General features: G+C 36.9%; 1 protein-coding gene and 1 non-coding gene across 6 annotated transcripts; both read left to right on the plus strand.

Annotated features, from left to right (window-relative positions):
* Positions 1–8,196: 8,196 nt before the first annotated feature.
* TRNAF-GAA (transfer RNA phenylalanine (anticodon GAA)) lies at positions 8,197–8,269 on the plus strand. Its single transcript has one exon. It is a non-coding gene; the product is annotated as a tRNA-Phe (tRNA).
* Positions 8,270–19,062: 10,793 nt separating this feature from the next.
* LOC149090048 (uncharacterized protein KIAA1143 homolog) lies at positions 19,063–54,304 on the plus strand. 5 transcript variants are annotated; one of them, XM_089232020.1, is made up of 5 exons: positions 19,063–19,109; positions 19,172–19,219; positions 27,903–28,046; positions 37,630–37,756; positions 50,493–54,304. In XM_089232020.1, exons 3-5 carry the CDS (start codon positions 27,939–27,941, stop codon positions 50,693–50,695), a joined length of 438 nt encoding a protein of 145 aa, XP_089088146.1. In that variant the 5' UTR covers positions 19,063–19,109; positions 19,172–19,219; positions 27,903–27,938; the 3' UTR covers positions 50,696–54,304. The 5 variants fall into 5 exon arrangements, with proteins under 5 accessions (XP_089088146.1, XP_089088149.1, XP_089088147.1 ...); XM_089232023.1 differs by having other exon boundaries at positions 37,633–37,756; positions 50,493–51,316; XM_089232021.1 differs by having other exon boundaries at positions 19,104–19,219.
* Positions 54,305–72,089: the final 17,785 nt, after the last annotated feature.

The raw sequence follows: 72,089 nt of genomic DNA on the forward strand, positions 1-72,089 counted from the left end.
CCCCCTTTCCCGACAATAAAATTATCTTCACTCCGAGTTACAGCCCGTCTGTGGCATCTAGTGGCGTGTTTCCCGGGGGGGAGGGCACTCAGCGAGCTATAAGCACGGCCATGGACTCCCACATACTGGAGAAGGGCTTCTAGCCTGGGATCTTTGGCGGACTTTTTATTCCATGTATTTTTTTTTTCTTCATGATAAAGGGGCCGCCCCTTCTGCAGCTGACAAAGAGCATTTCAATAGGGTTCAGTTTCGGCTGCTTCAATGCAGGTTTACTGAATACAATCACCATTTCCTAATTAGAAGGACGGGGAGTGTATAGCGTGTCGCTTATGTGGGGAATATGTCACCTGGAGGCATCCGTCCATATGGGGACCCCCCTTCTGATCCTGAAAACTACATTCTTCTTGACGCCGCCGGTCAAGGCTTTAAAAGCTTTTGTGCTTAATGGATGGCCATCCGTGAAGGACGCCGACATAGATGATCCTAATTGGAATATAAAGAAATTACGGTGGTGAAGAAAAATCTAGACGAGGTTTGTGATTCTGCAAAATAAGAATAGCTGTGTTTGGAGCCACTTGAAGTAAACTCCTTGTTTTTCCCCCGAAAAAAACCCCCCACAAATGTTGAGATAGGCAGTTCCACAGTATTTTATGGTTTGTGTGGACCACATTCGGTTGTGCACGTACAGTATAACCTTCTGTTAGTAAAACATGTTGTATTACAAGAAAACGGAAAAGTTCCTCGTGATTCCGCACAGTTTCCTGACAGAAAAAGTAAGCAATATTAAATATAGCTACACATTTTTGATAAATTCATGCATTTTAAACATTTTCTTTAATGATAATTTATTCAAAATCTTCAAAAACAATCTAGATTTTGCAGCCCTCTAATACTTATAATCAATAAAGCGTAGTATAAAATAATTTTTTTTCTGTTAGACATATCAATAAATTAATAAAACTTACCATGTTTTATTTTTTTCAATCATATTTAAAATTTATTTAAGAAAAATTTAAACTCCATTTGGCTTGCGTACTTGTAAAAGTGACAATATTTGAATCGAGTTTTTAATAAGAAATTTATGCAACTAAAAAAATTATTATTTTTCTAATTTAAAACCTGATATATGAGAGTAAAATAAATCTTAAATAAGTGACATGTAATTTGATTTTGGGGGAAATATACACTGTATCATAAAATATAAATAAATACAGGGCTCGACAAAAATCATTAAAAAATTTAGGCACCAGCCAAATTTTGTAAGAGCCAAGCATGGTTTTTTCACGAGAGAAGTATCTTAAATAATCTTTTTTCAACCTTTCTGGGAATTGATGACCCCTTCCCAGGGCCGCAACTAGATACTTTGTCATCTGGGGCAATTCGGAATTTTGGCGCCCCTTGCATGTAGAAGAAGCAGTTAAAGGGTGAATTCGACTCACATTCTGGTCCAGCGTCCGGAGCACCAGACCTACCTGCTTTCTCTAGTTGTGGCTCTGCTCCTTTCCATGTTGGAAGACAATTATGAAATCGGAAAATTTTGAGCCATCACTAGATTCTGATTTAGCAATCACATATAAAAAATTTTAGGCGCGAATACAGATTTTCCAGTCACCATGGTGACCTGGCACTTGGGGTTTGTCCAACCCTGGAATAAATAAAGATGCATATACTGTTCTGAATATATTTTTTGTATATAGTCATTTTCATGACCCCGCCCAGGGGATTTCGGGATTCATGAGATCTGGGGGATCCTGGCAGGATATACTCAGATTTACGGCATGACTAGATCTGAATAAATTGCCTATGGCGATAGACCGGAGTTGTGCTCGTTTCAATGAGAGAGAGAGAGAATGAAAGTATATTTTTACTTGGACCGTGATCAAACTAGAATGGGGCTCAAGGGCAAAGGCTACGCCCCCAACAATCAAATAAATTTTTGTCAATTAAATGCTTTTGGAAAATTGGCACCAACTCAAAAATTCTCTGGAAGAAATTCCGTGTCCCCCCCCCCCCAATAGATTGGTTTTCTTGGGTACGCTCATGCTCAGGGGTAGTCCCATTCCAAGGGCGTAGCGAAGAGGAAGACTTGGGGGTCTGGTCCCCTCGTCCGAAATGTGAGAAAATGACCGAAAAAAGGGAAAAAGATGACCAAATCTATTGTTCTATCACTTTGGTCCCCCCTGCCGAACGAAATTTCTGGCTACGCCCTTGTCCCATTCACTTTGGTAACAATACATTAAATGATTGTTATACAGTCGAATATCCTGTTATAACGAACTCCAAGAAACCGGAGAAAACACTTCGTTATAAAGAAATTTCAGATTGTTTGCATTGTTCCTATGTATACTTATTAGAGGGATTAGAAAACCATTCGTTAAAACGATATTTTCGCTGTAACGGTATTCTTTAAAACGGGATTCGCCTGTAATTAGAGCCCGAATTTTCCACTTAAAAAAAATGGCGAAATATGAACTAAAACTGAGAAAATATGTGCTAAAGAACAAATAACCAAGCAAAAAACGCAAATGCGTTTTTAAATGCATCTTTTCTATTTATCTCGATGCATATTCATTTGCAAAAACATTCTCATGCAAATGATTTCTACATGTATTTTATTTAGGAATTTCTAGTTATTAGTACTGTAGCTGCTCACTAATAGAAAGAAAAAGTTGCTCGAAAAAGAAGCAAACTACACGTGCACACAAGTAACAAAACATGAATAATGTCAAAAATGGGCGGATTTTTCTCCTGAGATTTTACTTCTTTTTACTTGAAAAAAAAGAAATGACAAGCAAATAAAGCACCCGGACTTCGGGTATGGTCCATGTAGCAAAGGGTCCTTGGAGTTGAGTAACCAAACTATTTGAAAATGTCGAATTTCCGATTCGATAGACGATGTTGCCTGATCCATAAATCCATGGAAGTGAGCATGAATGTAATAAGTTCAGACTTTTAATTGTTCAGTTGGTCATCTAAACCGCTTTGATGATACGAAATTCTATGGAAAACGTCTTATACTCTTAGAGAATCAACTGATTTGAGATCAAAAATCAATTTCACATGACTAGAGTTCCGTTCAATCGTTAATATTAGAACGAAATGATCTCAAAGACGTCCCAATGCAGATAAAGCAGCAATTTTCAATAATTTTATGTCCTTACAGAGCGAAACGTGAAAATTCGTTTATAATGAGAACTACGTTACAGCGAGAACTTTTCTTGTGGTTGTGAGCTGTTGTTATAACGAACTTTTATTGTATTATGAGCAATATTAATTTGAGAAATTACAAAAATTTAATTAATCTTCCGCACAACTTGAAAATTTGCACTTATTCTGAAAATTCTTGAATTACATACATTTATACACACATTAATGCTAAAAAGAGGTTAATTTATATAAATGCAACAAACAGGACTAATCATAACAAATTTATAAATAGTGCAAAAAAAAAATGAATAAATCAAAAATAAAAAGGTCAATTTCCCGTGACCTTTCATTAAATTAAGTTGTATAATAACCAAGAATGGCCACTGAAGCTGTGCTTTCCAAAGTGTGAAATATCGACCCCTGGGGGAAGGGGTCGATGCAGTTGTCCAAAGGGTCGATAGAAGCTATGGGTTTAGTATAGGATCCTATGGGTGGGCTTGAGTTGGGAGAAATGAGAAAGAAATTTTTTTTAAAGAAGAGCTATGGAACACAAAAAGTTTGGGAAACTTTTCACTGAAGCAGCGGTTCTCAACCGGTGCTCCGTGTACACTTCCCGGGGGCTCCGCACCCACTCGAAGAAAATAAATCAGTAAATTCGATAAATGAATATAAGGAGAGCGTACGGGGCTCCACCACAGAAATTTTACGCCGAATAGAGGCGACCACTGATGCATATTTGTGTTTGAGTACAGGTGATCATTTGTGGAGATTTTACTGTATTTAGGAAAATGTAATGGAACCCTTTGTATATATCTCCCTATTTCGTTTCTGACCTTACTTATTTGTACGAGGTTTTGCTTCAGTTGCTATACATTTCTATACATTATCCCTGTATACAGGGCCTAATTTCTTCATGGGCAAATGAAGCCCCCGAAATTCAAACAACATACATTCACTGACCAATTAACATCTTTGACTCTTGTCGCAAGAGCCTCCTAATTCCTGCTTTAGGAATTAGGAGGCTCTTGCGACCTATTATTACCCAGGGCCCTGCCTGTATACACTTCAATTAATCGACGTTTTCATTTCGATTCGAACTCCCAAGTCTTTGGAAAACACCTTTTCTATCAATCGAATCACATAATTTTTCAATTGGTGAAAACGTGTCACTGAAATACAGTGTTTTACGGTTTTCAAAAACCCATCATGAAGAAACGTTGTAAGCGGAAAAACTAAGCGGGATCGACTGTAGTTTCTCATGCATATTTTTTACTGAAAAAGTAATAAAATTTAAGATGATTGACTGGTTCAATCAGGGCTGCAACTAGATGCTTGGTTACCCGGGGCAAGCGCGCATTTTGACGCCCCCCTTGTAATGATGAAGGAGAGGTTTTAGAATGAAATTTGCACCCCATCCGGTCTAGCGCCCGGGGCACGAGACCCGCCTGCTCCTCCCTAGTTGTGGCCCTGTGTTCAATGGCTTTTGACAGGTACTGAAATAATTATTGAACGGGCTAAGGTATGCTGATAGCCAGGGCTGTAACTGGGATTTTTGTCGCCCCCACATTCGATAATTTTGTAACGGTGTTCTCTGTCAAGTAAAGGACGTTTTACATAACGTTTAAATAACACTTTTTTTTGTTAAATCTTGAAATGAATACCGTAAAATTGCGTGAGACTTTAGCAACAGTAATGTTATGATAGTATTATAAGTATATTTCTTCTCAAGCATAAGATTTTGAATCAAAACGACAGATTGTCCACAAAATTTTTTTTCGGAAACGTCTGTAAAAAAAGGTGGGGGGGGGGGTAATTTTCGGAAAAAGTTCGTTTTTCAGTACTGCTTTCGCATTTATACAACGCGTCGTATAAACGAGGTTCCATTAGAGCCGGAGCCCCCCCAACATTTTCAATAAGTTTACGCCTATGTGTGTGTACTCATACTTTTAAGCATGTTTTGCAGGGCTGAAAATTTTCAAAGCTTTATTTTAAAAGTTAGAATGTGCAGGGCCGCAACTAGATGCTTGGTCACCTGGGGCAAGTGCACATTTTGGCGCCCCCTTGCAGGGTTTAAGCTACGGTCGCATTTTTCGCAAAATGCAAAAGAAAATCGTAGAATGCGGAAAAAGTAGTAGCCACTTTCGCAAAAATGCGTACAGGAGGTACGCAACGAGTAGGCATCCAACCATCAATCATTACATTAGGAGTTATTCAAGTATTACGTCAGCATCGAGGGGTTTCGGATTTTCTGACTTTTGATGACAAGGGGGGGGGGGGGGGTTTGAAGGTTGCTTACGTCATCAACCACCCTTTTTGAAGATATGAAATATTCTAAGCTGCTGACAAAAATCTGCTGACGTAATACTTGAATGGCCCCTTAGCATTGTGGCATTTTGCTAAAGCTTTTCTCCCATTTTCACTTTTTTGCGAAAGGAATTTTTTATCCAGCTTAAACACTGCCCCCTTGTAATGTTGAAGGAGGGGTTTGAGAATAAAATTTGCGCCCCCTCTGGTCCATCGCCCGGGGCATGAGAGCTGCCTGCACCCCCCTTGTTGCGACCCTGAGAATGTGATATCGTAAAATAATCTAAAAGCTCTAAAGAATATTGTTAATTAAACAATTAACAACTAATCATGGTTAATTTAACAAAGTTTAAATAAAGTGCAAATATTTTAGTGAACAGTTTCCACATTTTTTGTTATATTTGTTCAAAATTATTGCCAATTTTTTCAGAACAAAAAGGAAGGCATACAGGGTGATTCAAAACTCAATGTGCAAACTTTTAGGGAAGGTAGAAAACACAAAAACAAAACAGAATCACATAGGAATGCAAGACCGGAAACACCAATCTGATCAGCCGGAGAATAAACAAAGATGCAGAAATGATAAGCCAATAATAGGTGGAAAAACTTTTTCTTTAGCGATACTTTACAAGAGGAGAGTACTAGTACAAGTGTTGTTTCACAAGTGCTCAAAGTTCTTATCATCCGCAGTTGTGCACACTTCACAATGGTGAGACATTGATTGTTGAACACTTTACAAAATACCCAGCATTTTGTAGACCTTTGCAGCTGTATCCGAGTCGAAGGGCATCTCGTACACCATGGCTTTTAGGGTCCCCCCACAAGAAGAAATCCAGGCTAGATAAATTGGGCTATCAAGGTGGCCATAAGATGGGTCCACCAAATCTTCATTTATATTCCAGCTGATCAGATTGAGGTTTCTGGCCATATATTCCTATGTAATTGGTTTTTTTTTTCTACCTCCCCTGAAAGTTTGCACATTGAGTTTTGAATCACCCTATATATAAATATAGTCCTAAGTTAATTATATTTCATTTGATAATTTTCATAATTCTAATTAATTATTCATGTTTATTTTAAACAGTAATATACACCGATATAATAAAATATTATATATTATTATAATATAATTCCGATATAATAAATTTTTTTGTGACAACTACACCGATTTCCTTTTTCTCATTTTGTGTCTCCTGTTTTCGTATGTGATAAAACTTTCTTTTCAAGCACATTGAAATGTATTGGATGCTTTATTGAATTTAGTTATATATATTTCAATATTGTACAAAACCCAGGCAATGTAATAAAATAAAAGTTTTTTCTTAATTGAATATCTTGTACACTTATTCTCCTGTTTTGCTCAATTCAGTGGTGTTGGAACTAAAGGTGGGTGCTAGCAACCATGGTTCACGGAATCTTTGCCCCGATATCACACTCTAGCATGTTTCGTCCCTGTTACATTTGCCCCCCCCCCCCCAGAAATTTTGCCCGCCATTTTGCTGTGGATACTTCACCCCGCAGACATTTTGTCTCCCTTGACCGTATGAATAACCAAGTGAGCTGGACATTTATCTGTAAAAAATTAACCTGCCCTGACTGTATGAGTGACCGTAGAAATGACTGCGTGAGTGACAAAGCAAGTGATCATGAATCATCAAGTGAGCGAATACATGAGTTGGACCGAATATCTCATTTTAAACCAGACATTTTGCCCCATGTGTAAATGTTAGGTGAGTATGTGGCAAAAATTTGCACAAAGCATAATACAATCACTTGGTCACTCACACAGTGAATCACTGACATGGTCAATCACTGTCACTCACACAGTGAATCACTGACATGGTCAATCACTGTCACTCACACAGTGAATCACTGACATGGTCAATCACTGTCACTCACACAGTGAATCACTGACATGGTCAATCACTGTCACTCACACAGTGAATCACTGACATGGTCAATCACTGTCACTCACACAGTGAATCACTGACATGGTCAATCACTGTCACTCATACGGTCAATTGCATGGTCACTCATACAGTAAATCACTTATATGGTCAACCAATCGCTTGCTTGGATACTCATACCGCGACTCCCCTCGTCACTCATGGCCAATCACTCGTATGGTCAACTACTCTGTAATTCATATGGGCAATCACTCAGTCAATTCCACACTCACAGATTCTGTCACTCAGTCATTTGTACGATCACTAACTCACTCCTAAAGCCGATTTCACACTCACTTGGTCAGTCATCAACTTATATGGTTTCTCACATATATATAAAGCCTCTATTCTGTCTCTACATTATATAATTAATTTTATAAGCATATTTTGCCACTTTTTAAGTGCATATAATCGGGGTTCTACTCATAATTGTCGGTCACATACTTTTTTCGACAATTAATAATCTTTGGACGAGTTTGTTTGTTTAGGCCTACTCTTCACTAACGCTTAGAAATTCTGTTGATAGCGTAAACAAATCGTCACGAATGTAAACAATGTTAATCTCGATCCAGCTTGCATCGCTTACAAGATGATTTTAATATGACGTCACAGTAGCACGATTCTGATTGGCTGATAATGTTAAGATCAATAGAATTTCTAAGCGTTAGTCATTACACGAGCCCCACGTATGCTAAAGCTTTATTAAGAAATACTGTACAGCTTTATTCACGGCATGCTATGCACGCTCTTCTAATGTTGTTGTCATTCAATTGAAACTAAATAACGCAATTTCGTAGCAGCCGAAATAGCTCAGTTGGGAGAGCGTTAGACTGAAGATCTAAAGGTCCCTGGTTCGATCCCGGGTTTCGGCAAGCCAAAGTTTTTTTTTTTCCCCATCGTCCTAGTATTTTTATTGCAGCTGTTTTGATGAGGAAAAAAATTTATTTGTCATTCATTTTTTTTTTTTTTCATTTTCATTCGGGGAAAAAAATGGTGTAGATCTGAAGTAGAGTGGTGTACATAGAATACCACACTCTGATGTTTTTCAGATATTAAATTCGAGTATTACATTTGTTATCATATATTCGAGTATTTACGTATGTGGAGAATACCAATATCATAAATAGTATATAATTTTTTAAGACACAGACCAATAAACACATACATAAAAACCATGGGGCAATATATAAATGTATATATATAATGTGTGTGTGTACGTGTAACCCATACGTGTACATATTAAACGATGTGTTTGCCATGAGAAAACATTTTGGTGTTATTTTCATGGATCTGCCCTGGACGGACATAAGTCCCTTGGGAGATCATACCCTTCTATACAGTTTGTGTGTAGTTCTTGTGTTGTGTTGTTTTTTGTTATGTTGTTTTATATGTAGTTTATTCATACAAATAAACCGTTACTCTCTCTCAAACAAAAAAAAAGGATTAAATGCATGGAATTACGGGAGTTTTTACTGGAAACCTGTTAACCAGTGTGGCAACAAGGAGTGGGGGGGAGGGATCTGGATATCCAGAAAAGCTCTGAGTTTACTGTTTTCCCCGTTCAAAATTACGGAAAGGCGGGAGGCTGTCAAAATGGGCACTGGCCCTGAACGACACACAATTTGCGTTTCTAGTTGCAGCCTTGCTGTGGACATTTTACATTTGTGCACAAAATTCATTGTTTTTAGGGTTTGGTCACTTTTACCATTTGTACAGTACAGTTTGCGAAAGTTTGAAGTGCCAAGTAATTCGAGGCACACAGGCCTTTTTATAAGAAAATCAAACTGCTGGGCCACTTTGAAAAACAAGGGCATCTGGCAGTGTGACGGGAGTCGTGATCATTGACAGAAAAACAATAGGTCATATTCGCCTACGAGCGAACATTTTTTTTTTTTTGTCTTTACTGGTGGGCCAAACAGAAAGGCTGATGGACCAAAAAACCCCACCAGTTAACGCGTTAAAGAAAAGGCTACATCCGAGGTACATTTTTTCGAAATTACTTCTTAAAACCTCTCTGCTTTTCGCCAAAAAGGAAAAGGCGTTTTGTTTCATTTTTTCTCACGAACGCGAGTAATTTGAAGGGGGTCTTGACAGATACTGAAAGTGGGGGGGGGGGGATCTCTTGTTCGCTAGGCTGAGGTTTTCGTCTTCGGCATGCCTGTATGTTGGGGCAATCGGGACTCGAACACTCGTACCGAATGCCCCCCCCCCCCACACGAAAATTTACACTTATTTTGCATAATGATAACCCTTTCAGGAGGAGGGGGCAAAAGTAAAAGGTTGCCCCAAGACCCCCCGAGAAGGCACACTACGACCCTGGTATTTGAACTTCGATCAACACCTAGGCCAGTGCTTCTCAAACTTTTACCACCTATGTCTCCCTTCCCCAATTCATGATTCATCTGAGGCTCCCCAGAATAGAGTTTAGTAGATATTATACATTCATAAAAGAATCACTTCAAACCATATAGAGCAGGGATGCGCAACCTTCTCAGTCCGCGGACCAGAACCTCGTATAGTAAGGACCATTTGACCCGTATTTTACGGGACATCTCCACAGTTTCGGCCATCCCAACTTTTTATAAAATGTTCCGTCCCGTCTCCCCTATTTCAAACTAGGCTTAGTTGAATTTTTGAAATCAATAATTACGATTATTTTCTTAACTTATAAATTATATTAAGGTATAATTATGACTATCATAATTTTAACTATATAGTCATATACACTGCTAGCCACCGTAAATGCAACACCCTGAAGGAAGCATGCAAATAATGTGAAATTTACAACATGCATTAGCGGAGGTGAGATATGCAAATGATTAGAATTTCAGCGCAGACGCACATCACGCGCGCCTGTGGCGCCACTTCAAAGCGCTATTTAAGGCTTGGAGATTTGGACGATTTGAAGTACGGCAATTGTGTTTTTCTTGTGGTTTTTTCAAAAAAACGATCAATTATGCCTCGTAGAAAACAGCGATCATCTTTTGATCAAGTATCCGAGTTCGACAGAGGAAGGATAGTGGCCTACCGAGATCATCGGTAGTCGTGTTGGACGAAACCAAACAACTGTAATGCGGATATGTGATCGGTGGATGCAGGAGGGTACGACGGACCGACGTGTTCGATCGCATCCACCTCAGTGCACCACTTCACGTGATGACAGGCGTATTGTGCGTATGGCAGTGACGGATCGCTCAGCCACATCACGAACCATAGCACAGCACATTCAGTCTGTACCGCATCATCCAGTGTCTGTGCGTACCATTCGACGCCGTTTACAGGAGAGTGGTCTGTCCGCAAGACGTCCATTGCTTCGTCTACCCTTGACGCAGAACCACAGACGTCTCCGCCGCCAATGGTGCGATGAAAGAAGGATGTGGACGGCACAATGGAATGAAATTGTCTTTACTCACGAGTCACGCTTCTGTCTGCAACACCACGATGGTCGGATTCGAGTCTGGAGACACCGTGGAGAGAAGATGCTGAACACCTGCGTTAAGCACCGCCACACTGGTCCTGCACCGGGTATTATGGTATGGGGCGGTATTGGATATCACTCTCGCACTCCTCTAGTACGCATTGCCGGTACTTTAAAAAGCCAGCGCTACATCTCCGAGGTGTTGGAGCCAGTTGTCCTTCCTAACCTTCAGGGCTTGCCCACAGCCATATTTCAACAGGATAATGCGCGACCACACGTGGCACGCATTGTCCAAAGGTTCTTCGTCAATCGCCAGATTGAATTGCTTCCCTGGCCAGCTCGCTCTCCGGATCTTTCGCCGATAGAAAACATGTGGTCCATGGTTGCTCAACGATTGACCCAGATTACATCCCCAGCTGCCACACCAGATCAACTTTGGCAACGCGTGGAAGCTGCTTGGTCTGCTGTACCCCAAGAACACATCCAAAGTCTCTTTGAATCAATGCCGAGGCGTGTGGCAGCGGTGATCTCCAACAATGGCGGCTACTCTGGCTACTGATTTTGGCAGAAACCACACTTCACAGAAGTCTATAAATTTAATCATTTGATGCTTGGTCAACATGTTATCTACAAAATAAATATTGTTGCGATATCTCTTGTCTTTCTTGGTGTTGCAATTTGGGTGGCCAGCAGTGTATAAATATATTCATCTCACATAAATATATTCATCTCACATAAATATCATACATATACTGTACGTTTCTTTTGTGAATTATAGTTTGACTGGCAGTACCACCCATTCTCTCCACGACTGGAAATTTTTCAACAATTTTAGCGGTAGTTGGCAACTTTACTTGCCTTTGATGAATAATTTTTTTTTGGCTGTAACTGGCAGCTTTACTTGCCTTTAGCTACTGCTTTTGGCGATATTCCGTATTTTTATGAAGACATCGGCCAAGCTATTTATCGTGTTCATTAATTATTTTTCTATCGGAACAACTTTCACCTGCCGGATGGGACGGGACACTTGACGGGCCGTATTTGGCCCGCTGGCCACGAGTTGCGCACCCCTGATATAGAGAGGCACACAGCTCAATATCTCTAGCTAACCGCAACGTCCCTGACGAAGATTGGCGACGCCCCTGTGAGCCACGGCGCACACTTTGAGAAACACTGCCCCATTATTATTCACAGGCACCTCCGGCTCGCGATAATGTTCTCACCCGTGAGAAACATCTTTTAGGCGCCCTTCCGGTGTAGAGGCTGTACCAGAGCCAGAAAACTCACAGATTTGGCGTATGCATCAGAAATTACAACTTTATCTGCAAATTCTTGCATCCAACACATCAATTGTTTGAATTTTACGGTCGAAGTATACATTTTCCAATTTTTTTTTCCTCATCAGTGATTCTGCGCCCCTTCTATAGCGGTGCCTCGTGCGGATACACGGGTTCCTACAGCCAACCCTGGCTGTCCTGATCCGTATTGTAAATTTATACATGTAAAAAACCAAATACGTGTAAAAAACCAAAAATATCATTCATGTCGGGCCCCTATAACTGGAGCTCCTGTTAGCTTGTAAAGAGACCATGAAGGTGTCCCCCTCCCCCCCACTATGCGTTTTCTATTGTTTTTCCCGGATAATCCAAGTTTTCAGTAATCCGGTGAGGGTCTTGGTCCCGTTCAAAGCTCTACTTTACTTTCAAAGAGTCCCCCTCGCGAGGTAAATTTCAAAAAATACGGACACAGACATCCTGCGTCAGAGCCCCTGGATTGGGATGTTTCGTGGAACCCCAAACCAAATTTTTCACAAGCCTTCTTTGCAGTGAATTTTTATCGTGAAAAAACGAAAATGATAATAATAGTACAGGGGCTCCCCCCGGGCTGGAATAGGGCTGGTTCTGGACATTTTTCAAGTATAAGCGGAGAATAGTTTGGTGTCCCCACCTCCATCTCAATCGCCCGCCCCTTCCCCCATCGGCCTCCGACAGTTGGCACCTTCTGTGGCCTCGTAGTTCGTAGGATTCAAGGTCTGCCCCCATCCTTGGGGAGGGGGGGGCACGGAAACAGATATTATGGAAGGGGATGATTTTCTTAACATGACCGTCAATTGAAGGATTTGTAAAATTTCCGTAATTACCGTAATTTATTAGTACAAATAGAATGTATAGACCATATTACTTTTCGTTTCAAATTACTGTATATTTCCTTATTTTTGTCCTTCCCAACATTATTATAGGAAGAGGGGCGCCGACATGAAGCAAACATTGAGAGCGGGAGGGCTGAAAGTTGCCGCTTGTCCCGTTTTTTCGAGACTTGAACTCTCATGCAGGAGGTGGGGGGAATGGTGCGTTGTATCATATGTTCAGTAATTACGGGGGAGCGGACCTCAAACAGCCTCAGCTCCCCCTCCCTCCAGGTTTCGCGGCTCCTATGGTTATAGGAATGTCCCGTTTTGTTCAATAAAGCTTACTTTCATCTATAGTATTCACTGAACTGCAAGAGACAGATAATTTACATAACATTACAAATTACAATTTATATCGTTGATTCCGGAGTTAAAGGGCATCTATTAAGTCATATTTAAAATTTTTAATTAAAAAATTAAAAATTACATTATCATAATTATGACTAATATTATGATAATGCAATCCATAACTTATAGGTGCTGGAACTAGTTGGAGGAAGATGAAAAGGGGGGGGGGGGCAAAAAATAGTTCCAGATGACAAATTTCATTGGAAAGCAATCTTTTCAAGGAGCCTTTCTATATTGAATTTTTAGCGTGAAAAAACAAAAAATTATGAGAACTGTCCCTGGCCCCAGGGCTAGAGCCCTGTCAGCCCCGCCCTTGTAAGGGCCATGCATCTATCGGTGAATTTTAGTGGTATGTAAAATTTTTCAATCCAATATATTTATTTTACTGCGATTAGCTTGAACATTCTACTTCGATCCTGTGGACAATTTTTAACCATTTATCCCAGCAAAATTGCAATTTGTTTCCTGATGATTGGCACTATTTTAAAGATAATTGGTCAGCCTGAATATTAAAAACGAATATGTATTGAAGGGGCGTCATCTGTTGGCAGAAGAAGAAAGTGGAATGCATTCGATTTTCTGATCTTCACATAATTAATATCCCAGTTGATGCTGCTATCTATGTTTTAAGATAACAACTAGAAGATTTTTTTCTCTACTGTTTCTAGGGCGTCATCTGTTGGTGAAAGAGAAAAGCAAAATGCTATTCGTTTTTCTGAGCGGAACATAATTAACGTACCACTTGGTGCTGTCATCTGTGTTTCAAGTTAATAACTAATACGATGCAGGATCGACATTTCGTCAAAAAAAAATGTTATATTCAAGTCTATTTTTACAGATTTTCTTGGTGATAAACCTGCGGGAACCATCGACTCTACTCTACTGTACACTTCTGGGAGGAAAAAATACTCGTCATGCCGTCTCTGGGTTTTTCTCCGCCATCTCCTCCCGATACAAGAGCCGTATGACGTCACCATTCGATTCGGAACGTAGCCGCCAAACCACCCCTCCCCGAGAGTGGTCTCGTCTCGCAACTACTGCTGCCACCTGGATTTCGCTGTCGAAGTGGGCGTTTCACCGCTTGTATTTAAGTGTCGCTACCCATGGACTTTCACGATGCAGGATCGACATTTCGTCAAAAAAAATGTTATATTCAAGTCTATTTTTACAGGTTAGTTCGCTTCACATTTTCATACCAACTTATTTAATCTTTATAAATTTAATATTCTTTGTGTCGATCCTGCATCCGACGTTTAAAATTATTATGTACTGTGTGTTTCTATTTTTTGCTCAACCATCAATTTTTTACTTAAAATATATGTGTGCTTTAAAGAAAAACCCTTTTCGCTCCGGTCCTTGTTACCACCATTCGAAATTGCTCCATTCAAAACCTCTTCCCTTTTTCCCTCTTGTCCTTTTTACCCACTTGGCTAGCTTGCTTCTACTGGCGGGAGATATCGAATCCAACCCTGGGCCTAGGGTCAGCCACTCCCCAACACGCTCTCAAAATAGATCAAATCCTTCGTCTGAATCTTCGACTCTTTCGGATAACTCATCCATTCTCCGTAATATTCAAGACACCCAAGTAGCCATTCTTGACAAACTTACCCTCCTCACCCAAAAACAGGACTCATTCAGTCATCAGCTATATATCTATCTATAGATAGATCTATCCCACCGTCTTAGTGCAGTTGAGGAAAAACTTTCCCCAGTAGAGGAACTCCAAAGCCAAGTCTACGACCTCTCCTCTAATCTCTCTGAACTCCAATCCTCCCTTACCAATAAAGTCATCGATCTTGAGGATCGTTCTCGACGGGATAACTTGATTTTCCGAAACATTCATGAAGAATCTGACTTCGAGTCCTCCTCCACCCTCGAATCCAAAATCATCCAATGCTGTTCTGATCACCTTGACGTAAATATTACACCTAGTGAGATAGACCGCTGTCACAGATTAGGTTCCAAAAAGACCCACGGATCCAGACTTACCATAATAAAATTCAACAAATTTAAAATAAAAAGTGAGATTCTAAAAAATGCCTCGAAACTTAAAAACAGCAACATATCTATCTCAGAAGATTTCTCTTTCGATACACGCAAGCTTCGTGGTCAAATTTGGAGAGCCAGTCAAAAATACCGTGACGAAGGCATTAAAGTAAAACTTATCCACAATTTTGCACTCATAAATAATACCAAATATGTCTGGGATCCCGATATTAATGATATCCGCCCCATCTTCCCCGCTCATACTGCTTCGAACCTTTCTATGCCCTCCCTCTCCTCCCATATTTCATCGGTACCCCCTTTAGGCTACTCCCCCCGAGCAACCCTTCCGTCTACACAACCTCCAAATTAAAAAATACCTACCAGTTGGGAACTATTAACACTCGCAGCCTGAAAAACAAAACTGATTTTCTAGAATCATTCTTACTCATCCATAATCCCCATTTTCTTGGTGTTACAGAGTCATGGCTAAATAATACAATCTCTAATTCCGAAATTTTGCCACCCAATTACAATGCTTTTCGAAAGGATAGAAACTCTCGGGGGGGCGGGGTCTTACTTATTTTCAAAAAATCTATCCCTTTAACTGAAATTCTATTAAATTCCGAACTCGAAATTGTTGGAGCCGAATGGCTTCAACCCAACTGTCCCCCACTTGCCATCTTTTCTGTCTATTTCCCTCCCTCTCCTGATTTCCACCTTTTTGAACAACTGGAAATTATTCTTGAAAAATTTTATAACACACATTCTATTCTTATCTCCGGAGACTGGAATCTTCCCGGCATTGACTGGAAAAATATGGAATCCCTGTCCGGCAATCACGGAATTAATAATAAAGTCCTAGATATCTTCCTTAAATTTAACTTGGTCCAATCCATTTTTGAACCCACAAGAACCACCCTCTACTCCAGCTCTACCTTAGATCTCATTGCTACCTCCAATCGAATTTCAGTCCTTTCCACCTCCATCTTTGAGGGTTGCTCCGACCATAATATCCCAGTCATTAACTTTTCCCTCCGCCACTCTATCCCATCCTACAAACTCGCCCCTAAACGTAATTTCAACAAGGCAAATTATCCACTTATGCAAAATATTTTTCGCTCTCACTTCAATGATTTCTTATCCATATCCTCTTCTAACAATATCCACACCCTCTGGACCTGTTTTAAATGTATTATAGACAAATGCTTAACTACAGTTCCAATTAAAAATGTTTCTCCTAAGTCTTTTTTTAATCCATGGATCACCAGAGATATTATTCATTTAAAGAGGAAAATCCGCCGAATCGCCTTCAAATATAAAACTAACAAATCCAATTCACTCAAATCCATAATTTCAGCCTCCACCCGAGACCTCAGAAACCTCATTTCCGTCCAAAAGTCCAGATACCTCTCTCATTCTCTACCCCATTACTTAAAAACCAATCCAACAAAATTCTGGAGTTACCTTAGACCTAAATCTGTTGGTCCCACTTCCCTGAGAAGTTCAAATAAATATACATTTTCTCCTTCAGAGATGGCTACCGAATTCAATTTAGCTTTCTGCTCGGTTTTCTCAATAGACCCCTCTCCTCCCCGATACTCTTTTTTTGATTCTATCTACAACTCACCCCCTATATCCTTCTCCAAACAAGGTATCCTAAAACTTTTGAAAAAACTGAAACCCCATTCTGTTGGCCCTGACGACATCCCAAATTCTATTCTTAAATTCTGTGCTGATGAAGTCGCCGACTATCTTTTAATCCTGTTCAATGTTTCACTAAATTCTGCTACCCTCCCGAACGACTGGAAAATCAATAAAATTATTCCTATCCACAAAACGGGTTCACTTTCCAATCCCCTTAACTTCAGGCCAATAGCAATCACTTCCTCCTGCTGTAAAATCTTCGAGCATATTGTAGCAAAAGAAATCCGTATCCACTTAGACTCCATCAGCTTCTTTTTCCCCAACCAACACGGCTTTAGACAATCTCTCTCTACTACCTCTCAACTGGCCCTCTTCATCCACGACCTCTCTGAAGCCATTGATAAAAACCTACAAACTGATGTCGTATTCCTAGATTTCTCTAAAGCCTTTGATAAAGTTCCCCACGATAAACTTCTTCTCAAACTCTCCCGCCTTGGCCTTAACGTTCAATTACTTAATTGGGTGGAGGCTTTCCTAAAACACCGTAAACAGTTTGTTCATTTTAATGATCATAACTCGTCATCCGCCTCCGTAAAGTCTGGGACCCCTCAAGGATCGGTCCTCTCCCCGTTACTTTTCCTAATTTATATCAATGACCTTCCTCAATCCCTCAACTGCACCACTAGACTTTTTGCTGATGACTGTGTAATTTACCGTATCATTCACCATCAATCTGATCAAGAACTTCTCCAACATAACCTGGCTTCCATCGCCGACTGGTGTTCCCTATGGCAAATGCCAATGAATATCTCAAAAACGGTTCACATGAAAGTTACCCGTAAACTTCTTCCTCTTGAATACTCCTACTCCATCAATCATTTACCGTTATCCCAAGTTTCACATATCAAATACCTTGGTGTCATTATTTCAGCCGACCTACGTTGGAACAAACACATCGACTACATTTACCAGAAGTGTCTTAACAAACTTTTCTTCCTCCGCCGCAATCTTAAACACTCTACTCGGGATATCAGACTTCTCTGTTACCAAACTTATATATCCCCCGTCCTCTCCTACGCCGCTGAAATCTGGGACCCTTACACCTCCAGTAATATAGACAAACTTGAATCTATTCAAAATAAATCCGCCCGATTTGTTCACGACTGCTGGTCATCTTTCATTTCTGTGTCCGAACTTAAAAATGAACTTCATCTCCTCCCTCTCTCTACTCTTCGTTTCATCTCTCGATTAACATTGCTTTATAAAATTTTCCATGGTCAGTTCAACATGGATACTTCTGGTATCTTAGCCAAACCATCCTACATCTCTAGAAGACTCGACCATTCCCTTAAAATAAAACCTATTTTTGCTTCCACTGACTGCTTTAAATACAGCTTCTTTCCTCATACCATTGGTGAATGAAACAAACTCCCAAGCTCTATTGTTGAATCTCCCTCTATCACTAGTTTTTTATCCAACATCAAACAATATCTTTGTCATTCTCAATCGCATCCTCTTGTATAGGCCCAAGGGCCAACAATATTGTATAAATAAATAAATAAATAAATAATAGTAATTTTTTTTTTAAATCTGGCAACTTGCTTGATGATTTATGACGTCATAAATTATAAGAGAGTTTTTTAGAGGACGAATAAAGAAATTTAGAGGAATTTATTAGGAAGAATATCTCTTTTAAGATGTTTTTATTCTTGTTTGAGTTTTCTATTTAAGGCAGTTTATTCTCAAATGAGATTTGCATTCTTTTTGTGACTGCTATATCATGGTCATTTTTCTCTATCAGCACCTACGAAGAGAAAAACCCTATGGTCAGTCATACTGATTATCGTTAAACAATGTATTTTGGGAATTTAGTTATATCATTCAAAAAATTCGCGATATTAGACAAGAAATTGTGTTATGCCCCGGTTTGTTTTGTTCGAAATCTGGTCATTTTATAAAAACTTCTTAACCTTTAAACCCATCTTTCATTTTCCTGCACACTGACCTTTTTTAGTTTTTCTAAGTTGGCATCAAATGTATACCACGCCCATACCAGAACGTCACATAAAGTTAGCCAATCGAATGTATCCCTGCTTTTTCTGGTATTTATGTTTGTAAACAACAGAAAGTGAAGATCAAAGCCGCTTGAAAGATCTTCAGACTCTAAAAGAGACTCTTAATGCAGCTTTGGTGAAGATAGCCAAGCAAAAGATTTGGCGAATCTCAAAGAATTACTCGGTGATAATTTGAGTTTAGGAATCTAAATAATTATCATTATTATATAATAAATTGTTATTATTAGGATATTATTTATATATTGTTGATTCCGGATTTAAAGCGCGTCTATTATCAATCAATTGTAAACTTGAAATCCGTGCTGTCTCAACAGCAATAGTCCTCATGCCATGTGATGTTTAAGGAAGATCCTACTTAGCAGGTTGTAAAAGACCTACTAATTTGTGCAATTTCAAAAATCGTGGTACTGGAGGAACTTATTTCACTTGAGGCCTACCTATTTCAATGACAATGGTTCCTGGGCGATGTGGTGTTTAGGGATCCCCTCTACTTAGTTGGTTGTCAAAGCCTATAAATTTGTGCACTTTCAAAAAACATAGTATCTCGGGAGGGGGAGGAGGAGCTGCTCCAAACTTATCCTGTGTAAAACACATTTATTTTCAGTTTAAATTTCCGTAGTTTAGTAGAAGAGATGGCTTGAGAAGTGTTGTCAACGCATAGAGCCCATCCGGGCCTCAAGTAATGAAGGATCTAATGAAAATTAGACCTGGTTAAAATTTTCGAAGCTAAGCATGTGAATTGCTAGCCAGGTATGGGGCCTTAGAAAAATTACTTTGCCCGGGGGTGGGTGAACAAAGATGCTCTTAAGATAGCCCTGTACCCTTAAAGCAGCATATGCCAAAATCTGTGACGCATGTCGCAGAACAATCTACCACTAAACCATGCATGCACCTCATCCACATTCCTCTGCAGAATTTCTAACGAATTGGTACATGTTGGAATGTAGGCCTACGTGTACATATTGTGAATCTAACGTGTGAAGTTTATTACAGTGTAATGCTTGTTATGTGTAGTGCTGCCATCAGTTTTTCTAAGTGTGTGAAATGCGAGGGTTGAATAATTAATGTTGTAGACGTGTTGCTCTCTGTGGCAAGACTTTTTATAAGGGAGATCAACTCTCATTCGCTCCTGGAAGTTTGAAAGCAATCAATCAGTGCTGCTGCAGAGCAATCCAAAAAATTTTTATTTTTAGAAAGGTGTGGGAAACATTATAAAACTTTCTACCACAGAACGTTCCCAGTCAAATGAAGGCGCGTTGCAGAACAATGAAAAACATTCTGCTTTGAGGCTCTTTACATGGAACGATGTTGGCATAACGAGTCCTTGGGCAAAGTATACGGAGCCTCCCACCTCAAAAAAAAGTAATCAAAAATTTTTTTGTTAGTCTTTGTACATACAGTGGAACTTTGATTAACGCGTGATTTGTTTAACAAGCAAAAATTTTGACTCGGTTAAGAAGAGATAATTCATTTAACCACTTCACGTACAAGCATTTGGCAAGAAATTTAGATTATCTGTATTTAACGAATCTGCAATAAATATGATAACTTTGTCCTATCCTAACCGCACGTTAGAAAAACAAACGGGGGAAAGAAAAACTATAAAAGGAAAAAGTATAATAGATAAGAGTGTTTTTTAAGAGTCCTCGTTTCACCCTCACCCTACGTGTTCTCTTTTGCTCTTACATGTATATCCTATAAAAATGCATTACATGTGTGGAAAAAAATCTTCCGTGGGCAATAGGGTTGCTATAATGCTTCCCGATGGTGAAGAGAGAGGAAAGCAAGTACAGAGAACTTGTTTGAATTTATTCCACTGGAGTTTAGATGTAATATTACGCTTGTGACCATAAAGAGGTTAACTTGAGTCATTTGTTGTGTGCTCAGTTAACTTGAGCATTATGAGGAAAACATTTTTGCTTCGTTTATTTATTTTCATGTTATCGCAGCTGAGCTGACAGTTTTTCGCTTTCGTCCACACACTATTTTCTCCAACAGTCTGCCTGGTCAGCATGCCTCACTCGAAAAATTAACACACGTGCGAAAGTGACTGTTTATGATACAAAAACATATGTAGCATTGTAACACCATGCGTATATGTGCTTTAAGTTTTTCTTTTTAATTCTACTTGGAGGAAACAGTGGACTGATTGCATTATTGAACGTAGTTTTGAGGAGCCAACATTTGTTGAAGAGATTGTGTTCCTTGGAGAAGACCATGGAACTGGAGGTGCATGAGGATAACATTCAAGAACTACTGGTAGAACATGGCTAGGAGTTGATGAACTGATGGATCTCTTTTTCACGAAGAGATATATGGGTCATTCCCAAAAAAAGTGTACAAACAGTTTCCGAGGATTTCTAATTTTTTTTATAAAATTTCAGAGCACTCTGGTGGTAATTTTAATTTTTTTCTAGTTCTTCATTTGATACTCTGTCATGCAGTGTTTCTTAATTTGTTTCAGATGGCATCTAATTTTTTTTTAAATCACTGTTTGTAGCAAAACATCAAAATCTGGCTGTCCCAGCTTCAAAAAAGTGTTAAACAAAGAGACGTGGTGCAAACCTGGAATTTTTTTCAGAAAACCTGGAATCACATTTTACATATGTGCCATAGATGAATAAAACTAACAATAAAATTTTGAAAAAAATTTTTTTTTCTTATGAAAAACTGTTTTTTTGTTCATGTCCCGAAGTTTTTCCCATTTTAAAATGTCCACTCTGTTACAGTCATTTGGGAAATTTATTTTTTGAACACTTTTGAGCTCATTGAAAGGTTTACTTTAAATGTGTGATCAACAATTTTGGATTTGACTTTTGCAAAATGACTTAATATTCATTTTATATCTTTAGTACCAGATTTTTCTTTGTCAGATGTCCACTCTGTCACGTCATTATCATAAATAATTAAAAAAAAATTTCATCTATAGTGATAGCACATGGAGATATGCTTCAAAATATAATAAAATTTTTCACAAATAATTTAAATTTATAATGGAAAAAAAATAATTTAGGCTAATTTGTCCACTCAAAAACCTTGAACTTTGAAACCTCCTTCCAAAAACTCAACCAACGCAACAGAATGGAAACTATGATTTAAAGTAAAGTTTTCTTAGTTAAGAGGTTTTGAAGTTTTAAGTTAAATTTAATAAGTTATCTATTCAATTTAAACCCTTTATTACATTCTCCCCATCATATTTTTTCAGTTAAATACGAAAATTAAATAGTACAGATCATCAAAATCACTGCCAGGCATAGATCCAGGGAGATGTGGCATAAGAGGCATTTTAGTATGAATAAAGGTCGTTATATGACAAAACATTCTGTATTTTAAGGGACAGAACAATTATTTCCCTATACTATTGTTTTCTGGCTCTATCCCCAAGTCTCACGTCTCACTGGATATACTCGATCACTAATGTGAGAGACATAAATGCGAGATTTATACTAACATCAAATTACTATTCAATTTCAACAAAAAATTTTGAAGTAAAAGAAAGTTGGAAATAGGGAAACACACACATGCTTATGTGTGGTGGCAGTACAGTAATTTGAAATATAAATTGATTGCACTATATAAACTGAGATTAATCCAAACATCTCCTGAAACCATAGTTGATATCACGTGTAGCAGAGAGTCTAAATCCTGTATGTATAGCAAATGTTTGAATTTTGTCATGAAAAGATGGTATCTGTGAATGAAATTTCTAAACGCATAGCACTGTACAGTGTGAAGAATGGCATCGCAAACAAGAAAAAATGGAAAAGAATGGTAAAATGATAGACATTACAAAAACAACAAAAGAGCAGAGATTGTAGAACCTAACAGACTTAATGTTTTCCAAAAAGAAATGAAATTAAGGAAACAGTTATTTTTCCGGATATTATGCTGAGGTAAGCTCGGAAAGAAAAGTCATCACGTCTCCGCCGGGACTCGAACCCAGGCCCTCTTGCATACCGGGCAAGCATGCAAGAGGGCCTGGGTTCGAGTCCCGGCGGAGACGTGATGACTTTTCTTTCCGAGCTTACCTCAGCATAATATCCGGAAAAATAACTGTTTCCTTGATATCTCTGGCTGAGAAAAAAGCCAGAAATGAAATTGTTCAAGAAACACATTTTTAACATCCAACACTTGGAGCTTACCAAATGTGCATTAGAACATACAAAAACATGAAGCTGTTCTTCATGTGTATTTCAGTGAAAATTATAATTGCAAATTATCTGAAGAAGTGCAAAGTTATGATTTTGGTGGGTCAAGAAATCATTGTTAGTTAGTGATATATTGAAAAGGACAGTTGATAGCATGTGAAAATGACATATCAGATGCTACTCAGTTTTTCACAATTCTCAAAGATGCCACCAATGTAAAATTGTATGAAATCAAAAATGAAGAAATAAAAGGTATAAAAGAAATTATCCCAAAAATGATATACCTGTGCTGAAAGGCACTATGGCAGTCCACCAAATAGCAGCAACTGGCAATGGATTGCTGCAATACAGAGATGTTTCTTGCTTTTGTGAAAGAAATGTTAATCTCTGTGAATGCTACGAAAAGAAAACTTACTCTTGCCAAAGAAGTATAAAACTGGAAGTTCCACAGCCGATTTCAGAGTTTGAATCTCTGGAAAATGACATTCAAGAAAATAGTGAAAACTATGCTATTGACTCCAAAGGAAATAGCAATGAATAAATGTCAACTGGTCTAATTAAAGCAGGTGTTCATATGCTCATGAAATTTGATTCTGGCGATGTATATAAATCTACATACGGATATGTTGTTGTAGCCCAAAATGACATCGAAGATGATGGTGGAGGTCACAGTTATGTGCCTCAAAACTATGAATGATGCTAGGAAGCTGTTCAGAGTTGATGACAAAGCTGAGACATATCTCTTACATTCACTTTGACCTGATTTAAAAAATTTTGCCAGAGCCAAAATTCAAACCCCGAGGGGGGAGGGCATGTGTTTTTTCAATTTCCTCATAGCGTGGATGTTTTTCAGATGTCATAGAGGAGTGACTGGGATACCTTTCATATTGTATGTATAATTGTTGAACAAATAAAAGTGTATTTAGAATAATTGTGATTGCTTACTCAAGTTAAACATTTCTGTCCACTCTGTTACGGGAAGCATTTTTGCAGTTCACAGGGAAAAAAATTAAAAAGCACTTCAAACTAAGATGTTAAATTATAAGTTATAAATCCATTGTCTGGCAGAAATAAAAAAAATTAATTTTAAGTAGTTGTGTGTGTGTGAAAAAATGTAAAAAATAAACTTTTCTATGTGCTATTTCGAAAAAATCATGAAAAACGACAGAAAAAAAAAGTCGAAATTTTTTTTAACTACTTTTTTTCAGCCCATGTATAAGAAATAAGCTGATTTCATTTTTATATGGTAAAAACAGCAGAAATAAAAATATTTATTTTTTTACAGTGATATTTGTTTTCGTAACAGAGTGGACAATATCTATCTTTTACAGTCATAAAACCCAAAAAATAAAATATTATTGCAAAACAAAAGTGAAAAATATTTATGAAATATTAAATTTCAAATCATTGGCTATAATTTCAGATCAATTTTATTTCGAAAATTCAACTTTGAATTTTTCATCTCAAAAATGTGGAATATGCACTTTTTTTGGGAATGACCCATATAAATATATATATAGAGAGAGATATATACGGGGTGATTATAAAAAAAACTATCCCGACATATGGGCCCCTAACTATCATACCATTCACAGAAACTGAATGAAATTTTGGCATAAGGTATTTTGAGGTATGCGCTCAAGAATGATATGGAAAACAACAGTGCCACTCTAACAGTTACGGTTACAGTGAGAATATTTCGAAAATATCAAATGGCAACACCAAGTTTTTTGTATTGGAATGCGATCTCCATACTGAAAAACACTAAATAGCGTTGGAATGGCACCTGTAGCACGAAAATCCCCGGAGCTAGGCAAGGAAAAAGTAAAAAGGACTTTGCCGTGCACCAGAGCATTAATGTTCGTTTCATTCGTCACACCATTTCTTCGGCTGAGATCCCAGCCTGATTAGTCCTCCACAAGGTCAGGTGGAAAATTTGTGAAACACAATAAAATGCTTTATTTTATGCTGCTTCTCTGTCCTTATTGGTTAACCTCACTTTTAGCCTATCTACCGCTGGTGATTTTCATGCTACAGTTGCTGTTCGAACACTATTTAGTGTTTTTCACAATGGAGATCGCATTCCAATACAAAAAACTTGGTGTTGCCATTTGATATTTTCGAAATTTTCTCACTGTAACCGTAACTGTTAGAGTGACACTGTTGTTTTCCATATCATTCTTGAGCGCATACATCAAAATACCTTATGCCAAAATTTCATTCAGTTTCTGTGAATGGTATGATAGTTAGGGGCCATATGTCGGGATAGTTTTTTTATAATCACCCTGTATACTCTTATACATATATATAGAGGTACTCATCTGAGGAAGAGTCCCTTGATTCAAATGAGATTTGAAAGAATTGTAGAATGTGGGAATCTGTGCAAAATTTTGTAGGAAAGAACCAATTGAAATGAAGCTGTAGTAAAGCGAGCAATGAATCTGTCCAACGCAACAATTCAATTTCCCATTTCCGAGAAATCCAAAAAGAAGGCAAAAGCGTCATTGGATAAGGTTCTTTTTCAGACACAAAAAAAAAAATAACTTCACAAACAACAGAGTCTGTAAATCATTCTAAACAATAGAGTTCTCCTCTTTCTCTCTATCATCATTTAGAGTAAGTTAATTTCTATGTAGTATATTGTATTGCCTGTTTATTTATGCAGGGCTGCAACTAGAGGGGAGCAGGCAGGTCTATTGCCCCGGGTGCTGAACCAGAAGGGGGGCCCCGAATATTCCCCCTTTAACTGCTTCTTCTATGGTACAAAAGGCGCCAAAATGCTGGCTTGCCCCGAATGACAAGATATGTAGTTGCGGCCCTGTATTTATGTTGTTATTATATTATATAATAGCTATAATATCCGGCTCTGCCCTGGTTTTCTTCAATGAGACTTTTTGGATCACGTGATGTCTCCCTTTCTTTGAGAGACATACAAACTGTGTCCGCTTTAACCAATATGGCGACCCATGAAAAAAACAAATCTAGATTAAAGAAACATAAAAATGAATAGTTTTTTCTTTTTTAAGGAGCGCTAGGTATTTCGATTTCTCCCCCACCCCTTGAACTTCAAGTTATCCATATGCCTATTTCTGCTTCCAAAAATGCTTAGTGAAAGCTGCTGTGGAATTCCTTCGATGTACAATGGGCCACATAATTAATTTTAAAACAACCTGAACTATATGAATTTATGCAGTTGAATATTAAAAGACAATGCAGAGACATTTTCATTTTCGAGCTTGAGAAGATGTAAATAAAAAGTTGAAATCAATGTTATATTGCATGAATATCCAACTCAAAAGTAGGTCCGACTAATTACTTCATATTTAATTTTCTGGGCTTTGTATCTCTAAGTGAACTCAATATTTCAAAACCCAAGAATTCTATACAGTTTTTAAATTTATTGATGTGGCGGGAAACTCCACTAAATTTCCACATTTCTACAGTAAAATCGGCAATTTTAACACTGATTTTTATAAGATCATCCTTCGCCTGTCCCTCAGAGTGATGCTGATGATGATTCTGACATCTATTCAAAAAGCTCTCATTACTGGGAAGATTGAAAAAGGGGCAAACCAAAGTGGTAAACTATTATACATGCACTGGCAGTGTTAAAGAAGTGACAAACCATTGTAAAAGCATATATGCGTCTAAAACGCATTGCTAGGGAACCACGGTAACAAAAGTAAACGTTCCGAAAGTAATTGTTGAGGCCCGAAAACCATTGTTGCCCGACAGTTTTTTGCCCATTTGGGGAATTTGCTCTGACAAATTTTAAAGTAGCTTATCGTTCAAGTCAGATCCTATTTGGTATATATGCAAAATTTGGTGCAGATCGATCTAAAATTGTAGATTTATATAGAGAACATATATATGCACACACACACAGAAAATCAATTTTATATATATAAATATTTTTTATTGTATTATTCAGGGCTGGACAAATTGCAAAAAGGATCTAGGCATCAAAAAAAAATTTACCCGGAGGAAAAAAAGACCTAAAATATGATTTTTTTTTTACTTTTTCATTGCATAGTGACCCTCTTTCATATGTTGGCATCATAGGCGGAGATTGACTTGGAAGTGTGGGGGGGGGGGCACGATGATGATGATGTCAATTCATCTATACATATTTACATTAGATCAGTCGACTCCACGTTTGACTCTGACAAAATCCCCGTATCTCCGCCCATGGTTGGCAGATATGCTGCTATAAATTCCAAACATTTTGTGCCGATCTCAGCTGGCAATTTAATAACTACACAAAGAAAAAATATAAGGCGCCAATACCAATTACTTAGTTGCAATGGCACTTAGGATTTGTCCAGCCCTGGTATTATTTATTATATTACTATTGTATTGCATAATTGATTAAATGTCATTTTTATTAGTCACCTTTATGTGAATGAATAATTGTCAAACGAATTAACTGAGTTTCCGTTATTTTCTATGGGGAAGTTTGATTCAATAAAATGCAAGTGATTCGGATAACGAGCACGTCTGCCGAATGAATTAAGCTTGTTAACTGTAGTTCGACTGTATTTTGTTTACATTTGGTTCCCTGGGATGATAATGCTTACTTGACCGTACAGAAATGAAATCGATTATTTAATATTTGTTGCTTGAGTTTTTTTTATGGCAGTGATGAAAATGTAATACAAGTGTGTTCTTACATTCTAAGGATGTGGGTTTGTTGTGCAGATTTTTTGCCAAGGACATATATAAAAGACTGTCACGATGCCTAAGCGAAGCAATGTCTCTTACATAAAACCCGAAGAACCAAGTTTCCTTAAGAAGATTAAACAGCAAATTGGTTACGCAGAGCCTGATACCATTAAGACAAAGGTTAGCGTTTTTTGCTTTGTTAATTTAGTATTACCAGGGCTTGACGAATCCCAGGTTGCCATGGTGACTGAAAAATTGGTATTGGTGCATAAAATTTTCCATGTGTCATTATTATCTCTGACAAAAGAAATACACTTGGCTCCTAAAATATTTGGTTAACGCTTAGATTTTTTCCAGATTTGTTGAATCCTTGCTATAACTATTCTACTAGTTTGTGTGTTTGAGGCGGAGGGGGGGGGAGCTCGGGGCAAAATCTTCCAGACCATCTGTGTACTTGGACATCTTTTTGAAAAATATAGTCCCTTGCTTGTAATGAGGATAGATATACAGTCGATCCTCGCTTTTAAGAACCTGTACAGACTTTGTAAGGTTCCCCCATCGGGAAGGACCATGATGCGATTAGAAAACATGGGGGGGGGGGGGGAGAAAAGCCCTGAACGGAGAAGAGGAAAGAAGCTTGGTGTGTTTTCAGTTAGTTATAGAGTGGCTTCTGTGGACTCGGGAGGTAATTTCAAAGGCTCACTGTAAGCGTGGAGGACGTGTTAATAGTATAATGTTTATTGTGCATATCAAGTATGTTACATATATAAAAGTGGCAGAGAAAGTGCTTATGATTGTGGCCAATCAGTCATTGAGAATGAACCCAACATAGTGGTGTCAGCAGTGCTGTCAGTAGAACTATACTGAATGAAAAGAAATAGAAACTGTCTATTTTTTTTGTGCAAAGGTGATCGCAGGAATAAATCATTGTTAAGCGGTTGACAGCAGAGAAGGATCAGGACTGATCACTTGGCATAGCTGATCACACATTGGGTGGTCAACAGTGTCTCAAGGCATCGGAATAGTTATATGAAAGCTTGACCATCGGCAGAAACATATGAGCATCAGGACTTTCACCTATACTGAGGAGATGAGCGCTCATGTTTTCTTTGTTTGTTAGGCGAAACCAAACTACTATAATAAACAGTAATACTGTAATTTCATTCGATACTGATTCAAAAAATTTAGAAATGGTCATCTTTGCTAGGGGACAAAAAGAGGACCTGCTGATTTTAGCAGATGAGTTACGGGTGGAAGTTCCCAAAGATGCAATGGTTGTGGATTTGAAAGAGCTAATCATGAAAAGCCCTCATTATGAACCAGAATTTGTGAAAGAAATACTAAATAGTATTATCGATGAAAGAACAGAGCAAGAAGCAAGAAACCACAAATTAGAGGTAGAAAGAATAAAACATAATGAAAGACATGGAACGCATAGTAGTAATGATTTTATTGGGTATTTGAATTTAATGAAAGGTGTAATGCCAGTGGTGACGGAAAACATAGAGGATTGGCCTTTTTTCTTTCATCAAGCAGAAACTATGTTAAGTTGTATGAGATCTCGGAGGAATACCATGGGAAAATTATTACTTTGAAGGGGAAGGCTGGATGCATAAGTATGATACAGGCAGAACCCTAGTTAGATTATTACAACAGAATCAAAGAGATGATTTTAAAGGAATTTCAAATCACTCCCATTGAACATTAAAAGAAGCTAGATACAGTGAAAAAGAAAGCTGAGGAAACGTGTAGTAAATATGCGGTCAGGGTGGAAACAGCTCTAGATTTATACCTCAAGTCAAGGGAAGTTATCATGTTTAAGAATCTGAAACAATTGGTCATTGTTGATAAAATTAAAGAAAGCCTGTCCCCAAACATCAGAACCTATATACATTTGAAAGAAACAGACGGTTGGTTAAATGCAGTCAAACTCGCGAAAGAAGTAGATAATTATACGAGTGCGATGAACAGCAGTTCACATTCAGGAAATGAGACAAATTTTTCTGACAAAGGATATAATGATATCCAACAGAATAGGTATTTTTGTGAGCGTGACCATGGAAAGAAATATTCTGATTGGAAGCCACTTCAGGAGGAAGGTTGTTTCATTTATTCGCCACGATTCCATGTAAAAAGAAATTGTCCTGAAAATAAGATCAGAGTTGAGATAAATAATATGAGAACAGAGGTAATCTGGATACTAGAGTCAACCAGATAGAAACAGAAAGTGTATCACAAGATCCAGAAGCGTTTTCAGTAGCAGGAATCAACATTAGTGACAATATCAGGCAGGATTCAGGATATATCCAATCTATCATCGCATTGAAGGGAATGAAAGTTAGCATTAAGGGAAAAATTGTGAATACATTGATTTATCCAGGTTGTCAAATTTCTGTCTTAAGAGAAGATTTGGTTTCTCGCCGCAAGACGAAATCTAAAGCAAAGACATATTTGAAACCTGCATTCGAAATGTCTATTTTGGCAGGTTTGAGACACCAATCCGGTCATTCCCATAACAGACAAAACAAATGTAGTCCATCACAGAGCTATCTTGTGCGCTATTACACCCCACATAAGTGAGGAGGCCATATTGCATCCACAAAGTATCAGCTTACTCAAAGGGGAAGTGAAGGCCCAAAAGTTTGCAGCTGTGAACAAGAAGGATATAATGAACAACGAAATGCAAGCAAAGCAGGGTGGGAGAGATGAAGGAGTGGATGAGAGGAAAAAACAAACAGAGCACACCATCACTCCACAAGAAGAATTTCGAAGAACTTAAAACATTAGCGGCCCACTGGTTGCCGAATGGGAGTCAGCAGTGAAGAATAAAAAAGGATACAGCAAACTTTTTGCTCTTCCACAAAGAGAATATGGGGGTTGGTTTTACGAAAAGAAAAAAAATTGAAATTTTTTTGCAAAGGACCCATAAAATACAAATACAACAGGCAGGCAAATTGCCCAACGAGGTGGCTGACCCAAGAACATCATGGATCCCCGAGCCATTTTTTGGAGGCCCTACCTACTACTGCTACACCACACATGCACCCCGCCCCCGCCCCCCCCCCCGCGGAACCCCTAACGAATCAGTACATGCGGGAATGTGTGTGTACGTGTAGTGAAACCTGGCGTGAAGGTTTTTTTTTTGTTTCTCTGTAATGCTTGTTATGCGTAGTGCTGCCATCTGCCACAAGTTTTTCTAACTATGAGTGAAGTGTTATGATTGAATGATTTATCGTTGTAGGACTGTTGCTCTCTGTGGCGAGACTTTTTAACGGGGAGATCGGCTCGCATTTGCGTCTTGAAGTTGGGAACCATAGAAAACCAACTTCAGCCGACCACCACTGTGGGATTCGAACCCGGATCCTCACATCGCGAGTCCATCACTATAACCACTCGACCACCACAGCGGCTTTTTTTTTTAAAACGTGGCCAAATGTAGTGATTTTCCAAAGCATAGTTTCACACCAACCCAGACTGTCGCGGTACCCCGGTTGGAATAAATGGCTTTATTAATTTGAGTTCTTCCCACAAAAGGATATCCCTTCTTTTGAGGGACATATAAGAGTGCTAAGGAACAAATGACAGAATCTGGTACTCATTTTATTGGGAGGGGATCATCAAGGATACAAAGGAATTTTGTATGTGCATGTGAAGTTTGCCAGTTGAGAGGAAAGAATGAAGTCTCAGACAGAGCTCCAATTACGTCGTTAGCAGGGGCACAACAAAAACTCAAACTGGCCAACCATCATCACAGCTTTTTGGCAATTTCTGTTCTTGTAAGAGTATGCACATTTTAATTTCTTTCTAAATATTTTTTTTCTTCATCATCCAATGTCAAGCACAATCTTTTCCATTTCGTTGACATGGCGAAGAGAAAATTATATGAACAGCAGTTGGCTGAAATATAGTTTGATCGGCTCTCGACTTAGAAGAAATGTCCTATCAATAGCATTCATACTATTTCTGATATTACCAGTTTATCCAATAATGATGCACAAAGCTTAAATTATGTTGTCATTGCATCTTCAATTAATGGTCAGCCCTGCCAACAATGGAACCCTCCTTCCTGGCATGTGTTCACAAAACACCTGTATGGTCAGGGTTGGTAAAAAAAACAGTTTTTTTGGTTTAAACCAGGTTTTTTTGTAAAAAAATAGTATTAACATTAAAAATAATGAAATTTCTGAAAATTCATTAAAATTTGTAATAATTAATTAAAATAAAATGTTAATGTAATTAACACTAGTCCCATATTAATTAATCAATAAATATTTCTTACATTTTAACAAAAACCAACTTTTGCAATTTAATTATTTTTTGCTTAACTCTCAATGGGTTACTTCATGTTTGAAAATTTCTTTTAATGTCATTATTAATCATATAATATAAAAATGTTTTCTCCATTTACTTTCAGTATGCTTAATTAGGAAGCTATTTTGCAAAAACTATAATAAAAATTAGGTGAATATAATGTATTTAATGAAGCATAAATAATGCAGATTAATTAGCAATGATTTACGATATGCAGGGTGATTATAACTAAGGTTCTGATTTTAAAACACTGTAAAAAAAATAAGAATGACTTGAAAATTGACATGAATATTCCTGAACAAATTCAATTTTATTTGGTAAAGGGGGAAAAATACTTGAAAATGTAAAATTAATGACATCATCCAACACGTAAAAAATTTTCTCGCAGAATAGAAACGATAGCCAGTCCTGGCAAAATGATAACTTAATTATAGTATTGCACAATTTCATAATTCATGGAAACATCGCAAAAAAACAAAATAATTGAACAAATAACTACAACTTACTCAAGAAATGTTAAATATGTTGTCCACCGTGCTCTGGGGCTATGAGATGAGCACAAAAATTCTTGTTCAACAACAGATCAGAGTATGCCATGGTCATGATGCGGATGCACTCGCAGCTCCCCTTTATTAAACCAAACACGCCCCACGTTAATATTCCTGAGGAACTTCTAACATATAGGGGATGGGCTGGAGATTGCAATTCACCAAAGTTTGCAATCTGACCACTGTTCATAACATTTTGAGGTACCCCCCCCCCCCCCCACAGCCAGAGATTGCAAGGGTTAAGTTTCATCCTGTTAGTGTCAAAATGGATCTTCAGCAGCAGCTGCTTTGCTGGTATTGCAATGTGCATCTTGATAGAAGTTGTTCTATCCACACACTGATGCTGTGGAAGTGCCGAAATGATGTGGTTGCACAAAATAGATTACACTGCTGGTCAAGCACAGCATAATCTACTTGCACATTTTGCATTACTTGCACTTTTTTTTATTTTTTGCGAAAGAAACTTCCATTGCTTCAGGAGTATCCAAGCAAATTTTCAAGTCATTCTGACCAGTACTTATTGTATAGTTTTGGAATCAAAACTTTACTTATAATCACCCTGTATATATAGCTGATTATTTTTCATAAATCTGTTACTACTATATACTAGTAGAACCTTGATTAACTGGGGGGGGGGGGGGCCTAACAGTGCAAGTATAAAAAAAACTATTGAATATTAAGACTGGGAGATATACAGTAGGAGATGTGCTGCTACTTATGGGAAAGAGAATGAAAATGTCTGTGAAGTAATTGAAGTAATATAACTACTAGTACACTAGTCTTTGTCCTTTAGGGACAGCTGGTGTCTTTATTTGATTATAAGACCACCTGCCCCTAGCATTATGGTGTCACTACTGTTGCTGCTGCTTTGTGAAGGGAAAAAAACCCTGTGAGATAACACACCACTACATTTAGATGTGTGATGCAATCCTTATTCATGAATTTGCAAAAGATAGTAGCCAAATGTGAGAAAATGTGGTACGAATAAGAAATTTTGGCTTCTGTATATAACTTTAAATAACTAAGATACTTCATATGAAAAAAATTAAATATTCAGACCACTTTCATGAGACTTTTTGGAAAAAATCACTTATACCATCTTATGCCATTTAACGATATACCGCCAGAATGTACCCCAACAATATAAAAATGTGGTAAAAATGAAAAATTTTGGCTAGTAATGAACCAATATAAAATTTTTAAAGGAAAAAATTATATTTAGGCCACTTTTATTTTATTTTTGAAAAAAACCATTTGGTTAAAGCCAAGGTTTAAACCAAACAACCCTGTGTACGTTGTTGGTGAACGTACCCAGGGTTGTATCTATCTATCTTCCCCCTTCCCTATCTTCCACATTTTTTCTGAAGGCACGTAGAATGTCCAAAAGTTTACTTTTGGACATTTTACAAACTTCATTTTTCTTTTACTATATATTTTTTTTCGGTTATTTTATTCTTCCAGCTACCTTTGAGTTTGTTGTAAAATGTCCAAAAGAACTTTTGGGTACTCAAAGGTAGCTGGAAAAATAAAATAACCGAAAAAAAATATATAGCAAAAGAAAAATGAAGTTCGTAAAATGGGGAGTTGATAGAAATAAGCATTCGCAAAATAGAGTGAACTTTAACATTAGCTCTGGCATTCTGTGCAGGACAGATAAACAGTTCATGAAAAATAGTGTGTTCTTCGATTGGAGGTTCGTAAAATCGAGCATAGAGCACAACAAAGTTTTTTGTATGAGGAATTTTTCTCATGTCACGTTGATTTGGCATCATTCACTTATGTTATTTTGATCATTTAAAACGATTTCTCTCAGCCCATGGTATGTATGTATCTCAAGAGGTACATGACAAACCATTCAAGCACAAACAAAAAATAATAAACAGTTTAAAAAAATTATGGTGGTGCGCATTTCTTAGTGTATGCAACTATCCCACTCATTTTGAGAGATAAGCTAGTCGTCCCTTACATATGTGGGAGTATGAATGCTGCTTGTACTTTTCTCATGCCACAAAAGCCTCCTATGAATATTTGAAAGTATGAATTCCTCCTGCTTATTTTTAATGGTGTGCAAGCTTCCAACAAATTTCCACTAGTACAGTAGACCTGTAATTACCAAGATCAATCAGGACTTAATGAGCAGCAGAACTTTGCCACTGGAGTTATCCTGTCACCAAGATCTCTTCCAGCTCAGCTTTATGGCAGAGTCTGGAACACTTTATTTTGTGTCAAAAAAAATTTTTGCAAAAAATTTTGTGGTGATTTCAGACGAGATGGAGTTGGAGAAAAGTTTCTGGGTTTCGTTAAGACGGATGAATGTACACACATTAGGATGGAGGTATATTATATTTTAAAAGCAATTGGAGGGGCCATCTCATCTGTTATCTTACAATTGTCATATTATATACACAGGATACAAAAAAAGCAAAAACAAAATGAGAATTTTATTGTGAAATATAAAATATCCATCGGAGCGAGTCATCTCACTTAACACCTTATTGGTGAGCAAATGGGTTTGATAACTTGCGGACTAGAAACGAGCATCAGTTGATCAATTGGGACCTAACCCCATCGAGATAATTGTATAATTCATGAAATTAATGTTATTTTTTTGTAAAAATAATGAATTTTTCTCTAGTATGTAATGTAATTTAACAATTATCAAAAAGTCCACCCATCTAATTTTGTTTATATTTTGTACTTACATATTGTATTAAAATTGTAACGTTGCGGGAATGTATTGGTCAAAGTGAGTTAGTTGTTCTGCTGTCTTCACTCGTTTACATGCAGCCACATCTCACATCTGTTTCACAGTGAGTAGCCACAGTGAAGTCCACAATGATGATTACACCATATTAGATGCACAAAGAGACTACCAGAAGAATTTGGATGTTACAAAATCATTTGTGACAATGTTAGGAGTATTTTACGGTCAATATGTTCTAGAATATATGTTAGGGTCAGTGTGACCCCCTTCTGTCTTTCTACATATATCCGTTATCATCTCCATTGCTAAGAAAGATAACTAACCATTGCTAAAAAAATGATTTGGTGTATGCTAAAGACATGATAATGCAGGAAAAGTTGGGAAATTTTAAAGCTTTTGGTTCATTCTTACTTGAGATATGGGGGCAGAAAGAGCTTGTAGGGTCACACAAACCCTATCGATCTTTCCAGTGTTAAGTGATTTTGTGTCAAGGCATTCAAAGACCATGTCGTCATCCTCTTTCGAAGTTATCAATGATTTCTTCTCTCACACTTTGAATGAGTTCATTGTCGCTAAGAATTTGCAATGCAGCGTCCAAAAATCACACACCCGCCCCTTACCCTACATTCTCTGCACTGCACTTGAAACATCCAAGAATTTTCACCATGATGTCTTTTGTTCTCAAATAATGCTCCTCTTCTGTCTCGTCTTCCTCCTGCTCTTTTCATGCCCTTTCTTTCTTCTTTCAGTGTGGTCACAGAAAGTGACAAGACTGGTGACTGATTGTCTATGTATCAGCTATCGCTACATGAGCATACTTTTTATTATATATTCACTGATAAGATGCTTTTAAAATGTGAATTTTGTTCTCTTTTTTTCCCCCCAAAGCAATCCGGATTATTGCAGTTCTACTGTACTTGTTTTTGCTTTGTAAAATGGTCATAAGTCTATTTGGGCATTTTCTAATTTCTTGTAGAATCTTTGCTCTATGATTTTCTGGTTCAAACTGTCACGCGCCATTATAAACTTGATCATATTAAGTTTAAATATATCAACATTGCTCAAAAATGTACTCAAGATAATAGTTGTGCCGCATAAAGTTTATTCTTAAAATTTCATATTATATTATTATGTATCAACATCATTATCTCACTCACCCTCAAAGACAATATATATAAAAAGAAAATATTAATCACTCACCAGACACCACCTGGATCGATGGCTTTTTACGCCATTTACCGAGGCATCCCTCTTTGACGGCATCTCACATATTAGTTTCCTTCATCTCAACCCACGCACTAAGCGCATTTTAGCGCTTTAAGAAATTAAGGACACATCTTCACAAAGGATCCAAAGTGCCTAGCACTTCAACACTAAGGACTACACCCTCATCGAACTCAAGAGAACAAGCGTGTTCTCTGCTAGAAACCTTGGTGAGCTCTGTCTGTCTCAACAGGCAAAATCAGAATTGTTTTAGTTTCAGTTTTCTTTGTTCGGATGAACAACTAATGTGATTGGTTAATAAGGTGCTTTTGCACTCATCACATATTAAGAAACCAAAGAATGAAAAGGAGAAGGTGTTTTGAATTTCAACTGGTAAAATCCAGATCGTGGCATAGCAATGATTCATAAGATGAAACGTTGCATCTTTTTTAATGCCAGAGATATTTTGAAAAACAAGTATGTTATTGCGTGACGACTTCTATGTCATGATTATGCTTTCATATATTTTCATCAATGTTGTTGATGGATCCCAGCAAGTTATATCTAATATAAATTAAATGAATGCGCTGCAATTCTCAGCATGGGAAAGAATGTAGGAAGATGTTAACTTTAAATTAATATTTGAAATGGGATTTTAGATTTTTAGAATGAATACTTTAAAGTGGAAATTGTAATCATGACAAAACAATGCAGTGAAACACCTATAGTGTATAACTATAATAGTGACTGAATAAATGTGTCATTATAAAGATGTTTTTGATGGGAAATATTAACACTATGAAAAGTGCATTGGGACCAGAGAGTAATATCGTTACATAGAATTTTTGCTGTATACTATATATTTATAACAAATTATTTGGTGCCTATGAATTGTGCATAATATGGGCTGCAATCATGTTTTTTTATGAGTTTTTCTCAATAGAATTTTCTAAAACTTTCTCAAATTCATTTACTATCATAACTACACATTTTTCAGCAGCAAGAATTACTTGTTGATGCTGGAGATGATGAAGATCCCATAGATGATGAGAAGCCGGTTATAGTTACCTTAAAGCCTGGTGATCTCACTGAAGAAGAGTTTGAAAAAGAAATGTCGGGCAAGGGTATGTATGTATGTGTGTGTGGTTTTTCACCCGATAGATCAATATATGTATATTATTTGTATAAATCATTTATGCTTTATACAAATAATACGATTCTTGGATATTATAACATCAAATTCTAATCTCTGTACAAAGAAAGTTAAAAAGAAACCCAAAAAAAAGCAAAAACAATTAGATCACTAAGGAAAAAGTAAACAGAATAAATTACAAAGAAAGATTGTACAAAAAAATATAAAAAACACCCAAATATTGTTTCATACAAGTTAGAATACAAGAAATATAATAAAGATCTTAAAATATATATTAAAAAAATAAAGCAAGAGCACATTAGGGATACATTTAGGCTATGTGGAAATAATAAGAAACAGCAATGGAAATGTATAAATCACAATATTCTAAATAAAAATGTAAAGCACAATGCACTTCCAATTTCTGACAGCAATAAACGGCTAGGGAAAAATTCAATGAGGACTTTATAATGAGAAACATAGAAGAAATGGAATTAGGTACAGACTGTAATTGAGAGTAGGAACAAACAATAACTCTAACAACTTGATTCATTTTTTTGAAATTAATGATAATGAGATCAAGGAGATTATAACAAAATTAAAGATTAAGGAAGTAAGTGGATACAATCTAATAACTCCTAAGATGTTGAAAATAATCGCCATTATCACATAGGCATAATAAAAAACCTAATTAACTCATCTATACTAAATGGATTCTTTTATAGAGGATGTACAATGGCATATATTAAAATATGCCATTGTACATCCGATTTATAAAACAGGAGGGACATAACTTATTGAACTACAGACCTATATCAATTCTTCCCATTTTTTCAAAAGTAATAGAGAAGTGTATGAAAAACAGCTCATAAGTTTCTTAAATTATCAGAACTATCTAACACCTAACCAATATGGGTTTCAAAAAAGTAAAAATACAGAAATGGCCATTTTAGAACTCAGTAATTATTTGAACACCGGTTTTAACTATAATAAATATTCAATAACAGTTTTTCTGGATTTAAAAAGAGTTTGACTATGTGGATCTAATGATACTAACAGAAAAATTATCATTAGCTGGTATACAAGGTAATACATTAAACTGGTTTAAAACATATTACTTTAATAGAAAACAAGCAGTTAAAATAAGGGACGAAATCAGTACATTTCTAGAAGTAAAAAAAAAAGTGTACCTCAGGGAATGGTTCTCGGGCCGATTTTGTTTCTTCTTTATATAAATGACATATTCAAACTGAATATAAATGGTAAATTAATATCTTTCACTGACGACACAGTACTGTATGTTGAAGATACCGAAATTACAAATTTACTGAAAAAAGTCGAAGAGGACCTATTTAAAATCAACAACTGGCTAAAGAAAAATAAACTTAAACTAAATATACAAAAAACAAAATATATATGCTTCAAAATGCTTAAAAACAAGAAATATAAATAATTTAACTAACATAAAAATCAAAATCCACAATCACTGTCCATGCCAATATATTTCACAATATAACTGACATGAAATTAAAAGAGTTCAAGAATACAACTACCTAGGAATAATAATACAAGATGACCTAAAATGGAACTCGCAATGTGAAAAAATAATAAAAAAATTAAGAACACATGCAGCAATTTTATATAGATTAAAAAACGCAATCGACAATAACTTTCTAAAAGATTTATTTTATGCTTGGATATACTCAATAGTAACATATGGAATCACTGCTTGGGGAGGTGCTTATCAAACAAATATACAAAAGCTTCATAATATGTTTAATAAAATAAGGTCCCTAATAACAAACACCACAGCAAACAATTACATAGCTGCCAAGTCTCCCGAATTTTTCGGGAATCTCCCAAATTTTAGCTACATCGCTCGACCTCCCGAAAAGTTCTTAAATCTCCCGAATTTTTACAAAAATCACAAAAATCCCTAATTGTTCCTAAACATTCTCTACTTCATTAAAAAAAATCCCCGCTTATGAAAACAATCCCTAAGAAATTTCTTGTGGGGCATGAAGCCTCTTCTTTTCCCTTTTGAAATGACGTCACACGTCGTAAATAGGGAAATTCCCTTTTTAAGGAAGTTTTACAAACCCTCTGATGGTAAAAAGAAAGTTGTTTGTCTTATCGTGCAGGGAAATGGCTTAGCAGCCAATAGTCCTGGATAATAATTGAAGATTATAGTGACGCGCATATGGTCAAAATTTCTTTTGTTGAAGTTACGTACGTGCGATATAACAAAGCATGAATACTGATAAGCAAAAACATTTAATCAATTTTAAAGATACTTATACAAATACAAACACAACGCCACAACAGGCAAACTGCCCAACGAGGTGGCTGACTTAAGAACATCATGGATCCCCGAGCCATTTTTTGGAAGCCCTACCTACCACTACTACACCACACCCCCCCCCCAACGAATCGGTACATGCAGGAATGTGCGTGTACGTGTAGTGAAACCTGACGAAGTTTTGTTGTTTCTCTGTAATGCTTGTTATGTGTAGTGCTGCCATCTGCCACTAGTTTTTCTAACTATGAGTGAAGTGTTATGATTGAATGATTTATCGTTGTAGGACTGTTGCTCTCTGTGGCGAGACTTTTTAACGGGGAGATCGGCTCGCATTTGCGCCTTGAAGTTGGGAACCACAGAAAACCCACTTCAGCCGACCACCACTGTGGGGTTCGAACCCGGATCCTCGCATCGCGAGTCCGTCACTATAACCACTCGACCACCACAGCGGCAAACTTATTCCGATGAATTTCCTTTCATCAAACGTTCCAGAAGAGGGCCGACTTTTCCTTTTTGTACAAGTTGTGTTATCAGTCATGGAAAGACTGCCATCACTCGTGAAATGAAAAAAAAACCATCAAGCAAGTGTCACAAAAAGTCAGTGTTCTTCAAAAATTGACGGTGTTTTCCTTCATCTTCCGATGATTTTGGGGTCATTCGCGCAGAATGTTTGTTCACAGCGTTTCTGTTTGAACACAATATTTATTTTTACATCATTGAAGTTTTGTCCTCCAATTTCACTTGCTTTTTGCTTAGGAATTTTATTCCCTACGCTTTAACTTTTATGTTTGGAAAATCCCTATTTTATTTGAAAAAATCCCTATTGTATTTATTAGGGAGTGGTTTTAGCATAAAATATGGGTTTGCGCAAAAATCTCCCGAATTTTCATTTTCAAAAGTTGGCAGCTATGCAATTATGCAGCAGAATGTCACAAACTAACTATAAGACAAAACTATATTTATAGACTAATAAAATTTTCATTCTTAAACAATAAATGGCTAGAAACAAACAAAATAGAACCTCATCTAGATTGAATAACATATATGAAGTGCGGAAAACAAATAAAACGTTATTCCGAAAGAGTTATAGATATGCACACTAGGGTGGGTCAAAAAAATAAAATTCACATTTTTCAAGGGGCACAGCGATAAAAACGTGCTCTCAAAATAACACGTGATTTTTTTTTACATTCTGATGAGTGTAACTGCCTCCGGATTGATATTGATTTTTTCCATTTTTTCGATTTTTTCGATATTTTTCAATTTTTTTTTTTTTTTTTTTTTTTTGAAGGTAGGTTTCAGTTAGGGTTTTGACCAATTACGTTACTTTCTACAAACATAGACAATTCGTCACGTTGTAGTTGTGAGGGGTGGATGGGTGGGTAGAGTGGGGGAGAGTCTAGGAAGACCTACGCGTGCTCATGCGACGCCCATGTTTCCCAGTATAACTCCGGCTGAAATAAGACAAGGTTGTGTTGAGCTCGCTTGTGCCATTTTCATCATGGATCGTACTCGTGCAAAGTGGAAATGATTCAAGTGACATTAAATTGCAATATGTTACCAACCTACGAAGATGTTATGAAGTTCTATGAGTGGAACCATCATAAGATAAAACGTGATAATGAAACTAATAAAGAGCCCACGTATAAAGAACTAGAGGACATTTATAAAGAACTAGAGGACATTTATAAAGAACTAGAGGGCATTTATAAAGAACTAGAGGGCATTTATAAAGAACTAGAGGGCATTTATAAAGAACTAGAGGGCATTTATAAAGAACTAGAGGGCATTTATAAAGAACTAGAGGACATTGTCAGAGCAAAAATTTAAGAAATATGGTCAAGAGCGTTCATTTCTTCTGTCCAACATAAATGAGTGAAAGCGATATTAAATGCCTATCATATATGAAATGCAAAAATCTTTAAAAATCACACCCTAAAATACAGAAGAAGCAATTAGAAGAGTTTCACCGTAAATTATTGATTGACATTTATTTCATCCTGCAAGTGTAAGAACATCGAAGAGTGCATTTGCCCCAAATACAAAATGTACCTGTTAAAGAGAGAGAAAAGCTTCCTAATTAACCAACCAAAATTCTACAAATAACTGCTTTATACTTCAACAGATGGAAGAATAAAACTTTAATTATATATATATATCAGAAAAGGACAGAAAACTGTATAGACAGAGCATTCTTGAAGAGAATATTGCACAGATAATGGAACCATCGTCGAAGCACCAGCTTCTGGCACATCTGAATGCATAGAACATGCAATTTTCGACTTCTTGGAATCATAAATATCTATGGAGTCTTTAGTGGCAGTTGGGTGTGACGTGGAACTAATGTAAACATTGGTAAGTATGGAGGTGTCATACGTCTGCTTGAAAAAAGGTTAGATAAGCCGTTGTGGTGGATTATCTGTTTACTGCATATGTACGAATTACCCTTCCGACACTTGTTTCTACATATTGACGGCAGCACATCGGGACCCAAAACATTTTCAGGGGGAATCGGCAAAGATATAGAAATATGTGAAAAAAATTGTGCTTCGTTTCAAGTTATTTCAACAGAGTTATCCAAGTTTTCTATTCAAGGTATTAGCACAGACCAAACATATTTGTACATAATAGTCTCAGCAGTTTCAAAAGGCCTAAGGATTTATCAAACAAATCGCCAGGGGACGCAGTAGCCCAGGTCAATAAGATACTCGCTAAAAACCAAAGAATGTTTAGGGGTGTCACGAGTTCGATACCCGGTTCGTCCTTGTCAGAAAACTTTCCTGACACAGGAGTACAACAAAAACGATGATATGAACGCAGAAAAAGATTGCTACTGCAGGGAGTCCTCCATCGAGGGGTTAGTGCACCAACCTCTCAATGAGTATAAAAAACAAGCCTGCCATTCGGAATCTGCAATAAATTGTAAGTCCTGGTCTAATTAGCCATCGTGTGCAGAAAAATGACCATGGTGCGACAAAAATGATCAACAAATCATCAGGCAAAATGTCTCATGCCGTACAGCTAACTCGTGCTAATTAAATTCTACATTTGTACGTTTTGATGGAATCTCTTTCTGAAAATTTTATAATTCTAGCAACGTATGTCATCAACTTTTACGCTCCAACTTGGTTTGCTATGAAAACTCACCCATCCTGTAAAGATGGAACACAGCATCTGTTCAAGCTCATCGCTGCAACTAGGTATTTGCCTGCAGAACTGAAAGGCAAAATATATCCCATAATTCTCAAAGAAACACGTACTTCCCACACTCTGAAAATTCTTGATCACAATGCTGACCGACTCTGAACAGCACATCTGTGAACCAGCAGCCTGCCGCATTCAGAAAAATAGACTCAGACTGTTTCAACTTCCTGTTGTAAAATTTGATGTTGATGTATCATCTTGCATCGATCTCATTGACTAGCAGAAGTAGAATGCATCTGATCCACTGTCATACTCTTTTTTTACCTCGGCGGTGACCTATCGGTTAGAAATTCTTCGGAATATGGACTGGGTTGCCGTTTCGGTTAGTAAGTAAGTCTCGAAACGCTTTGTCGAAATTCAGTAGTAAGAAATATTTTTGAGCTATTTGAAATATGATGATAATAATAAATAAATGTTACCCATGCAATTTGTATTTGTTTTATAGACACACACATTAAAAATTTATTTTAAAACCTTACTTTGACAAATCAAAAAAAGTGGGGTTTTTTTTCAAAATATGCATTCTTCAAAGTTAATCCAGAGGCAGAAGATGATAACCCATTCTTAAAAAAATTTATATGTGAGCTAAAGACATCATTTGGCACCCTTTTCGTGCTGTGCCGGATAGAAATTGAAAAAAAAAATTTTACATGGAACGCTGACCCACCCTAATGCACACACAACCACACCGCCTCAAAAATAATGAACCTATACCATACAATTAATCATACAAATAATAACATAAGATCCAATCACAATATATTTATATTCTCAATAAATACTTGTCTTGAATCCATACTACAACAATAATAGATCATAAAACAACACAAAATAAATCATTCTAAAAAAAGGAAAAAAACTCAAAAATATAACCATTCCTACTATCAACTGAAAAATACATATGATTATATGACCATATGTGAATTTGGGATGCCAACTGAATAATTTTTTATGTTGGTATTTACATATATATGTGTGTGTTTTCTTTGTTTCAGCTAAAAAAAACTAAAAATATAAATATGACTTTATAAAATATTTAACCAATTATATATATATAGTACATTAACAACGCTGTTACATAACCCAATTAACTCTTGAATCTAATTTATATTGACCCACTGGAAGAACTTGTAGTCCTTCCCTGTTTTATTGTAATGTTATTTTTTCTGGTTTTTTTCCTCCTTGTCTTTCTTGGTTGTTTTTTTGATTGCATGTTTTATGTGTTGTGTTCAGTCCTATAAAAAACTTTTCCGCTTATTGACTGTTTCACCAGGAAAACTGCTGTTATGATGCACTGTGTAAGAGCTGAAATACTTTATTGCAGGCTAAATATTAATGGGAAAACAGAAAAATACATTGATAAAATTGATTTGAATATGTTTAATTGATACAGAGGTATTTTCTGTACAGTTACATCAAAATCAACAACACGTTATATAATTCCATTTTGCATACATATCACATTGAGTAACAAATCTGATGTGTACAGTAATACCCTGTCCTTCAAAATCAACAACGTGTTATGTAATTCAATTTTGCATACATATCACATTGAGTCACAAATCTGATATGTACAGCAATACCCCATCTTACACTACCCTAAGCTGCACAAGATTTCGGAGTTACATGATTTTCTGTGGCAAATGCGTATTTCTGAAATTTAAACACAGTGGAATTACTGCTAAGATTATTCAGTGATAATCTCAAGTAAGAATTGTTTTATTTGATCGGAGCACTATACATGATGAAATTTTACTACACTAATTTTTGAGGGAATACTGAAGGTGAAACTTGGCCATTTAATTTAGAAATGGAGTTCCATGTCTTTCATGATGTCTACCATTTTTGCAGAGAAGGTCACAATTTCATACCTGAAGTCCAATGTTATAACCAGTCTTGAGAAGAATCACATTGATGACAATGTACAGTACCCAAAATTTTAAGCAAACGATGGCGATATTTTGGTTTCTAAAAGTTGTAGAATGAAGCGGTTTTCACCAAAAATTGTGGTTTGTAATTTTATACCCGACTATGCTCAACTCGCCTTGATGAGGGGTCATCTACATATTTATTATTGTTCAAACTTCAAAATCTTCAATATAAACCCTTATTTTTTTCCATCTTATCTGATTTATCGCATTGCATTTACTCAAAAAAAAATTAAAATTTATTTAAATTAAAATAAAAAAAATAAAATTTCATTGCTGTAAGTATAAAAATAAGAGTGATATGAGTGAAAATGTGTGTGGGGACACTCGGAACATTGAGAAACTGAATTTTTGAAGGTTGATTGCAGGGGGAAAAACACACACCAAACAAGATAATTACTCCATATGCTACGCGAATGTTTGGATCTAGTGCTGTTAAAAAATAAATAGCTTTTATTTTATGGAGGTGAAAAACAAACTTTTTTTTCCACTCTTCATTTTAGTGACTTTATATCCATGATTGAACGAATATTTATACCATAATTATTTCAAGCAATGTGCTACAAAGCAATTGTTTGTGACGACAATTTCATCAATTTATAAAAATAAGAATTTTCTGTTGAACATTGCACTATTTTATAACTTTGTTTCATTTTGTAATTCTCCAATTTTTAGTAATGCTAAAAAAAATATGAATGAAACAAAATGCCGTGGTTTTAGCAGAGACAACTCCACCAAGAGCCACTTCCCCAAACTTGGCGCACACAAAGATGATTTACGCTATTGGGAGAAGCATTATTTATTGATTATTACCTTTAGAAATATTAACATCAATTTAATTGTATGGTATTGATTTGTGAATTCTTTGCACATTATTATATTTACCATTTCAGCTCATGAATGTTGTCTAAGGAATGAAACGAATTTCTGAAATAGTGAAAAATTGCAAAATTTTGTTTATTTGTTTACTCAAATATTTGAAAAAAATGTTTGAAAAACTGGATGGATGACTTATTTATCGTATCACCGTATACTTAAAACAATAATTGCCCATTTCAGTAAAGTTATGGTCTTCATATTTAAAACATGTTTGCATAATTTGTCACGAGAAATTTTTCAATGAGTTTCAAATTTATATCTAGTACATGGTCCCTAAAAGTGGTCATTTTCATATAATCGCTCATATCTCGCGAAATAGAGGTCAGATTGGAATGAAAATTGATTCTGTTGAGTTTTCAATTATGCTAATTCGGATCAAGTAAAAATTAATGTATGCTTCTATTCATAATTTTTTTAAATATGTTTTAATAATTCATAACTCATATTTAAAAAAAAGCCAAATTTAAAATGAGCTGTAAAATTATGTTTGGTTCGTTAAAATCTATCATTTAAAATAAAAAGTGATGAGATACCTATATTGTTTCAGCAATTATGCTCAAAAACAAGATGTTTCTGTTTAACATTACGACATTAGTTTTTCAATAATTTATATTTCACTAACTGTTAGTTCAAAATTGATGAAATTTGGTATTTCGGCATTTCTTGAGATACTAAATCCAAATATGGAAGAAAAAATGGGATTGCTATTGAACTTTCAAAAGTTGGATTTAGTTTTAACATCTAGATGCCCCCTTAAGAAAAAATGAACTTAATACATGTATGGAAGTTCTTAAACGAAGAATGGTACCTTTCTTTTTCTTTTACAGTAAATGGAACCCAAGATATTGCCATCGTTCGGTTAAAAGTTGTGGGTACTGTACCAGTCTGTAATTCTTAATTAACTGCAAGTCATGAGTGAAAGTTGTTTTCTAGTCTCCAAACGCAAATAACTTATTTCTTTCGATGCACAAGTTTTACCTGTAAAATACCTGTTCTGACAATAAATTTGTGATGTCCTAAATTTTGTTTCATCCTCATCTCATTTCAAGGACTTTTGGGAGAAATTTTTCGGAACATTACTCCCCACCTATCGCGTATCTTCAGGTTATTACTGTATTTTAAAATAATGATATATTATTCTTATTGCTTCCTGGGCTGGACAAAATTCATGGCTGGAGTTTGTGCACTCATAGTGTTCATTTCAAATGCAGTATGGGGGATGTAATTATTTTGTCAACCCCTTAGAAAAATTCCATGGCTTCTTTGTTTTTATTGCTTATCCTCACGGTATGGAAAATTATTCAATGTTGCCTTTAATATACTACCCCCTTAAATTCTCAGACATAATAAAACACTCAGTATATTGGTAGAGAAATTAGTACTGTAAATTATCAATATTCACAGTGTTTGGAAGTCTAAACTGAGATCCTTAGAGCACGTAAGCATGAGTTGTTTTCATCCATAAGATATTCACTTATTTACAATAACAACCCCAGAAGACATGAAATGTACTTACACTGGAAAAGTGATAATAAATATTAATAAAATAATGATAATAATAGAAAATAAAAATAGTCAGCAGGGAAAGCACTTCCCATACGGAGCAAAGGGGGTGAGTGTGGGTGTGTGTGTGCGTGTGCGTGAAATCTTCAATAGCAGAAGAAAATCTTGCTTAGGAGACACATATAAGTTCTGATGTCAGACTTCCATATTCTCGTAACACGGCATCTGTACCCAAGGAAAAACCAATCTAGTTAATACTTTTTAGATATTTAACACTTGAACTGCAGAGTGGGTCAATTTGACCCAAATCAAACTTCATTTTCATTCATCTTGAAAATTTAAGTGCTGATGAGATAAAAATAAAATAAAAATTTCATGACTTTTCCTAATACCATATGAATATTAATTCACTAAAATTTTATTCTCTTCACATTTTGTCTTTCAGAGCTATAAGCACTTATACCTAGAACCATGGTTTGGGTCATCTTGACCCAACATACTATTCTATCTGGAAAAAAATGGAGAGAGTACAATTTCCTTGGAATTAGTTGATCGTTCTAAAATGTATTTCTAAATGAAGATAGTGAATAACACAAGTGTTCCAAGTTCAGGGCCAATTTATTGTCCGGGAGATAATCTTTTTATCAATGAAAAGGAACGGCTGACAAGTAGCACTAAATATTTTTTTCTTTGTAAACTTGAATACCCGGTATTCTGACAGGACTCAAAAAAGGTTTTGAGAAAGTGTAAAAACTCAACTGTGTAGAAAAAACGTGTAACCGGAATTTCTGTATGCAAGTGATGTCATAAAAAGAAATTAAATTCAGGCTTGCAGTTGAGATTGACACCAAATACGTCTTGAACTGAATTTTAAACTTTGGGAAGGATCAGTGTCCAACAAATCTCTCTTTCTCAGAGCATGTAGTAACTGCAGTGCCGTCTTAACGCAAGAGAAGAGGGACCTCACAAAAATGGGATCTGGTTGAAATTTTCTAGGATTTACCAGGTAGGGCCTCCGAAAAACCACTTAGCCCGGGAACCCATGATACTTTTTTGATGGCCCTGAGTAACTGATCAAGCCATTTGAGAGCAAGGGCAAAAATGTCACTGTTGACAACTTTTTTCAGTACATTGAAGCTGGCTCAAATGCTAAAAAAACAGTAGTTTAATAGGGATGGTGAGACGAAATCGAAAAGAAGTGCTTGGCACAATAAATGTAGTGAAAGTACAAATGCATGAAACATCGCTACTGGGAAAACAATGATGCCACAATGGTAATTTATCAAGGAAAAAGGATAAAAATATTCTATCAGTCAGAACGCTTCATCTGACTCGATATCAGAGCAGTAGCTCCAAAAACCTCCCAGAAACTATTTCACACTACAATTCAACAAAATTTGCCATAGATGTAGCCGATCAAAAATGGCCAGAAAATATTTTTTGTAGGTAGCAAGCATCACAGGTGGCTTGACCACATTTTCTACAACGTATTATATCTCGCTATAACTAATTCCTAGATTTTGTATAGCACAGTACAGAACGGTAAAACTATTTTTCAAACGCAGTACTTCTAAAATCTCCCCTCCCTCCCCCTGTGTATGTCTATGATGCCACCAATATGTGTTAGGATTCAAAGGGGCAGAGCTGATGACGAAATTTTGCTGATAGGGAAGGCGGTCAAAAATGGCTAAAAATTCGCTTACGTAATACTTGAACGGCCCAGAAGGCAACAATAACGGGGGAAGGGGTGGGACCATAGAGCTTATATTACTGAAGGGAGTATGACATCAGCGATCTCCACCTTTGCAGTGCTGAGAACGGTGTCCCCCAACATCTTTCATCAGAAAACAATGTGACTCAATGAAAACAAACACGATCCCCATAGAGATCAATGTTAATAATTGCTGATTTTAGTATAGAAATGCGGAAATTTAGTGGAGTTTTCCGCCACATCAATAATTTAAAAAATTGTATTGAATTCTTGATTTTTGAAATATAGTTTGCTTAGAGATACGAAGCCCAGAGAATTAAATATAAAATAATGAGCCAGACCCACTTTTGAGGTGGATATCCATGCAATCACATTAATTTCAGCTTTTTATTTATATCTTCTCAAGCATGAAAATGAAAATTAATGTCTTCGTATTGTCTTATATTATCCACTTGCATCTTAATCCATATAGTTTAGGATGTTTTGAAATTAATTATGGGCCCATATAAATTAAATTCTGCAGCTTTAATCAAGCATTTTTTGAAGCAAAAACAGGTAGATCGATTTATTTCTATGTTTCTTTCATTTAGATTTGTTCCTTTCATGAGTTGCATTTGGCATTCCTTTCAAGAGAGCAATTAAAGATAATTCCAGAATTAATGAAAGAGATACTTTCAGCATTGACGAAATTGATAATTTCAAAATTAATGAAAGTGATAATTCCAGAATTAATGAAAGTGATAATTCCAAAATTTTTAGTTAAAGTGATAATTCCAGCATTGATGAAAGGTAATTTGGAATTAATGAAAGATGATTCCAGAATAAATGAAAGATGATTCCAGAATAAATGAAAGAAAAGTTCTAGTTTTTTAATGAAACAGAAAATTTCAGTTCCAAAATAAATGAAAGTGATAATTTCAGCATTAATAATGAAAAAAATAATTCCAGAATTAATCGCTAAATATACAAGAATCACGAAAAAAAATTTGCTCTTAACTTAACTGCTCATCATAAATTCCATTTATCGGTAAGAAATCAATATTTATTTGACTGAATCATATTATAGACTTTCTCAAACTTAATTTGACGTGGTTATTTTACATCTTTGTCATATTATGGGTTTATATGCTTTTAAAAATGATTGTTTGTCTGAAATATTGATTATTGTTTGTGTCTGTGTGTGGATTCTGGTGATTCATTTCAGCTGACCTCAACAAGCGAATGGTGTTCAATAAACCAGTCAAGAAAGACACAGAGGTGACACCTGTGAACCCTTTAGTTTGCTCTTCTAAGAAAGGTAGAGATGATCTGAAAGACAGAATCAAGTCAAAAAATGAAAAAGTTAAAAAAGTGAAAAATTCTTGTCTTTTATCTTTCGATGACGAAGATGATGATGATGAGGGCTGAGGGATGCTCTAAATTAAATATGACTGGATAACAGACCTCTGATGTTTGTTTTTGAGAAGGGGAAGTTTTTAAAACTAACGATTTCTAAGTGTTGAACTTGTATACAATGGTATTTTGATTTGGGAGATTAATTCGTTCTGTGAAATGCCTTTCATCAAATGTCTTTCTTGCTGCACGCCTTCAAAATATTAGTTATTCATATTGCTCAAATACTCTTTAGTGTTGTACAGTTTGTTGTATTTTGTAATGAATGGAAGTGGGTTTGTGTGCTAACAAGATAAATACAGTATGTGCAATACGGTCTAACAAAACTATAAAATGATGGAAGAAAACATGTAGGCCTGAATTAAAAATGACAATATCCTAAAATTCATTCTGACACGCATGAGTGCCAGGGCAGGCCACATGTAATGCTGCTCTAGAAAAGACACCAAATCCGAGTTGAAAGAGAAAAAAATGCTTTGTCGACCAATAAAACATAGTCAGGGGAATGACAAATATAGGTCCTGCATGGGTAGGGATTTTTTCTCAAGCCATTCATAATGCGTGCTGTCATAGTGTCCATGAATTTGCCATTTCTACATTTTCATGTTCTGTAGGGTGGAACGAAAAAGGGCATTTTTTCACTTTTTTTGGAAATTGATGTTGCCTTAGAATTCAAAAGATGCCTTTCAAGGTTTTAAGACATTGTACCAAAATCTAGGAAAATATTTTAATATCTTGAGGTGCTGCTTGTGTGTGACAAGGAAAAGTCGTATAGATGGAAAAACAGGTTCAGATCATTTTTGTGGGACAAGTTCCTGATTTTTTATAACAGGTGGTTCAGTCACTCGCACTTGATCACATGCAATTAGTTTCGAATAGTGCTTAGCAGAAAAGTTTATTTTCGGAACATGGAATGTATAGATTTCTGCTTTTGATAATCATTCATTCCTAATTTTTAGAATTCTCTTGATTCCCAGTTCTTTGCCCGTACGTTTCCCACAAGATATCTCTGATCTGCACTTAAATCACTGTTGTCACTGTCCATTATCGGAAGGTTATTAGAGATTGATTTAAATTTCACAATATATTATATACATAGGTAATCTTTCACAATTTTCTAAACTTTTTTCCGATATCACTTTGAAGCCCGTGTGGACTGATGGAACATCCATCTAGATGCTTCACAAAATCCCTTAGAGGTAACTCATTAAAGTGAAAAAGACAAATAAGCCATTGCAAGGGATGGCCTATTTCTTTCTCTATTAATCTGATAACATCATTTTTATAATCAGTATTAATAACAGTTCCGTCGCATCCGATCGCCACCAATTCTTTTGTATCAAAGTCTTGCTTCTAAAAGTCTAGGATTGATGGCTTTGGCTTTATATCCCTTGCTCTACTGATTCTTGGAGTTGTGTGACCGGGATAAATTGACCCGGGTTCCTGCAATACGGTTATGTGTTCTTCAGATATGGTTCTTCTATGGAAAGAATCACCTTCTTTGACATTAGCTAAGGTTTTGTCTTTTCGACCATCAAAATATATTCCTCGCACATTTTGTTCTATGAATTTTATCTTGCAAAATAACTCTGTGGGATGCTCTTTCACGCCTTATTTTCATCCGGTCTATTGTCATATTTGGCTTCTCTTTCGTCAATAACCCAACATCGTCCAGCACAGCATTTGCAATAACTGCAGCTGATCGATTAGACACACCAGTTCTATCACAAGCAAGAGCAACATTTGGTAATTTAGTTCTCATCTGTGAGGATGATGGTAGAACTTCAAAAGTAAATGAAGTACTTGCTTCGGTACTGATTGATGGACCAGCTTCAGGTACTGGTAGATGGAAATGCTAACTTCAACGGCAAACTGTGTTTTGGCTCATATAGATCACTTTCCTCAGAATCGTTTGATATAGATGAGTTTTCAGTGGTTGATGAACTAGTTTCCGCCGTTTCTTCTTGAAATGACTTCAAATGTGATACCATTTTCATTTTCCTTTGTTCATTTTTTTTTTTCAATTTCTTCGTTGTTAGGACATCTACTCGACCAATGGTCATCTTGCGTGTACTTCTTTGATCTTGCAAGAAATCTCGCTCTAAATTTGGGACCTTTCTCAACTTGTTACACTGAAAGTTTTAAAAATCACATTTGCATGCTGCAATGTCGAACAATTTCCGTGCTTCGCACTGAAAAGATTTCAAGTACAACTTGAAAGTTTGAGAATCTTTCTTTGCTTTCATATTTTTCTGAAGATTCTTGTATTCACAGTAAAAGTCTTTGAAAATTTTGCATATCCATTGGTGAGAATCCGTAGGAATTGAAGCAGTTTTCCAAATATTTTCTATTTTTGGCACAATAATTTCAAGAATGTCTGCAATAGCTGGATCTTTTCTTGATTGTTGTGCCTTCATATTGCGTTGAGTTAGCAAATAACGAAGCATAACATGGCCATAGGTGGGCAAGACACGAGAATCCAACTCTTTAGGATTTCATAAAATGTCACAACAATAAAAGCTTCTGGTTGTCACTTTGATTGCTATACACCCTCTCAGTTAAGGGGTAAGATTGCAGATGAATACTGAATGAATGAATGCCAGGGTCTCTGCCACCGGACTTATCTCGTTGCCGAGATCTCTTCCAGCCCAGCTTCGTGGCAGAGTCTGGAACAAAGTGAGTGCGCACCTAACAGTCTTAGTGTGTAGCTAGTGTTGTGTCTAATATTTCAGTGCTGCCATCTATACTTCAAATTGTGAGTGAAGTGTAATGATTGAATATTTGTAATGTTGTAGGCCTGTTGCTCTCTGTGGTGAGACTTTTTAACGGGGAGGTCGGCTCGCATTTATGCCTTGAAGTTGGGAACCGCAGAAAACCAACTTCGGCCGGCCACCACTGTGGCGCCAGTGCGGTTCGAACCCGGATCCTCGCGATTCGAGTGCAGATGAATACTGAAAACAAGGGGAAAACATCGGGGTAACTGAACGAATCACGTGTTCAGGGGAATAGGAAAGCCTCCTCCGCGGTGTCATGTTACAGAATTCCACACGTGCTTAAAACTTCAGGGGCGATGAGGAACCTCAAGAAGTTTGAATTTTGGGGAAAAAAATTAGGAATGGCATTTCTTCACATAAAGGCATATTTTAAATTCTATTACAATGGCAATTTCGAAAAAAAAAAAATTTCGTTCCACCCTTTCAGTCTTAAGCTAAATTTTTCTTTTGAGCCATTTTAACTATAACATTTCTTGAAGCACCTGAGCTTTCATGTGTGTTTCATGAGCGTTTTTTTTCCTTGATTGCATATTGGTTGAATTCTTTCTTGTGAGTTGGTGTATTTCAAATCAAAATTTATATCACGGCACAGTGCGTGAAATAAAAAAGGCAGGGAGTTGTGTAATAAGAAGGTTGGTGTCTCCATTGGTATAGATGTTAGCATGCTTGTTCGGAATGCAAGAGGCCCTGGGTGCGAATCCCGGCAGAGACCAGATGACTTTTCTTTCCGAGTTCACCTTGGTATAAAATCCAGAAAATATCTGTTCCTTCAAAATTTATATGTTTGAAACTTCACAGGTCAAAATACCACTGTACTCTTACATGCAATAAAAAAAAAATTTCTGTTAGTATGCAATTTTTTTCATCAATGCTGATTTTTTTTTCTTTGCATAATTATTGTAATTAATTTTAAAAGTATTATGAATCTTTCTTGTAATATAATTTTGAAAAAAAAAACTTATTTATATGCATTATAATATTCATATAATATTGTGATAAACACAATCATAGGCGTATGCAGAATTTTCTAGAGGGAAGGGTTTTAAAAAAAAAAATTCTAAAGGGAAGGGGGGGGGGTTTCCTGCAAAATAACACTATAATCTCAGCTTTGAGGGAGGTTCGAGCCCCAAAACCCCAATCTTTGAGTATGACAATGAACATAATTATTATTGAGAGAAAAAGAAATGGGATGATCTTTTTCATCTCTTTGAAAAGGAAATGATGATTTATCCATTGAGATACTATCTTATCTTTGATTTTAAAAGAAATAATTGGATTTTTGAGTGTTGGCGTGACAAGTCCAATATTCTGTGGAGCATGAAAGAGGCCTGGTTCTACCAGACGGATGACGTCTATTTGATGTCGTTCCTATGTTCACTCAGATGGAATATGGCCAGCTGCTACCACCGCCTGAGGGCGATCGAGGAACCTGTCCTCGTTTTCCTGGAGAAGGAGGGGGTTCTAGGAGGGGGAGATGACCCACAGTTTACATAAACTAACCATTTTTTGTTGGTGATGATTCCACCTGGTTACATCTACCGTTTCATCTGGAAAAAAAGATTGACCATCACAACATGCAAACATGGTAAAATAAAAAAATAACAAAACTTTATTCAATTAATTACATGATTTTTTTAAACACTGAAATCTAATGCAGTTCAACTCGAAGAAACTAAAAACTCTTAAAAAAAATTGTGTTAAAGAATTAAGAGAGAAATCTATGGATTTCAGTTATCCAATGTTGTTGTCGGAAGACTTGTTAATAAGCTCCTGTTATTATTGCTGTCATTTCTGTGTAAATAAGGTTAAATTAGTTTAAAATTTCAAAACTGTTTATGTATTTAGATGTACTATATCTCAAGATAGTTTAATAAACATGAACCCCCCTTTTCTGCACATAATGTTGCATTATTCACTATATAAATATATACAAATACAAGGGCCACAACAGGCAAATTGCCCAACATGGTAGCTGAAAAAAAGATGCCCATAAAAAATATAAATGTCAAATATAAACAAAATACAGCAACCCAATATAAAAGCATATATCACACAAGAAAGAACTAATAATTACTCTGCCCATAAAAAAATTATGTAAATATAATAAATGTATGTGGTGAAGTTGTTTAATTGGCTGCTTGCACAGTATTTGCATTCAATTTCATTCATGAAAACAATTTCTCAACTAAGTTATTAACTGTAACAGGAAATGATTGTTATCATTTTTTTTTCCTTTTGTGCTTTCACACTATGATTCTACTGAATAGGAGGCCATTTTTTCCGGTACCCCCTCCCCCCCCCCCCACAGTCAGAAGTTGCAAGGGTTAAGGTTAGCTGAACTGGCTGCTGGCCAGGTGTCATGTCATCCTGTTATTGTCAAAATAGCAGCATCATTGTCAAATAGCAGCAGACAGAAGCTGCTTTGCTGGTATTACAATGTGCATCTTGATAAAAGTTGTTCTATCCACACACACTGATGCTGCTGAAGTGCGGAAATGATGTGGTTGCACAAAATAAATTATACCGCTGGCCACATACACCATCATCTACTTGCACATTTTGCACTACTTGCACTTTTTTCCTTTTGCCAAAGAAATTTCCATTGCTTCAAAAGTATCCATGCAAATTTTCAAGTCATTCTGACCAGTACTTATTTTATAGTTTTGGAATCAAAACTTTGCTTATAATCACCCTGTATATATATAGCTGATTATTTTTCATAAATCTGTTACTACTATACAGTAGAACCTTGATTAACTGGGCTTAACCATGAAAGTATCAATCATATATTGTTGTCCTGTAACCATGAAAGTATAAAAAAATACTGAATATGAAGACTGTGTGGGTGATATACAGTGTGATATGTGTTACTTATGAGAAAGAAAATTAAAATGTCTGTGAGGTAATGTAACTACTAGTGTGTACACTTGTCTTTGTTCTTTATGGGCAGCTGGTGTCTTTATTGGATTATAAGACCACCTGCCCTTAGCATGATGGTGTCACTACTGTTGCTGCTTTCTTTGTGAAGGAAAAAAACAAAGCAAAAAAAACCAGTGAGGTAATACACCACTACATTTAGATGTGATGCAATCCTTATTAATGCATTTGCTAAAGATAGAGCATCAGAATTTAGCCACCATCTTATGCCATTTAAAGATATACCATCAAAATGTACCCCTAGAATATGAAATGTAAAAATTAAAATGTGGCTAATAATGAACCAATATGATATTTTTCAAAGAAAAAATTATATTTAGGACACTTATTTGATTTTTTTTAAAACCATTTTGGTTAAAATCAAGGTTAAAACAACCCTGCTACATTCTGCTACAGTTTTGACAATCTCCCCGCATTTGCTACATTCTGCTACAAAAACGCCGAAATTCTTCAAATCTGCACCATCTTGTGCCAAAAAACAAAATTTTCCCTTAAGAAACTTTGAAGTATGTCAAAATAGAAGCTGACTTTTCGATGATGTCATTTGTCCTCCCCGCAATTTTATTTCTTAGGGCCGCAAATGAAATTTGCTTGAGGGCCCCCTCCCCAGGATTCGGCCCCTAGGTTTCCAACAACATATAAAATGAGGTCAAACTATGAAAATCGCAGCTCACATCACAGAACAACAGCAAAACAACAAAACCCTTCAATTGCTGTTTCCAGCTATTTCTTCCAAAAAAAAGTCGACTCCCTTGATTCCTTTTCACAAAAAATTCAATCCGAGTACATCTGTTTTCACTTCCTATTTTTAACTGATTTGTAATTGCTTCGTGTATTTTATTTTCCAGCATCTTTAACAGATTTTCAGTCTCTCGTTTTGCTTCCAAGTTTTCTATTGTTCATTTTCTACTATTTTTTCTCTTGATATGTCATTTGCTAAAAGCCACTTATATCATCTAAAAATATACCATCTGAATGTCCCCCAAGAATATAAAAGTGGTAAGAATGAAAAATTTTGGCTAGTAATGAACCAATATGATATTTTTCAAGAAAAAAAAAATATATTTAGGCCACTTTTATTTGATTTTTTGAAAATCAAACTGGTTTTTTTTAAAAACCACTTGATTAAAACCAAGGTTTGAACAACCCTGTTTCACCAAGAAATTCGCAAACGAAAAAAAAAAAATTCCCGGGTGTTTTGTGGATTTGCCCATGTATGGCCGCAACCAAAGCTGCATTAACTTTCAAGCGGGTTTGGCTGCAACTAAGGCCGGGATTACACTATAAAAGTTTCATAAAATCCCTTTTATAAAACTTGGAAAATTCAACCAATAAAGCTCATAGGTTACATTTGTGCAAATGTAACCGATAATTTTATTGGTTGAATTTTTCAAATTTTATAAAAGAACTTTTAGAGAACTTTTATAGTGTAATCCCGGCCTAAGGTAGATTTGGTGCCCAGGCGCTAGATCAGGAAGAGCGCTGAGTTTACTGTTTTTCCGTTAATTCCGGGAAGGGGATGGCAAAATGAACACTGGCTCCAGGCGACTGAGTAAATTTTCGTTGTAAGTTATTCTGCAGCGTCATGACAGTTAAAGAATAACTTGGTGCAACTCTGTGCCCAAATTAAATTTCCGTGAACCTCATTAAATTTCTGTATCCTCGAAAATGGGTGATTTTATAAAATTTAATTTATTGCTTAAGTGCTGAAAATGAATAAAATTTTTGTTTTCTAAATTTTGCTTCTAATCTCACACATTCCGAGAGAAGAAAAATAAAGCGTTTTCATGAAAAATATATTTTTAATCCATAGAACAGATTTCTCTAATTTGTAGCATTGGGCATAAAATTGAACTATTAATCGAGATAGTGTTTACCGATATGGGGGGGGGGGGTGTGTGGAATCGGCATTCAAGAAATTATACATAACAAAAATGCCGAAAATATCCACACGCAAAAATATGGACACTGTTAAATGTGAATACAAAAATTAATGAAAAGTTGGAATTAAAAAAGAAAGCTTTCAATTTATAAAAGAAATAATTGCGAAACAAGAAATAATTTGGACCTAACGAAAGAAATTATCAATGAAATTATTAATTAAAATTTAGAATTGATTCAATTCTAATTAAATTAAAAATGAGCAAAATAAAAGTTCGGAATTCAAACAGTTCCAGAAAAAAAATTAGTTCCCAGAGTTGACGAAAATTCAGAATTCATACATAAAATATAAAAAATAACGTGATCTCCTCACGTATTCCCTAGAGATCTGTAATATATGTCCAGCAAGTTAGTTAATTTGTTAGTAGATACATCCATGCCTGTACCCAGACCTGCACAGTCAGAGGCTGTAGCTCCCCTGCCGACTGCGAGGCGACAAACTGAAAGAAATAATTCCGGAAGTTATGAAAAAAATAGTTTTAGAATTAATAAAAGAAATAATTCCTATAATTGTCGAAAATTCAGAATTTATGAAAGAAATAATACGAGAATTAATGAAAAATAATTCAACAATTAAATACTGTAAAACCTCTATTTGCGGACACCGGTGGGACAAAAAACTTCCTTAAAAAGGGTTGGCCGTTAATGAGGTGTTTGACATGCGTACTTTTATTATATCTCAGGTGTCGATTAAGAGGGGTTTCACTGAAAATACTTCCAGTATCAATTAAAATTCAGAATTTATGAAAAAAGTAATTCAGAATTCGGTAGTTGAAGTTTGGACACCTTGTTTACTACAAAAAAGTATTTGATATACAGTATACATTTTCACTTATTGCCATTTCTATTACCTATTTGGGTAAGGGGTTCTCAAAACGCAGAGAGCGGTGAGACCGCACCTGACACAACCCCCAAGAGCGGCTTTGAATGGATCAATCACAGTAATATACAGGGTGGTTATAAATATACTGACACCACTCAGATATATGTAGCGCCCATTCTGATAGAGGTATTTTAATGAAACTTGATATGTAGGATACATGGACCATGGGGGGGAAAAAAAAATTCAATAAAAAAGTTCAATTTTTGACCACCAGGTGAAAAAGTGGCGCTTTTTTTTTATCGCAATTATAGTTTTTCCATGGTCCAAATAGCGTATATGTTACCGCTAAAGTGCAGAAATCAGTTATTCTACAGATTATCTAGGTATTATTGTGCAAATTAACTAGGATGATCCGTTAACGTGCCGAAAATTGTTTTATTTCTCAAATTACCCAGATAATCTGCACATTATCTACTAGGCACTCGTCAAAGGGAAAATTATAATTTATTATTTAATAAATTATTAAATAAGAAAAGTATTACTACGTTTATCGAAATTTTTAATGTTACTTAAAATTTTTTAATTACTTACGGCACATCAATGAAGAGTAAGTGACACTGATATACACTCATTGCCATAAAAATTTGCGCACCAAGAAATAATTGTGGGATCGAAACGAAAGTTGGCCTGAAGGTACATGTCGGGCAGATATGCAAATGATTAGAAATGCAGCGTGATTGCGCATTGCGTAATGCCACTAGAGGGCGTTGAACTTCGTTCTCCTTGGAGTATAAAACAGGTAAGCAGAGCTTGCTGGAGTGTGTTTAATCGTTTGCAAAGGAAATGCTGAGGTAGACATGCCGTTACGCCGCAGTCGTAGACCATATGAGCAGTTGTCAGAGTTCGATAGGGGAAGAATCACCGGGATGATGGAAGCTGCGTGGTCAGCTCGGCGAGTAGCTCGTCAACTAGGCCGTTCTGATTTTACTGTGAGGAGGTGTTGGGACCAGTGGACAGAAGAGACGTCATTTACACGGCGACCAGGTTCAGGACACCCTCGACAGACCAGTCGTCGAGAAGACCGTCACATCATCCGAAACGCACGCGTAGAGCCAACTGCCTCATTGGCCGCTATCCAGACACAGGCAGCAGCTTCACTACGGGCCCCTGTGTCTTCCAACAATATCGCGGCGATATTGTTGCAATATCTTCCAATATCGCGGCGCCCATTACGTGTAATGCCAATGACACCCACCCACCAACGCCTCCGTTTGGAGTGGTGTCGAGCACGACGGGATTGGACTGCAACGGAATGGAACCAGGTCGTCTTCAGCGACGAATCGAGATTCAACTTGAGCAGTGATGACAATCGTGTTCGTGTGTGGAGGCCCCGTGGTGAACGCTTCAATCCTGCCTTCGATTTACAGCGACACACCGCTCCCACAGCTGGTGTCATGGTATGGGGTGCCATTGCTTACGATACACGGTCGCCCCTAGTATTGATCCATGGCACAATGACAGCCCAGCGGTACGTCCATAACATCCTTCAGCCACATGTGTTGCCACTCATGGCAGGGCTCCCAGGAGCCATTTTTCAACAAGACAATGCTAGGCCACACACAGCAAGGATGTCACAAGACTGCCTCCGCCACATTACCACCCTTCCCTGGCCCAAGGGCGTAGCGAGGGGGGGAGGACTTGGGGGGTCTGGTCCCCCCCCCCGAAATGTGAGAAAATGACCGAAAAAAGGGAAAAAGATGGCCAAATCCATTGTTCTGTCACTTTGGTCCCCACCCCCGAACGAAATTTCTGGCTACGCCCCTGCCCTGGCCTGCTCTATCCCCAGATTTGTCACCAATCGAGCATATCTGGGATCATTTGGGACGGCAAGTTGGACACCCTACGAGGTTGGTCGAACTAGAGGCGCATTTACAGCAACTGTGGAACGAGATGTCTCAGGATATCATACGGAACTTGTATGCCTCAATGCTCGCTCGTATCGCATAGTGCATTCGCGCTAGAGGGGGTCCAACAGAGTACTAAAACTTCTGTTCATCTGTACTTTTTTCTGCAATAAATGATCCTTTTTCTTGGATTTTCTAATCACTTACTTATATCAACGTAGTACTTACATGTGTAAAATTTCGTTTTATTTTGACGACTTCTTCTGGGTGCGCAAATTTTTATGGCAATGAGTGTAGGATAATTATTTTTTCTACATTTTAAGCTACTTTTCAATGAAAAAAAAATGGTTTCAAAAACCGCACTTTAATTTCTGAAAGTATCGACGATGGCTTTTTTTTTTTATTAGCTAATTATTACTAACTGACTGCAATTTTTTTTACAAGCATTTACGTTATATGTAAAAAATATTTTTCTCAGCGAGAATCAGCCATACTTTACCGAGGCCGCGCATCGATACATCAGTTAAGAGGCTGTCGTTGTCATAGCAACGGGTGTAAAAGTGGAGGGAGAGGGGGAAGGAGTAGGGAAAGGTAATGAGAGAAACACAAACTTTTCAACTTTAACGATACGGAATCCGTTAATGTGCACATTACCTAGGTAAAATGCGGAAAGCTCTTGATTCCGCTGTATATGTTTGAATTATCAACATCTTGCAAGAAGGTTATATTTCCAGGTTAATTTCACCAGCCAACATAAAAATACAGTGGAACCTCGCTACAACGATACTCGATATAACGATAAAACCCTCTACAATTTTTTCAAAATCTTATTTCGATATGCCTGTGATTAAATTTTAAACTCCTCTCAATACAACGATCCTCCACAAAGATAAATTCTTCTAAAATGATATTTTTGAAGATATTTCGAAGCAGCTACAAAACGATATTTTTGGTATTTCACTCAAAATCACCTTCAAGATATTTTTAAATTCCTCACCATTTTGTTCTCACAAGGGTGTCTAATAGCAAAAGTATTTTGCACTATTTGTCCTTTGAAATGTTAATGAAGTTGACGTGAAGCTCTGAAGCTACTTTCACGGTACACAAAAAAATACTTTTTATTTTTATTCATCAACTAATCAATTACAATTTCTTCGCTGTGAATAAATGCTCGTAAATGCATTTTATTGTGGTACGAACAACACCAATTCAAAATGCTAATTCATTAAATGCCAACAACAGCATAAATTTGTCGTCACCAGATGATAATGCTATCTTTTGATATAACGATAACCGGATAACCTGTCTACAACGATATTTATTCTTGGTCCGCAAAGTACGGGGTGATTATAAAAAAACTATCCCGACATATGGGCCCCTAACTATCATACCATTCACAGAAACTGAATGAAATTTTGGCATAAGGTATTTTGAGGTATGCGCTCAAGAATGATATGGAAAACAACAGTGCCACTCTAACAGTTACGGTTACAGTGAGAATATTTCGAAAATATCAAATGGCAACACCAAGTTTTTTGTATTGGAATGCGATCTCCATACTGAAAAACACTAAATAGCGTTGGAATGGCACCTGTAGCACGAAAATCCCCGGAGCTAGGCAAGGAAAAAGTAAAAAGGACTTTGCCGTGCACCAGAGCATTAATGTTCGTTTCATTCGTCACACCATTTCTTCGGCTGAGATCCCAGCCTGATTAGTCCTCCACAAGGTCAGGTGGAAAATTTGTGAAACACAATAAAATGCTTTATTTTATGCTGCTTCTCTGTCCTTATTGGTTAACCTCACTTTTAGCCTATCTACCGCCGGTGATTTTCATGCTACAGTTGCTGTTCGAACGCTATTTAGTGTTTTTCACAATGGAGATCGCATTCCAATACAAAAAACTTGGTGTTGCCATTTGATATTTTCGAAATTTTCTCACTGTAACCGTAACTGTTAGAGTGACACTGTTGTTTTCCATATCATTCTTGAGCGCATACATCAAAATACCTTATGCCAAAATTTCATTCAGTTTCTGTGAATGGTATGATAGTTAGGGGCCCATATGTCGGGATAGTTTTTTTATAATCACCTTGTATATCTAGTTTTCAATGTATTCGATGTTTCTCATTTCATTAATATGGGTCTTGTACATTTAGAAACTAGAATTGCCGAATTCGAAATATTTTTTCTTGCATACACTTACATTATATTTCACTTTTTTTTTCTTCGATTTTAGAAGAAATGTACGTATGTATACGTAGCTCAAATGGTCCTGGTACAAATATCAACCCAAATTAACTAATAAAATTTTTAATTAATTAAGTGATTCTGACATACAATAAACCCAAATCAATCAAAAAAAATTATTTGTCAGTTTTCGCAAATGTGTAAAGAGTTTGAGGTAGTCCGAGCTTCGTACTTGCTTTTGCTACTCAAAATTTTAGTTTATTAAAACTGCCGGATTCTAAGCATATTATACTTTTCGCGTAGATTAGATGAGTTAAATGGAAACATGTAGCTTAGGAAGGAATACTGGAAAGTATTTTTGTATATTCCTTGTGTGCGTGTATGTGTGTAACCGTGTCTGTAAAATTGGAATGAGCAGAGCGAAAAATTAAAGGAATGCACTGAAAAACATGATTGTTCTAATAAAAAAGTACAAGGTGGACAAGAAGTCCTGGACACCTTTTCAAAAAAATTAATAAAAAATCAACCAATTGACATAAAAAGGTGCTGTTTGCAATAAAATACTTATCATGCGAGTGACCTAGAGTATTTTTTCTCTCTTTTTTTTTTTTTTTTTTTTGATAGGCCAAGTTTTCACTCACAGATGGTGCTGTAGCACGATAAACTCGACATAACACATCCGGTGCAACACAAACAGATCATAATTAATGATTATGACAATTATGAAGTTACAAAAAACTGCCTCTTGCGAAAATGAATTTTTTTTTCGGAAAGAGAAAATTCAACTGCCTTTGCGGGGAACCGAACCAACGAGCTCGTGTGCACTGAAAGGGGCCGTATATATACGGCCGGACCTGTCTCAGGCCAGGCTCATAATTGCTGACGCTGCCAGCACCGAAAAAAGTTCATCTTCACAACAGCCAGTTGTTAAAAACCTTCGTATGGAGGGGAAAGTAACGTTATTCTTCCATAAGTCGCAATCTGGTGGCAGCGTCAGCAATTATGAGCTTGGCCTGAGTCAGGTCCGGCCGTCTATATGCGGTCCCTTTCAGTCACTGAGCTATAAGTTTACCTATAGCTCAGTGCTTTCAGTGCACACGAGATCCAAGGAAAGATTGAGATATTCGTTACCTTTGTAGTCTAGTGCGTTCACCCGTAAAGTGAAAGGACGCGGGGTTCGATTCCCCGCAAAGGCAGTTGAATTTCTCTCTTTCCAAAAAAAAATGCATCTTCGCAACAGCCAGTTGTTTAAAGGTGTTCTGTGCGGAGCCTTCTCAACACCATGGTTCTGACATCCCCAAAATTTTTTGTTGTGGACCATTAGCCGCAAAATAACAGCCTGGAAATAACAGGTGAGGGGTCGCATATGTATGTACTTGAACTCAGAATCATAGCACCAGACCTCGTTTTATGTAGCTACCCAATGGACATGAGGGCCCCCCTCCCCTCCGCGAAATGCGCAGAAAGGCGCGTGCGTTAAGATGATCCATGTTATATGAGCAGTTCGGCTGTATTCTTAAAGTACACTCATGTCCATAAATTAAGGATAATTCAGAATCACACGGAAATCGAAATCTGAAGTAAAAATTTCACCTGTAGAATTATCACACACATCTGCAGGAATGATATGCAAATTTCAGGAAGCCATCACAATGACGAGAGTGTAAGAGGGGGGTATATAAGGAATGGTGGCAAAGAAGTAAAATTGTTCACAAGAGTTCTGTAAGGCGCTCAGTGCCATAAGCGAATAGTTATGACACAGAGGACGCATGTGGATGATTTTTTACGTAGTAGAGTTATCTGCCGCCTGGAATGTGGGCGTACTCAGATGGAAGTATCCGAGGAACTTGGAATTGCCCAAAGTGTCATCTCTAGGCTTTGGCAACGATTCCAAGATAACGGAAATGTCAGTAGACGTTACAGTACAGGTCGCACCCGAGTTACAACGCCGAATGAAGACCGGTATTTGGCAGTAACTGCCAAAAGAAGCAGACGGAGCACAGCATCCGACCTGTCTCGTCAGCTATCTGCAGCCACGGGTACCACAGTTTCAAGGCAAACCGTGTACAGACGTTTGGGAGATATTGGTCTATATGCTCGCAAGACTGTCAGATGTGTTCCGCTAACGGCAACTCACTGTCGGCAGCGATTAGCCTGGAGTAGAGAACATGCAATGTGGACATCGTCACGATGCGCTTGTGTGATGTTTTCCGACGAGTCCAGGTTTAGCTTGCAGTCTGATTCGCGTCGGACTTTCATATGAAGAACGCCAGGTACCCGTTACCACCAAGACAACATCATTGAACGACACCGTTACGGTGGTGCAGCATTGCTCGTTTGGGGTGGAATTATACTGGGTTCCAGAACAGATCTGCATGATCAAACTAGAACCATGAAAGCCCAAATTTATCGGGACATCATTCTGGAACAACATGTACGTTTGTTTAGGGGTGCCATGGGCGCAGAATTTGTGTTTATGGATGACAACGCCCGTCCTCACCGAGCAAACATAGTAAACAAATGCCTTGAATCTGAGGATATAACCCGTATGGAATGGCCAGCATTCTCACCTGACTTGAATCCGATAGAGCATGCTTGGCCAACGAGTTGCAGCCCGTCAACCACCTCCTACATGTGTACCGGAACTTCGGAGAGCATTGCTTGCTGAGTGGAGTGATCTTCCCCAAGATCAGATCGATAATTTGATACTCAGCATGCCTAGGCGTTGTACGGACTGTATTTCATCGCATGGGAGACGTACAATGTATTAACCATCATACCAACCATGTAATAGTTGGTAGTAAAGGAGGTAATAGTTTTTGTAAAGGAGATATTTTTTACAATTGCTCCAGGGAGCAAAAATCGTAGTTTTTATGAATGGTATCATACATACACCATCGTTTTTGTTCTTTATCTTTTGTTTAATAAATGGGCTTTATGAATAAGTAACGTTTGTTTTGTTTCTGAACCTTTATTTGCCGGAGCTGGCATTATCCTCAATTTATGGACATGAGTGTAGTTGGCTTATAGTTTACTAGCTATAATACCCGGCGCTGCGCGGGTTTTCTTCCATGAGGCTGTTTGGATCACGTGATATCTCCCTCTTTCTTTGAGGGACATGCAAACCGTGTCTAAGTTAACCAATATGACGACTTCCTGAGCGACTTCATGAAATAAACAAATCTAGATTTAAAGAAACATAGAAACGAATATATATATTTTTTCCTTTTTTTAAGGGGCGCTAGGTATTTCGACCCCCCCCCCCCCCCCGAACTTTAATTTATCCATCTGCCTGTTTCAGCTTTCAAAAATGCTTAATTGAAGCTGTGAAATTTCTTCGATGTATTTTATGGGCCCATAATTAGTTTTAAAACATCCTAAACTATATGAATTTATGCAGTTGAATATTAATAGACAATACGGAGATATTAATTTTCATGCTTCAGAAGACATAAATAAATGGTTGAAATCAATGTTATTGCATGAATGTCTAACTCAAAAGTAGGTCCGGGGCTAATTACTTCCTATTTAATGGGCTTCGTATATGTCTAAGCGACCTCAATATTTCAAAAATTGAGAATTCAATACAATTTTTAAAATTATTGATGGGGCGGAAAATCCCACTAATTTCCGCATTTCTACAGTAAAATCGACAATTTTAGCCCTGATTTCTATGAGGATCACCCTTTTCCTGACTTTCAAAGCGATGCTGATGATGATTATGACGTCTATTCAAAAAGCCTCATTACTCAGAGTATATTGAAAATGTGGCAAACCATTATAAAGGCATAAACTATTATACATATACCAACAGGATTAAAGAAGTGACAAACCGTTGTAAAGGCATATACACGTCTGAAACGCATTGCTAGGGAACCACGGTAACCAAAGTAAACGTTCGGAAAGTGATTGTTGAGGCCCAATAACCATTGTTGCCGGACAGTTTTTTGCCCATTTGGGGCATTTGCCCTGGTCTGACGAAATTTTAAAGTAGCCTATCGTTCAAGTCGGGTCCCATTTGGTATATATGCAAAATTTGGTGACGATCGATCTAAAATTGTAGTTTTGTATAGAGAACACACACACACACACAGAAAATCAATTTTATATATATAGAAGATAGATGTTTCTACCATATTTCTCTCAACGTCTGTGAAAGAATCCATAGACACACATTATGTATAATATAAACATTTACTACACATAATAAAGTAAAGCGGGATTGTAACAAAGATACAAACGTGCTTACGGTACTACGGCCAAATGGCAACTGACAAGTAGTTCACATTACCGCATAAAGGCACTGTGCTCAATACAGAAATTGCATTCCATAGCATCAACACTTCCCCGGAATGCAAATTTCGATTGCTTACAAAAAATTACAATTCAGAAACATTACGTACACCAAGCAATTTCAGACAGTTGACATGTTTACATTGTGGGAGACCTTTGGTTAAAATATCTCCTCCCATCTTAGTCGTGCACACATATTCTAATGATATAATATTTCCATTTAAAGCCTCTCTAACAAAATGATGTCGGATATCGATATGTTTAGTACGACTATGATACACAGAGTTTTCAGCCAACTTTATGGAACTACGATTATCAACAAATATTTTAGTTTCACATATATCATGAATTCCTAACTCTGAAATCACTTTTTGTAAATAAATGCTTCCTTAACTCCTTCTGTGAGTGCCATGTATTCTGCTTCAGTTGAACTTAAAGCAACAGTCTTTTGCTTACGGGATTCCCATGAAATTACAGTTCCACTTAGTACAAAACAATATCCAGTATAAGATTTATGATCATTATTATCATTTCCCCAATCTGCATCTGTATAACCATATAAATAATCATTACAACATTCAAAAATTAAACCATAATTAATTGTTTTCTTCAAATATCTCAATACACGTTTTGCAGCAATACAGTGAGAATTATCAAAACATGTTAAATATTGACTTAGGTTACTGACTGCGTGAGCAATATCTGGTCTAGTACAAACAGCTAAATAGATCAAAGCTCCAACTAATTCTCTGTAGGGAAAATCAATTTCTTCATTACCATCAGACTTTTTGAGCTTTGTGCTAATGTCAATTGGAGTTGAAACGGGATTGCAATCAGCCATGTTAAAACGATCTAAAAGATCTCTAATATAACCAGATTGACTCATTGAAATTTTTCCATTTTTCTGGTTGAACTCCACACCAAGAAAATGTTTGACTAGTCCCATGTATTTAACAGGTAATTCCCTTTTCAAATGCTCATTCAATTCAAAAATTGTATCACAATCTTGAGAAAATACTAGAATATCATCCACATATACAGTTAAAATAGTTAACTTACCTTCACGTGACATAAAATATGCACAAAGATCTGTAACGGTATTATCAAAACCAAAACATTTCAAAATTTGATCAAGTTTCAAGAACCAGCGTCGCCCAGACTGTTTCAAATCATATAATGTTTTGGCCAATTTACATACTTTGTTACCACTTGATAATTCGTTCAAAATATTTTTAGCTCTCGCAACTAAATCATGATACTTTTCAGCATAAACAATATCACATAATATGTCACTCAAATATTTAGGACATTCCATAAAAATATTTTCTTCAAGAGTACCATTTAGAAATGCAGTTGTAATATCAAAATGATGCACATTAACATTCAATTTTACAGATAGAGCCATTAACAATCTGATAGAGCTTTGGCGAGCAACAGGTGCAAGCGTTTCGCCAAAATCTACACTAGGTTTTTGATTAAAACCTTGAGCAAAACTAGCCTAGCTTTTCTACGATTTAAAGACCCATCAGCATTATACTGACAACACAAATCTACTACCTATTATATTACAGTTCTCAGGTCGATCAAATATTACCCATGTATCATTTTTTAAAATAAACTTCAGTTCTTCTCTCTCTTTCAGCCAATGCATTTTTCCATTCCCCTGAGTTCGAAAAAAATAGCGCTGAATCAACGGGTATCTCAGCTGTCTGAGCTGTATCACAATCCACTGTTTGATACTGCTTCCGAGGGCGTCCTCTTGAACCGGTATGAATCATCTTCGGTCGTCCTCTGCCATGCCTCGTTGAACTGCTGGTCACAGTCCTGTCAACACTCGTTTTTCATCAGTTAGCCAAATACGAAAAGCTTTTGATTATTCAGAGTATCCAACGAATACACCTGGTTTCGCAGGTGTATTCGTTGGATTTTTCGTTGGAAATTTACCCCTACTTTTATTATTATTCCAAACATATGTTTTGCAGCCGAATGCTTTGAAATAGCTCACATTAGGAATTCGGCCATTCCAAATTTCAAATGGCGTCTTGTAATCTAGACCTAGAGTACTTGAAGGACATCTGTTTCTGATATAATTTGCCGTTAATATGGCTTCAGCCCAAAAAGAAGTAGGCAACTTCGATTGAGTCAAAGACCATCGAGCCATGTCTAACAGCGTACGATTTTTCCTTTCAGAAACTCCATTTTGCTCAAGAGTATTTTTAACACTTAATCTCCTTGTAATTCCTTCACTCTTCAAATAATTATTGACTTCTTCACTTGAATATTCACCCCCGTTATCTGATTGCAGCACCTTAATTTTACAACCAGTTTTCTTTTCCATCAATGCTTTAACCGATTTGAAAGCAGCAAGCGCCTCGCTTTTATGTTTCAAAAATCTAACCTCACGCCAACGTGAATGATCGTCAATGAAAGTTATGAAATAAGAAGCTTTACCTTTTGATTATGTTCGCATAGGACCACAAATATCCGAGTGAATGATCCCAAACTTCTCTGAACATCTCACGGCACAATTCGGAAACGATGCTCGGCTCAACTTTCCTTCAATGCAGGTTTCACACACAAAATCGTCCGGAAAATTCACGTTGACCAAACCACAGACTTTTTTTTTTCATACCGAGCACAACTCAGGTCTATCGCCATAGGCAATTTACTACCTAGCTAGTTGTGCCGGAATTGTAAGTGTGTGTACCTAACAGTCTGAGTGCGTATCTAGTGTTGTGTATGATTTTTCAGTGCTGCCATCTATATCTCAGAAGTGAAGTGTAGTGACTGAATATTTGTACTGTTTGTAGGCCTGTTGTTCTCTGTGGCGAGACTTTTTAACGGAGAGATCGGCACGCATTTGCGCCTCGAAGTTGGGAACCACAGAAAACCAATTTCAGCAGACCACCACTGTGGCGACGGTGGGGCTCGAACCCCGCGATGCGAGTCCATCACTATGACCACTCGACAGTGGTGACCCACCACAAGTGCGACCAAACCACAGACTGACCACCGATTCACAGTCCTTTCGATATCACGAACATTTAGATGACACTCGTGGCTTCTACCTCGCATTCAATTTTCAGCCGTGGCCCCCACAGAATATCCAAGTACCACAGGGGAACCATATGGCCTCATAGGGGACTGGGGGCCCCCGCAATGATGAGCTCGTAGCTAAGTCATCTTCAACCTGATGCTCGCGAGGAGCACCCCTCGAAGCACTAAGAATGCTCAATGCTCAAGCTCGATTTCATTCATAATTTCAGTTATGAAGTGTTCGCGAACGTTTGATAAATTCTGAGAAACACGGGTTCGAACTCCACCGTCGCTATAGTGGTGGTCGGCTGAAGTTGGTTTTCTGTGGTTCTCAACTTCGAGGCGCAAATGCGAGCCGGTCAAGAAGTCTTTCCACAAAGAGCAACAGGCATACAACACTACAAAAATTCAATCATTACACTTCACTCACAATTTTAAATATAGATGGCAGCAAAGAAATTCGCACACAACACTATATACTTACTCAGACTGTTAGGTACTTACACTTACACACTTCCGGCACTACTCACTAAATTGTCCATGGCGATAGACTGGAGCTGTGCTTGGTTAGAAAGAAAGGAAAAAGGCCTATGATTCTCTCTCTCTCTCTCTATCGAGACGATACTGATGACTGTCATGATTTTAAGAAACAGTCAAAGTACTGTGATTTCCTGCTTACAATCCGTTAAGGGGGGGGGGGAATGGAACTGAATCTTTTCCTCCCTTTTATGGGCTGATAAATATTTTTAAAAATAATTGAAAAATAATCTCTTTTTTTTATGGATGATATGATAACAGATACACTCACGATTAATTTTGATACCACGTATTTCATAATTTGAAAAATAATTTTTTCAAGTCTACGCCATTATGTCATTATAAATTTGTGGCTCCAAAGTTATCAAATATCTTGGTGACTAGGGCCGTGTTATGAAGTCATACATAGAGAACCGGGGCCCCGGCAATGATGAGAATTATGTCAATTTAAAGAATATGTAAATTGGTAGGCTGATACCCTTTGTAGGCCCATGATGCTGTTTAGCTTAGACGATGCAGCTGGCTAAATTTTGATCCTTTGATATCCGTTATAATGAGATTTGAATATACAGGGTGTCTAATAAGTCCTAATTGGGGTCTTTATTTCACTAACCGTTCGTAGTAGAGATATGGTTCCACTTTAAAAAATGCTCAAAATGTGTTCAGTCATCTTGTACCAGTTTTGAGAGTGAAAAGTTGTTGCCCTTTCTCTTTTGAGCCCAACGAAAAAAATATCCCATGCTTGTAACTGCAATATTCGCCGAGATATTTGAATTAAAAAATGAATTTGAATTCAAATTTATAAGGAACAGAAAACCGAACTGGCTAAGTGAGGATCGGGGGGGGGGGGGGCAATGGAAGCAATTTCCTTCTCCAATAATATATTGCCGCATTATATGGAAAAATTTGTCTGCCGGGACGATTCAATGAACATACACTATAAAACGCCCTGGATTCACGCCTTCAATGAGCTAGA

The sequence above is a fragment of the Pholcus phalangioides genome, unplaced genomic scaffold, assembly GCF_987345545.1.
Source record: "Pholcus phalangioides strain wild (caught in Gottingen) unplaced genomic scaffold, Ppha-v1.0 ptg000001l_1, whole genome shotgun sequence".
In the NCBI taxonomy this organism is placed as follows: Eukaryota; Metazoa; Arthropoda; class Arachnida; order Araneae; family Pholcidae; genus Pholcus; species Pholcus phalangioides.

What these genes read in the sequence shown, in the direction of transcription:
- LOC149090048 (XM_089232020.1), top strand. Translation starts at nt 27,939, where the DNA reads ATGCCTAAGCGAAGCAATGTCTCTTACATAAAACCCGAAGAACCAAGT. An exon ending in CTGATACCATTAAGACAAAG is followed by an intron (nt 28,047 to 37,629) that starts GTTAGCGTTTTT and finishes CACATTTTTCAG; the next exon opens with CAGCAAGAATTACTTGTTGA. An exon ending in AAAAGAAATGTCGGGCAAGG is followed by an intron (nt 37,757 to 50,492) that starts GTATGTATGTAT and finishes GATTCATTTCAG; the next exon opens with CTGACCTCAACAAGCGAATG.